At 47.9% G+C, this 71,256-nt stretch overlaps 2 protein-coding genes across 5 annotated transcripts in view; one reads left to right on the forward strand and one right to left on the reverse strand.

Annotated features, from left to right (window-relative positions):
* The window catches only part of Irf6 (interferon regulatory factor 6), a 14,842-nt gene extending 10,226 nt beyond the window's left edge, over positions 1-4,616 (reverse strand). Inside the window, exon 1 of the mRNA XM_035445692.1 lies at positions 4,443-4,616. Within this exon, the coding sequence (XP_035301583.1) occupies positions 4,443-4,616 (174 nt within the window). The remainder of the gene's footprint in view (positions 1-4,442) is intronic.
* Positions 4,617-34,106: 29,490 nt separating this feature from the next.
* On the forward strand, positions 34,107-52,811 carry Utp25 (UTP25 small subunit processor component). Of its 4 annotated transcripts, none has more exons than XR_004770085.1 (12): positions 34,107-34,291; positions 35,128-35,167; positions 36,151-36,385; positions 37,047-37,220; positions 37,784-37,872; positions 39,111-39,521; positions 41,399-41,618; positions 42,178-42,380; positions 44,438-44,620; positions 44,714-44,826; positions 45,533-45,756; positions 48,219-48,356. XR_004770085.1 is itself a non-coding variant. In XM_027416551.2 (12 exons), exons 1-12 carry the CDS (start codon positions 34,185-34,187, stop codon positions 48,460-48,462), a joined length of 2,265 nt encoding a protein of 754 aa, XP_027272352.1. In that variant the 5' UTR covers positions 34,108-34,184; the 3' UTR covers positions 48,463-52,811. The 4 variants fall into 4 exon arrangements, 3 of the variants coding, with proteins under 3 accessions (XP_035301034.1, XP_027272352.1, XP_027272351.2); XM_027416551.2 differs by having other exon boundaries at positions 34,108-34,291; positions 45,511-45,756; positions 48,219-52,811; XM_027416550.2 differs by having other exon boundaries at positions 34,198-34,291; positions 36,215-36,385; positions 45,511-45,756; positions 48,219-52,811.
* The last annotated feature ends 18,445 nt before the right edge of the window (positions 52,812-71,256 follow it).

Raw genomic sequence — 71,256 nt, forward strand, 5'->3', positions numbered from 1 at the left:
CATGACATTTTATTTATTTAGTGTACATAAATGGGAATTGGTTCCCTCCCTTCTATACCATTTGGGTCTTGGGGATCGAACTCAGGTCATGAGGCATAGTGTCACGTGCCTCTTGAGCCATCTTGCCAGCCCTTTCTGAACCTTTTCAAGTTGACAAGGAAGATTACTTGTCCAAACTCTTGCCACAGAGGACTTTTTCTTTTCCTTTTTGATTTTCTGAGACTGGCTCTCACTATGTTGCTCAGAATAGCCTCAAAAACTCACAGCAATCCTCCTGCCTTAGCCTCCAGGGTACTGGGATTATAGACATGCACCACCACACCAGGCACAGACTTTTTCTTAAGCTGAAACTGAACATTTGCACTCTTTTGAGATCTGTCATCTCCCTCAATTCTGCCCTGCAGAACAGCGGAGTCCAGGGTTAATCTAGGTCCTCTTCCTCTTCCAACTCAGGCTCGCTTCCTCTGGCCTACTTCTCTGATTTGGCTTCCTCTGTGTGCTTTGCAGTATAGGATGAAGAATACCAGCAACGCCGAGCTGCCCTGTGTGGCATAGCAGGCACCAGCGTGGCTGAGGCTGGTTCCATCTATCTAACTCCCAGAGGGAGTCTCAATTCCACTGTCCACAGTATCTGAGATGCACACCTGCCATTACCTGGAGTGCCTGCCTACTGTCTCCCCTGTCTTTCTGAGTCCACCCTATTCACACCAGCTCTGGCTTCACCCTATTCACACCAGATCTGGCTCCACACTATTCAAACCTGCTCTGGCTCCACCCTATTATTCACGATGGCTCTGACTCCACCCTATTATTCACACTGGCTCTGACTCCACCCTATTCACACTGGCTCTGACTCCATCCTATTATTCACACTGGCTCTGACTCCACCCTATTCACACTGGCTCTGGCTCCATTCTATTATTCACAGTGGCTCTGACTCCACCCTATTCACACTGGCTCTGGCTCTATTCTATTATTCACACTGGCTCTGACTCCACCCTATTCACACTGGCTCTGACTCCCCCTATTCACACTGGCTCTGACTCCACCCTATTCACACTGGCTCTGACTCCATTCTATTATTCACACTGGCTCTGGCTCCACCCAGCTGACTCCAGCTGCAGATTCTGGAAGAAGTCTGTCCATTTCTGCCATCCCCCTAAGCCCTTCATGGCAGTGCTAGGCTAACTGTGTCCCTGCCTGGCCCCAGTTTCCAGATCACACCCAGCCATTTCCTCGTCCAGCTCATGATATAGCAGAGGGCTATACCCTTTGTAAGCACAACTTCAGCATCAAGAAGTGGGGGCCAGGAGGAAGCACCATATGGGCAGATGTCCCTGGTCACGTGAAGGCCCTCTTTGTCTTCCTAACATGGTTATTATCTCTATGTTTTCCTCTACAAATATTACAATATTCTATACAAATATTATTTTCTCTACAAACATTATAGATATTATGTCTACAAATATCTCCCCACACTTCACTTGATTTTCATGACAACTCTAAGAAGCAGACAGACTTGCTCCACTCCAGTTTGCCAAAGGGAAAGCTGGAGCCAGGAAAGGTTTCATGCTGTGCTCAAGATCTCCCACAGAGTTGGTGGTTATAGAAGTTGAGATAGGACAGTCCAGTCTCCACTCCCAGTCAGAAGTGGGGAAAGGGAACAAAGACAGAGACACAGGTTCGAATCCTGGAGCTACCATTGATTGGCTGTGTGACTGGGGGACGTTACTCAGCCCCACTGACAGCATCTATCCTAAAATATGGGGTGGGAGAAAGACTGTCCTTGCATGGTCATCATGAGACTTAAGCAACATGGAGAACACAGGCAGCTGTTCCTTGCTGGTGCTTCATGTTTGTATCTCACCAAAAGCTCATCAGAATACAGAATCTGTGACAGTATCCCCTCTCTTCTGACTACTCAGATGCTCCATCAGCATTCTACAGACAGACCCACCAATGCAAAGCTTCCTCATACCCTCTTGAGTGGAGCTTGCAGGATCAGCCTCTTCTTGTGACCAACCAGACACTTCAACAGCAAACTAGACTCAGAGCAAGGCTGCCAGGGATGCCATGGACTCAGAGCAAGGCTGCCAGGAATGCCATTGGGGTCTAGGCAAGCTCGTCCTTTCTCAGTGTCAGCTCTGCCAGCGATGGGCACTGGTCTGTAGATATTTTCTTTAACAGTTTCATAATATTCATATCTAAATTAAGTCTGTATCATCTACATACCTTCAAAATACTCTCAAGCTAATTTTCTCTCTGCCTCTGCCCTCTACGCCTGACATAGTATCGTCAAGAGCCCTGGACCCTCCTTCTCTACCTTTTCCTGATGCACCACAGTCAGAACTGGATCAAAGCCCAGCCTCCCAGCTTATAGGCAAGGAAGAAAGGACAAGCTCACTTCACATCTAGATCTGCAGGAACTAAAGCTACTCCTAAGATGGAAGGGAGAAGTTGGTTTAGAGTGGAGAGGCAGCTCCTGGAATTGCAGCCGCAATGAAACCCTTCCGTAACCCCTGCCCACCTACTTCTGTCTGAGTCAAGCTTTAGTTTCACTTAGATTTAGTAAAGTACTATGTGACTTAATCTCATCTTCAGTTAACTACAATGAGGATCGTAGGAGAATTACTTTCTATTTAAGAGAACGTAATTAGGGCTTGGGATATGTAGCTCAGTGGTAATGTGTATGCTTTGCATGTACAAAGCCCTGGGCTTGATCCTTAGGAATGAAAAAGAAAAGGTGAAAAGCAAAAACAATGAGAAGAGGACTGTGGGGAGAGAAAGGAAAGAGAGGGGAAAGGACAAAGGAAGATACTTAAAGAATACAAATAGGAGGCTGGAGAGATGGCTGGGCAGTCATGCACTGCTCTTGCAGAGGACCTGAGCTTGGTTCCCAGTACTTACATCAGGCATCTCACATCATCTGTAACTCTAGCTCCCAGGAGCCATTGCTTCTAAACACCCAGGGCACCTACACTCATATGCACATACCCACACACGGACAGTCCCACACACATAACACAGATTACCCCCCACACACATACACATAACACAGATAGTACCCCCCCCCCACAACACAGACAGTACCCCACACACACACACAACACAGACAGTACACACACACAACACATAACACAGACAGTACCCACACACAGACAGTACCTCCACACACACACAACACAGACAGTACCCCCCCACACACATAACACAGACAGTACCCCCCCACACACACATAACACAGACAGTACCCCCACACACACACATAACACAGATAGTACACCCCCCCACACACAACACAGACAGTACCACCCCCCCACACACATAACACAGACAGTAAACACACACAGCACATAATACAGACAGTACCCCCCCACACACAACACAGACAGTACCCCACACACACACCTAACACAGACAGTACCCCACACACACACCTAACACAGACAGTACCCCCCACACACACAACACAGACAGTACCCACACACACACCTAACACAGACAGTACACACACACAACACATAACACAGACAGTACCCCACACACACAATACAGACAGTACCCCTCACACACACACACACAACACAGACAGTACACCCCCCACACACACACACAACACAGACAGTACACACACACAGCACATAACACAGACAGTACCCCCCCAAACACACAACACAGACAGTACCCCCACACACACACACATAACACAGACAGTACCCCCCCACACACACACACAACACAGACAGTACCCCCACACACACACAACACAGACAGTACCCCACACACACACTTAACACAGACAGTACCCACACACAGACACACACACATAACACAGACAGTACCCCCCCACACACACACATAATTAAAAATAAAAATAAATCTTTAAAAAGGAATAAAAATTTAAATCATGCACCTTTCATTTTTAGGCAGAGGTTATTAGTGGGACAAAATATTTAAGATTGAAAGGATAACTTCCTGAGTGAAGGCCTCTGCATTATCTTATAGGCTATGTACAAGCCCAGTGGCAACCAAATCCCTGCCCTTGTGAAGTCAGCCGTCCACAGGCCCAAGTGCCTTTTTCTTCATGGCAAGAGCCCTGGGTGAGTGGGTGGTTGAGTTTAGTTCTTTTGGAGAAGTCACATCCGACATCCCCTGGGAGTTGAGCCCCCAACACACACACACACACACACACACACACACACACACACACACACACACACACCAGATCCACGGGGATATGAACCGAATAACTTCCAGATGATGGGAATATAAAAGACATCATCCTCATGGACACATCTTGAGGAGAGGAATCACAACTTGGGCATCTGATTGTATGCATTCCGCTGTACCAGAATGCCAGAATAGACAAAGCAAACAGACCCAGAATGGCCTCAGAGAACTGGGATGAAATCCAACTCAGATGGCGGGAGGAAGTTCTTTACCTTAAAAATGGTGTTTTCTTCCTCTTGTTGGGGGCTGTGCCGTGTGGCATGTTTCCAGGGGATCTGGAAGCGTTTGGAGTCTCTATGTAGCCAGATGAGACCAGGGTAGAGGCCACTGTCCACCTGGGCCACCAGCCAGGGCTTCAGCCGGACTCTTCGAGGGTGGAGGGCCATGATCTAGGAGTATGGAGAATGGGAGAATGAGGTTAGCCACTGGGAACTTCCCAGCCACCGTCCCCATGTGCGGCAGCTACAGTTTCACTAGATTACAGTAAAGAAATTAAATATGGCAATAACCTGTGCCAGAGAGAGGAAAAGAAACGAGGTAAAAAAAAAAAGGTTCTTTTAATTCTTATTGCAAAGCCATTTATACTTCATGCTCCAGCCAAATCAGACTTATCAAGCCGGCAGATCGCATTTCTTCTATTTAAGTCCCTAAGCACAGTAATGAAAAGGTGATGTCACCTGTGCTGAAGCAGAGCTTCCTGGGAGGTGTGGGGGAGCCTCTGCAAAGGAAAGGTGACTGCTCTTTTCAACCTCACCTCAGAAGAGGGAAGTAAAGTTTTAGAAACAGAAAGCATATGGGCCAGAAGCTGAACGCAGAGTCTTTCCAAGAAGACAATGGAAAAACAGTGAGATGCTTCCTTGAGAGAAGCAAGTGAGGGGCGGGCCCTGGTTCCAAAGTCCTTGCTTACAAGTGCGAGCAGGCAGTCCCTGCACAGATATCTGAAGAGCTGGGCCCAGACAGCCTTCCTTTCTCTTGGCTCCCAGCAAAAGGAGTCCTAGCTGGTCTCCAGTACCCAAGGCACAGCTTGGGGACACTTCACCGAGGTGAGCCTGGTAAAGCCTTAAGAAGTCCTACAATAACCAAAGCTGTTGTCACAGCCAGGCCCTGTGCAGCCAGGCTGGCCTGACTTGGGTCTGTTTATCTCCTCATGGAGGCTGGAGGAAACCAATTGGTTCCAGGCGCCAGGCTGGGTAAAGTCTACGATTGATTCTCCTAGAAACATGGACGCCCGCAGATAACAATTCTACAACAGCCAGCACTCACAGCCCAAAACAAAGGCCTGTGGATCCAGTGCCAGAGGGAAAGTCACTAGCTAGAAAACTGTGTGCTGATGGTGTTGCATTGGGTTTTTTGGGGGATGCCATCAGGTGTGTTCGGAGTAGTATGGCCATAAACTCTTCGGGTGTTTTAGTGTCCTTGTTTTGTTTTTCCTTAAGATAGAAAGGGACACCTGGAAAAAGTAAGTCATTCCACAAATATTTGTTCACTAGCGGCCGTGCGCCAAGCACTGTGTTCATTACTAAACATCACTCAGTGTTCTCAGCCCACGTCCCTTCCTTCTTGAGGAAATCTACACTGGAACTGTAAACCCCATGATGGCCTCAAATGCTACTACTTTCTGCACTCCAGATAACCCCTATCAGGGTCACAGTTCTGAAGCAAAGCCAGTTGAGCCAGCTGAAGATTGCCTTCAGAGAAGCCTAGCCATGGGTGAACAGCTAACATCTCTTCTTTCCCTGGCTGGGTCCCCCATAAATACGACAAACTCAACCCAACTGGATTTCTGATACTTTAAGAGCAAGGTAGGACCTGAGCCTTCTGACCCAGTTAACAAGTCCTGCAACTGAAACCTTCCCCCTTGGGAGCACAGCCTGCTGGGGCAGCTGAGCAGGGCACAGGGCCTTCTAGAGCCCTTGCTCTTGATACTGGTTTGGGGTGCTTCACAGGGCGTCACGTGGAGCCATTAAACCAGAAAGCATGCAGATACCCGAGGAAAAAGGACTACAAGGCAGGAGGACTGGGGGATCAAGGCCAGACTGGGTTACATAAGACCCTGCCTCAAAAAGAAATATTTAAAAAGAATCCATACCCCAATGGCAAGTGGCCGCCTTCTCCCAGGTCCCATTACTGCTAGAAGATGAGACAAGGACAGGAGAGTCAAAACAAGGGAAGGGGCAGCAGACCTATTAACCTAGCTCTGGGTTCTGAGCAGTCACAGTGCTGTCCTGATAAGTCCTGACTCTGGGTTTGTCACACATGTGAAATCCACCTCTTGTCTGGCCATGTACTTGAAGGGCTTTTATAGTTGACTCATGGCCATCAAGGAAAAAAAAAAAAAAATGAAGGCAACCAGCCCATGACAGCAACGTGCATTAGCAAGGCAAGAAGACGAGCCACCCCTGGACACTGGTGACTAAGATCAGCATCTGGATTCTCCATGTTCTCCCCAGACGGGACCACACATGTGTGGCCCCTCAGCCTGCCCTCCTCTGCCCTACTTCCTTCTCTGAAACCCTCTATGTCCTTCTAAAATTCTCATCTGAGACTCCTAAAACAGGCATGGGGGAGGATAAAAACAGCCAAGATGTCGGAGAGGAAAATGACTTATTAAACCAGATCTAGGGACTGTGAAGCCCACAACCATGACATACAGCAGTATCTCCACTCTGTAACACACACAGACAGGAACTGGGGAAGATATTGAGACACACCATGTTATATGTAGTGGTTGCCAGCACCTTGTATACTTCTCTGTATGCTTTTACATATATCATCCTCATTATGTCCCAATTCCTAATTATTTCAAAACTGCAGCAGCATTTTTTTCTATGCCACAGGACAATGACACCATCTTCTACATCAACAAGGCTCTATAATGTCACCTGTGTATTTCACCCTCAGCCCCATTTGACAGCTGAGTTAACTGAAGCACAGAGATGTTAAGTGTCCCCTACCTTACCTCTGGGTTGCACCAAACCCTGCCATTGTGCCCTGCACTCTAAGCCCCCCCCCCAACCTTCTTCAGCACATAAGAAAATCAATCTAAACCAACAAGGACCTGGTAGAGGACCCACCACAATGGGATGAAGAGATTAAAGACACCCAGTCTTAAACACACCTATATCAGACCTCTCTCTAAACCTTCATGCCACTTAGCCTGAGCCCCACCATCTCCAGATGCCACCTGAAATGAAAGCCCTGTGCCTCTGGCAGGTAGGAACCATCCAAGTGACAAAGCCACCACCCACCTTCTCACTGTGAGCAGAGAGCAGGGGCACTTTCAGGCTCCCTGGGGCACTAACTGTCCTCAGAAACATTTCATCAATTCTGCAGCCCCTGCTGAGCCAGTTTCTGGGACCACGGACCTCAGGCTGGAAGGCTGTCATGGTTTGGGCCAGTTCTCAAAGGCAGCTCTTCGGGCTGCCCTAGTTTCCTGTTCTTCCTGATGGGAAACTGAAATGCCAGCTCCGAGGATTTTAGCCATGCCTGGGAGTAAATTCTGGGCTTCTGGTCACATCCTCATATCCCTTCTCCTTGCCGGGTTGGAGTTGGTAGATGGCAGGGCCTAGTTGTAGGCCACTGTGCTGGCCTGAGTGACACGCAGATCTAACTTCACCAATCCCTGCCCAAGCAACTTCGCCGTCTCGCTTCCCTAGCTTTCATCTTGACACCCACCAAGAGAACAGGGAAGGGCTGGTAACCACTTTGCCACCAAGCAGGTTCCTGTAAAATGCTGCTGCTCAGGCCTTCCTTCCAGGCAAGTATTGAAGACTTTCCCTGCAACTCCTCCAGCCCCTTCAGGCCAGGAGGGCCTCACCCGCGGAGCTGCCACGCCTGGCGCCACCCTCCCAGTACCTAGTTTGGCTACCTGGAACTCCACCGACGTCGCCCAGGCCCAGCGTGAGAGTAGTAAGACGCTGGGAAAAAGGAAAACAAATCCACCAAAGCCCTGGGTCATCCTTATCTCAGTTTCCCCTAAACCGCCACTAGGACCCAGGGCCCCAGGGCCTGGGAAGTCCCCGCTGGGACACACATGAGCCAGACACTGAGCAAGCTATTTAAAACCGGAGGGGCTGGGGTGGGGGATGCCTTCAGTCCATCCAACGGCGGAGCAGGCGGGGCGGAGAACGAGCTCGTTCCGCGGGGAGGGCAAGAGTGTCCCCAGTCGGTGTGAGATCTGGAGGGGCCCCGGTGCCGCCCTAAAGCGACATGGAGAAGGGTGCCCAGGACCCAGCTTGGCGCGGGACGCGAAACAGTCCCCAAGCCAGCTCCCCCGCCCACACCAACTCCAGTGGGCCCGGCCCCACCCGTCAGGTGTCTCTCCTCCCTCACGGTGGCCGGCGGACGCCAGCGTCCCCACCTGGTCTCAGTCGGCGTCCAGGAGCAAAGTGCAAGGAGTTCGCGCCGCCGCCACCGCCGCAGCACAGAAGTTCCCCCGACGGCTCGGCGCGGCTCCTCGGCGGCTCGCACAGGCCCTCACCTGCCCACCTAGGTGCCCGGAGCTCAGCGCCTGGCCCAGGTTGCCGCGGCCCCTGAGCCGTCTGGCCACGCCCTCCAGGTGTGGCCACATCCCCCGGAGATCAGGATTGGCGCATTGCGAGAAATCTGATACTCTGCGTTCTTGGACCGCGGGCCCCGCCTCGCCTGTTCGTCACTCTACGCCCCTGCCACCGACCCAGGGAGCGGTGCCTGCGTGGGCCTCGCCCAGCGGGTGTCCGATGGTCCTGGGGACCCGGGAGGTTAGGAGGTCACATGGAAATAGGAGGCCGTCGCCCCTCCCGTAGTGACCCTGCACAAGAGTGTTTTGAGACTAGTCCCCACGGCTAGCTCAGGGAAGTTCTCATAGCAAGGGCTTTGAGAAGCTAGGTCAGGACCTGTCAGTGCTGCGGCCTCCAGGATTGTTCCTGCGACCCCGGGTTCCACCTGATTTTCTCATCTATTCAAAGGCCACTGTGACTTCCCCTTTTTCCACTCTCCATGAAGTGATAGTTGAAATCACAGCCAGCTGGGGGGTTCAAACCCCCAACTTTATCAGGCACTGGAGACTTGGGCTCAACTGTCTGGGCTTCCGTTTCTTTTTCTTTTCTTTTCTTTTTCTTTCTTTTTCTTCTTCTTCTTCTTCTTCTTCTTCTTCTTCTTCTTCTTCTTCTTCTTCTTCTTCTTCTTCTTCTTCTTCTTCTTCTTCTTCTTCTTCTTCTTCTTCTTCTTTTTGTAGATTGAGATTGCTAAAGGTGCCTGCCTCGCAGGCGATGCGGGCATTCGATAAGCGTCTAAAGTTCATTGCACTCTCAGTTATTATTGAAGTGAGGTTGGAATATCCCACAGTGCCTTGCAGAGTAAAGGTGTCGCCTGGAGTTCAAGCCCTGCGTGCCTGAAGACTGTCACCCACCTTTTCCACCCATAGACCGCCTATAGAAGCAGTGTCCAGTCGGTGAGGCAAACCCCTCACCCCAAATATCTCTGTCACAAGGAGCTAGAACATGGGCAAGGCACTTAGGAGGAAGGCTGGGGGCGGAGCGCCTTTGTAGAGGGTTTCCCTAGTCTGTCAAGGCCCTGGTGAGAACCTCTGCACTACTAAACAAATAACAGTAACGAAGGACTGTTATCCACCACTGGAGAAACTGAATATTGAGACTATAAACTATCTGGACACTGCACAGTGTGAAGGTTCATGTTAACGTGTGTGTGTGTGTGTGTGTGTGTGTGTGTGTGTGTGTGTGTTGGGGTGGGGTTGTGTAGACCAAGGTTATCCTCTGAAAATGTCTGTGAGGGATTGTCTTGATTAAACAGGACCATTCCCTGAGGAGGGGTTTCTGGACTGTACTCAGATTTAGGATGGAGACGCTAAGCCTAGCTTTATGATGCTTGCATTCCATGCTCTGTGCTCCTGACTAAGGGTGATTCAAGCTCCCAGGACCTTGAAATCCCAGTAGCGACAGGCCATATACACTCCTGAATGGAGACAGAATAAACTCTTTCCTCCTTACATTGCTTTTCCTGGTTATTTTATCACAGCAGATGGGAAGGAAAATAAGACAGCAAGTTGGAGGCCAGCCTGCAATCCATAGTGAAACCCTGTCTCAAAAAATAAAGTGAAGCCATGAGGAAGAAACCGTGGTGTTGTGATGTGAGGAGCTGAGCGTGCGGAGCCCTGCAGCCTTGTGTTCCAGTCGCCAAGATTGGGGTGCAACTTTATTTGTTGGTGTAAAGATGTGATGCAGTTAGAATGAGGTCATTGGGTTGGCCCTAATCCAATATGACTGCTGTCCTTATAAAAGGAAGAGAACTGAACACAGACATCATAGGATGAATATGATTCAGAGATAAAGGAGAAGATGATCACTGAAGTCACAGGCAGAGACCGGGCATCGTTTTCTTCCTACAGTCCTTGGCTGAATGCCACCACAACATCGCCCTTCTAAACTCCTAAATGACAAGACAGTGAGCCACCTGGCTATGGTGTCTATTCTGGTGAGCATAGTAAATTAATATAAGTTGGCTGGAGAGCCCTGGATTGGTGATAAGCTTGGCTTTCTCCCAATCCCAGATCAGCTTGGGATGCACAAAGGCCTGGGAAGGCAGTGAGGCCCTGAGGCGTGACTCAACCAGCCAGCCTCCATTTTCAACCACTGCCTGTGGCCACTCTTCCCTCTGCTCAGGGAGGGGCTGGCTCATCAGCCCAGCCCACTCTCTGTGACTGGTGCTCAGGAAAGTTCAGGTCTTGGGGGGTGGGGGGGCTTTAGCCTTTGAGACCAAGAAAATGCTTTTTTAAGTGTATGTGCAGGGCAAGACTGCCCAAGGCATGTCACACGAGAGAAGCCAGAAGCCCATACATGGCACTTGACCTAGCTGAAACTCCCAAGACTAAAGTAATGCTGAAGTGCTGGTGTTTGGGTATGACATATGATTGTAACCACAGTGTTTGGAAAGTTGAGGCAGGAGGATCATGAATTCAAGGCCAGCCTTGGCTACATAGTAAGGTTGAGTCTATCCACAAAAACAAAATACATATTTTAGAGTGAGGGATATTTAAGCTGGAAGACTCCAAATTCTCTAGTCCAGAGGCTGGAGATATAGCACACTTGCCCAGCAAAGCCCTGGGTTCTACCCCCAACATCACAAAAGCAAATTCTCTAGCAGGGGTGCGATTGACTTAGAATGTTTGTTTGGTCCACAGTGCATTCTCAGTGCAGGAAAGGCTCCCATAAGCCCTGGAGTTCACACTGTGGACAGACACCTGGGTAGCCAGCATTTCTAGCATGTCACAGCTGCCCATGCAGAGGGAAATCTGTGTATCAAGGTGATGACAGGACAGCCTAGAGCAGTGGTTCTTAGCCTTCCTAATGCTGTGACCCTTTAACACAGGTCTTTATGTTGTGGTGACCGCCAACCATAAAATTATTTCGTAGCTACTTCATAACTGTAACTTTGCTACTGTTATAATAGTAATGTAAATATTTGATATGCAAGATGTCTGATATGTGACCACAAAGGGTTCAAGACCCACAGCTTGAGAACCATTACCTTATTGGGTTCGCTTGCTTAATTATACGAAATTGAGTGTTAAAGCTTGGAGTCGAAGATCACCCCCCTTCGTAGAAGAGGCCTCAGAGAGGTCAAGTGGTTTTCCCAAAGTCATTCAGCCAAGTAGCAGCAAGGTCAGGTCTGGAACCTGGGGTTCTTTCTACTTGGACCTTGCTCAGCACCCCAGCCAGGCTTTATTCCAACTAATGTTATACTGGCTAACTACTAACCTACAAATCACACATGGATAGAGGCACAATTACTTTTGATTGTTTGTTTGTTTGTTTGATTTGCTTTCTTCAAGACAAGGTTTCTCTGTAGCTTTGGAGTCTGTCCTGGAACTTGCACTGTTGACCAGGCTGGTCTTGAACTCACAGAGATCACCTGCCTCTGACTCCTGCATGCTAGGATTAAAGGCATGCACCACCACCGCCCAGCTAAGGAGGCACAATTGTTAATGTAGTGCATAACACAAGACTCCAGCTCTCTTTTCACTTTCCTGAAGAATCAACAGGAGGGGGAAGCCAGGGCAGCAACCAGGAAGAAACCCTGGTTCTGGCAATAGAAAATCCGAGGTCTCTTTCCCTTGAGACAAGCCTCATTTGTGTGGGCTGGGGACAGAGTACCTTGTGAGCTCCTCCAAGGTCCTCATCATTGGATTCTATGCCCTCCTTGGAGGCTCAGTCACCTCCCTCATTATTTGGCCTGACCTGCTCTTGTCATTTCACCCTGTGTTTGCTGCTCGGGTGGGGTGGAGCTGACTCACTTGTGAGTCTCAGTTTCAGGCAATAGTTGATTCCACAGTACCGGGACCCTGACTCACGACCCAGCACAGGGACCAGGGGAAGTCCCTCCTCTCTCTGCCCCTGCTTCTTCTATTCCTGTCACCTCTCACTTTGTGGGAGTTTCCTTCGCCAATGGAGACGTCAACCTCTATTAGTATTGTGCATATGACAATAAAGCGATGGGACCCAATCCTCCCTTTCTTCTTGGCAGAGCAAAGGGTGAGGTAAAACTGGGACCCCAGCCAGAAGCTTGTGCAAGGGAGGCCTGAGTCTTACAGGAGTCGGCTATAGTAGCCGCTCTCCGAGGCTGTCTTCAGTGTAGCGGGTTGCTGAAGGACACCTAACTAAGCAATCCAGCTCCACACTCTCATCGAAAACTCAGGCCCCAGTGAGTCTTCTAGAAGGCATTCCACAGCCCCTGAGGCTGTGCCCAAATCCTTTTTTGACCCTGGGCACTTCTGCCTCCATCCAGGCACTTCAAGGACTACTTATTAACCTCAAAGCCCACCTGACTGTGATGCACTGCTTGTCACTCTTATCACCCCTCCCTCTGTCCTCTGACCCCTGTGCACAGCATCCTAGAATTATCAAGATGGTAGGAAGCCGCAGCAAAAAGAAATGCCCAAACAAACCTGACTTCCTACCTCGGACTGTGAACAGACTTTGTTCAGGCTCTGGGAGACCTTCCCCCTAAGGTGACCAGTTACTCTTTTCTAAATGTCTGTATCCTTGAATCGAGTACAACCCTGTCAATTGTAGTCAGAGAAGCAGCTTTCTTCCTGGGCAGGAAGAGCAGAGGGAAATGAAGACTAAGTGGGTCCCTCCGAAGTTAGCAAGCTCACCCAGGTCTCTCCTCCCATTCATCTGCCTCCCTGCTTTGGGAATCTGAGATTCCATTTCCTTCGCTCCCTGATGTGAGGGGTTTCCATCTACAGTGATAAAGCCAAGCCACCAGACACTGTGAGCATGGGGGCTTATGCTTCTGCAGGGACAGAGCAAGTGGCTGACTTGGTCAACAGCCAACAATCGACCCTGTCACCGGAGGCTGATAGGTAAGAAAGTGGCCAAGTGGTGTGAGATGAGAGCCACCTTCACTGTTGCCAGCTGTTCTTTGTTTTTGCCTTGTGAGCCATTATACAAAGCAACCAGATAGGAACTCTTGCCCATCCATCCTGGCATAGGACTGGATTTAGTGTGAGCTGAATAGCTCAAGGCCATTCACTGACTGCAGGTGTGTGTGTGTGTGTGTGTGTGTGTGTGTGTGTGTGTGTGTGTGTGTACACACACTTTTTTCATGGTGAAGAGGAACAAGAGGCTATTACTTCCATCCAACTGAGTAGACAGACATGTTTACTTCTTCTCATTCTCTGGACCTCCCCAGTACAATGACGGCGAGGACTAGAGACACATAAATATCAACCCCCCAAGGTGAGTACAGAGTTGTAAGCATGAGAAAGATGCTAAGTATAGAGGGAAAGGCTGTAGCTGTGGCTCAGTCAGCAGAATGCTTGCCCAGTGTGCTTCAGGTCCTGGGTTCCATCCTCAGCACCGCCTAACACCGCCAGGTGTGGTGGGCCACTCTTGTCAGGCCAGCATCCATGACCGTGATGTGGAGGCAGGAGGATCAGAATTTCAAAGTCATTCTCACCTGCATAGTTCAAGGTCAGCTAGGACTGCATGATGCCCTTGTCTCTTGAAACAAAAACAAAAACAAAAAAACAAAGGCAGGGGCTGGGACATGAGTCAGTGGGTGAGTTAATTGCCATACAAGCACGAAGGCCTGAGTTCAAATCCCTAGAATCCATGTAAAACCCAACAAGGTCATGTTTCCCAGGCGAGATGAGACAGGAGAATCCCTGGAAACTTGTGGGCTGGCACATGCATTAGTGGACAACAAAGAGACCTCAAACAGAGTGGAAGACAAGGCCTGATACCTGAAAGCGTTCTCTGACTCCACATACACAGCCTGGCATATACATGCCAATATTCATTCATATAAATGCACACACACACACACACACACACACACACACACACACACAGAGAGAGAGAGAGAGAGAGAGAGAGAGAGAGAGAGAGAGAGAGAGAGAGATTTCAAAAACCTAACCAAAAAAAAGAATAGGGAATGAGAATGATGTCAACAAAATATTAGAATACAAACGATTACTTCAGCAAAAACAGAGAAGAGACTGCTTGGGTTACAAAACTTTCAGTACCATTGGACACATAGCACAAACAAAAATTGGTGTGCCTGACTATATGCATGTGTGCCACATGTGTACAGAAGGCCATGGACGTCAAAAGAGGCTTTGGATCCCCTGGAACTAGAATTACAGACCATTGTGAGCTGCTATGTGGGTGCTGGGAGCCAAAGTCCAGTCCTGTGCACGAGCCGTAAGTGCTCTTAACCACTGAGCCATCTCTCCAGCCCCAAGGTTTAGGTATTTTTATTTGATGTGCATGAGCGTTTTGCCTGCCTACATGTATTTGTGTGCACCACATGTATTCCTGGTGCCCAAGAAAGTCAGAAGAGGGCATAAGATGCCCTACAGCTGGAGTTACAGATGGTTGTGAGCGCCATGTGGGTGCTGGGAATTGAACTTGGGTCCTCTGCAAGAGCAAGAAGTGCTCTTAATTCCAGAGCCATTTCTCCATCCCCCAACAAAATGCTTTAAACATTGCTATAGTTTTAGGGAAGAAGAAGGAGAACTTCTGTTTCCATTGCTGAACATGTGTTCTGTGGTTACATTTCAGAGTCAGCACAGAGACCCTCAGGAAAATGAAATGTGCTCAAATGTGTCCCAACTTCCCTTTCCTTTGTCTCCTAATTGTATCTGCCTCAGTTTACTCTCCTCATAATGAGAGCACTGCTGTCTCTTGGGGATGACAAAAGGATCAAACGGAGTAACCGGAGCACAATGATGCTCATCAAATATGACTTGTTACTGCTGCTTGCTCCACCCACACTCCCACCTTTAGGCAATGACGAGCACAGCTCCAGGCTCTAGCCTTCATCCAATAAAAAACCTGAGTTTTTATCTCAAAACACGAGTCTGCATATTGATGCTTGGGCAGAGAGTATGGGATACCTAGCTTCTGTGGATTGGACCAGGAGTGAGCATGAATTTCAGAGCCCAGTGACTATTTCTGAAGGACAGAAACGGGGACAGATAAATGAGAGGTTTGGGGGCCAAGTAGTAGCCTTACCTTTCACACCTTGGAGCTTTCTCATAACTTGGTTCACTTTCCAGCCTTCTGAGAAGTGACCCCAAGTTTCCATGGAAGAGACCAAAATAGTGGCTGCAGGGTTTCCCATTCTTTTGGAATAGCTAAAGAGAGCCCCCCAGACTCTTATCCACACAAATCCCCCCACTTTTCTCAAAGCTTTAGTATAACAGTGATCGAGGAGTCATTTGATCTAATTTCTGCCTATAGAGACCCACAGGCCAGACCCTACCTGTTTTTACAGCCTAAATCCCAGCTTTGTCCTAATGCTGGTTCCAAAGTCCGAAAGAACACAGGAGCTCATTGGTGATATCCTAGAACTCCTAGATAGGTGCACCCTATGGAGCTATAGGGCCTCAGACCTCCCACACAGAGACCAGCCCAGAGCCCTGCGTTCACCTCACCCGACACATCCCTTCATTCACCATTTGGGAAACAGACACTGGGCAGCCGCTGGACACCAGGGGATTCCCTCCCTCGAGAAACTTCCCCCATCCTGTGGTCTCCTTCTGTTCCCACTTCTGCATTCTTCTGCGGCTGCAGTCACCTCCCAGGCCCACTCCAGTCTACGCCGTAGCCCTCATGAGCTCCGAACCCACCATTCTGCAGCTCCAGAACTTTCTACCTCTGCTCAATGTTTTCCAAATCAAGAAACTGTGTCCATTCAGCTAACAAATATGTTTCATGTATTTAAGATGTGCCAGGCTCTGTTGTCGGTGCTGGGAGTGCAGCAGTGAACACGAGAGTCAGGTGCAGCTTCTGCTCTCAAGGCATTTATATTCTAGAAGAGAAGGCAGGCAATGAACACAGTAAAACTGTCGGTTAATGGTAACTCATAACTAAGGACAGCAAGAAAACCGCAGGAGTTTTCAGGAGAGAAAAGCACCAGGCGGGCAGCAGACCAGTAAAAGGCCTTTTCTGTTTCCAAACGTATCAGAAAGAAGGTGGTCTCAGAGAGGCAGGCAGGGGCAAGGGGCCTGTGGCAGGAGTGTGCCTGGGTGCTCAGGACAGATGAGGAGATCAATGTGCTGAGTCTGGTTGAATAGAGTGGGGAGTGAGCGACGACAGAGTGGTCGGTGCTATGATAAAGCACGAAGGGGACCTTGGTGGATTCCATGGCAGGTGAGGGTGACCGAGGCGGAGGGACAGACATGCCAGACAGACAGAAAGGGGAGGGAAGGTGGAGAAAGAGGTAAAGAGAGGACAGAAGAGAAGAGGGAGACGGAAAAGTCCTGTCTGCCCCAGGGGAACCCCGGGAAAAGGAGAGCAGGAGGGGAGAGCGTAAAAAGATAGCTGGCAAGAGAGGTAAGTAGGCGAGGTCTTTCTTTTAAAGGGGTCCTTTGCACCTGGGCTGACCAGGGTACTGCCTGAGTGCATTCTGCCAGGTGACGGGGCAGGCCAGCATAACGCCTGAATCTTTACAGTAGGATGTGAAGGTTGAGAAGCAATGGCCGCTTCCTGCTCTGCATCAGGAGCCACGGAGGCCTCTGAGCAGAGGAATGAGCCCATGTAGGTATCTAAGGGATCGTGTCAGCTACAGTGTCTCAGAAGGTCCGGGGGGGAGCCGGAAAACCCTTTCTGGCAGCAGCCACCTTTTCCAACCATGCCTTACCACCTGACTCTCTTCCCTGCAACTATCTCCCTTGATATGCTTTGGGTTTTGTTTGCTTGCTTATTCCATTTGTTCTGGTTTTAGATTATTTGGAGACAGGGTCTCACATAGCCCAGACTGGCCTCAGACTAACTCTGTAGCTGTGGGTAATCTTGAACTCCTATTCTCCTGCATCAGTGTCTCTGGAATTACAGGTTTTGAATACCCCACTTGCTGATCCTAGTTGGGAATCCCAATGACACCTGGGATGGTAGGGAATGCCTAGTGAGCATGGTAGCACCATTCCTTCTCCAAGTCACCTAGACATTGCTTCATTTAATGTTCATATTTTGTTATTGTTTACTGTGAAAACTGAATCTTTTTTTTTTTTTTGGCAAATTGTCACCAGTTAGAAAGCTTCCATCTCCAAATGAAGTCTTAATTGAGCCATTTGCATCTTGGAGGATCTCCAGATTCACATGACCCCTCCAGGATTCTTCACAAAGGAAGAAGCTTTAAGGCATTTCTTGGAGAGCATCATTGGTGTTCTGGGTGGAAGAATAGAAGGAAAACCCATTTCAGTCCAAATGAATACTGCTGCCGTGGTTCTGAGATGCCCTGTAGGAGGTCAGGACACACCAGTCAGCCCGGGTGTGACATCACCAGGGATGAGGTAGACTGGAAGTAGTTTGAGGGGACCCAAGTGTCCTGCAGAGCTGACCTTTCCCATTTATAGTGAGAGCTTGTGTAAAAGCAATCAGCAGCCAATGACAATATTCTGTAGGCTGAGTGTCTCTGAAAACAGTGAGGGCCTGGCCACCTGGGAAGCTCCCTTCCTCTAATGAGGTGTAGTCACCCTATGGATTTCAGGCCCAGTTTGTCCTGGGAAATCAAGGTTTTCTATAAGAGTTATCAATTTTGCATACATTTGCAACAAGTTTGTTTGCTTGGTTGGTTTGGTTTTTTTTGAGACAGGGTTTCTCTGTATTGTTTTGGATGTTGTCCTGGAACTTACTCTGTAGACCAGGCTGGTGTCGAACTCACAGAGATCTGCCTGCTGCGCCACCAACGCCTGGCCATTTGCAACATGTTTTTTTTGTTCTTGTTCAAATTAGGAACAAGCTTGCTTCACAAGTCAATCCTTTCTCCCTCTCCCTTCCCTCTCCCCCAAACCCCCCACCTGTCCCCATCCCCCCTCCACTCCCCAGGAAGGGTAGGGTAGGACCCTCCACAGGGGCTCCCCAAAGTCCCCCACATCATCCTGGGCCAAGCCATGTTTTAAGTAACATGAGCCTTATAAAATACACACAGGAGTTGAGGAAAAGGCTCATGTTTTGCAAGCATGAGGACCTAAATTCAAATCCTCCAGCACCCACGTAAAAGCTTCCCCCTTGATCTCTGAAAAGTGCACATGGTCAGTTTCAAGTCTGAATCGATGAACTTTAAGGTAGACAAGCTGGCATGCAAAGGAGAACCAATCGAAGCAGATTTCTTCATTAGTCTCTACTTTGCCGGGTATCTCCTGCTGTGACCACTATCCTGTGCATGGTTCCTTATACTTTTAAATCCATAAACAAACTTCAGATCCCAAGTCTGAGACTGATTTTTTTCCTCTAATTTTGTTCAGACCAAGGAATCAGATACAAGGCTGCCAGCACACCTACCTGTTCCTCCCAGCAGAGAGACACCTGCAATATTGCTAAGTTGCCAGCCACAACAGTGGCTTCCTGGCCTGTCAAAAATGCAGAGAAGAGTCTACCAGGCCTGTGCTGGTCCAGTGCTTGCCTAGCTAATTCCCCTGGGGTAGCCAGGAAGCTTCAAAATACAGCCTGCTCACTATTTGCAAAACATTCCTTGCAGGACTGGGCAAGGCTGGGGGGGGGGGCAGGTAACAGGGGCTCCAGTGTAGAGGTGTTAGGGGAGCAAGAACCAGCAAACCAGCGCTGGAGGCTGCAAAGATGAGCCAAGAGTTCTATTTCGGTCTAGCTGAAATAAAGCCCATGCTTTCTCCCTCCCTCCCTTCCCTTCTCTCATTTGTGCCCCATGTACCATGATTGGCAGGTACAGATGAAGCAGAGATGAGATGGTTCAAATGAGAAAGTAGAAGGAAGGCTCACTGGCTTGTTCTGACAACCTGTGTAACTTGTTCAGAAAGTTTGGATAATTTCTTTTTTTGATTTCAAGTTTAAAAGTTTTTTGTAAAATGTACTGTTTCTTGATTTTTCTTTCTTCCTCCTCCTCCTCCTCCTCCTCCTCCTCTTCTTCTTCTTGTCTTTACCCAGCTGGTTATGGTTTTTTTCTTTTTCCTTTCAATTTTTCTGTTGGTGTTTTTTGTTTAATACATGTATTAATTATACAAAATGGGGGGTTTCTTGTGATATTATTATTATTTTGGACAGGATCTCATATATCCAGGCTGGCCTTGAACTTATATGTAGCCAAGGAAGACTTTGAACTTCTGATCCTGGTTCTTGACATTTTCATATATACATACAGGGAACTGTGGCTACAGTGTTCTTCCTCCCCACTCTCCTTCAACTGAGGATTGAACCCAGGGCCTTGAAGCCCTCTCTCATTGAGCTATATCCTCAGTCCTCTTTTTATTTTTATTTTTGAGACAGCATCTCACTAAATTTGGCTTTAAACTTGGTCTGTAGTGTCGCAGGCCTTAAACATTTGCTACCCTTGCCTCATCCCCCAGAGTAGCTGGAGTTGCAGAACTGCACCAGTGGACTTGACTCTTCAATATGATTCTCTAGAGCTGCCAATAGCTTTGGGGGATTCTTCCCGAATTCCACCCTCTGAGGAGAAGCAAAGCTGCCTCTTTCTACAGGAATTCCTTACCAGCCACCCAGTCAGACCCCTCTGGGCCCCTTTCATTTTCTTTAAATGGGTGTTGTTACTTTTTTAATTTTGAAAATACTTTACCCAGGTCCTGGGCTGGTTCATGTAGAGTAGGAAGCTGCCCAGCCTGCTTGCTGTAATCCTGGCTCTTCTCTTAGGTCATAAGGGGAACTAGAGGCTTCCATGCTGGAATGTTAATCTGGCCCAGAGGCCTGAAGTCATATCCCAGGATGTGATGTATGACCAGCTGTCTTTCCCGGGGGTGTGAAGACCGCAGCCACTCTGCCTTTGACCCTGACTGAGCCCAGGGGCAGGACCTGGAGCTTTAGGAGCCTGGGAACTTCTATGTGAGTCTCAGTGTCTGGGAGCCCTGGGAGTTTCGCTCTAGCCCAGAGCAGACATGCAGCCTCCCAGTTACAAGTAGCAACCTGCCCTCCCTTCCCGCCCAGACTGGGAGAGTGTTGGCATCTCCAGTTCAGGCCCAGACCCGCCTGGCAGCCGGATTCCACAGCCTGGGCAGGAAGCTGATCTCAGCCCAGTGACCATTTCCCTCGGGTTTTTTTTTTTTTTTTTTTTTTTTTTGTCTGTCAGAGCAATTTCCATGCCAGCTGTCTAGGGGGACCCGTGGGTACAGACTTCTCCTTGAGCTAGAATGGAAGGGAGAGATCAGGTTATGGAGAAAAAAAGACAGGAGGTGCAGTAGACAAGCCATCCAGATCCCATACTAGAAGCTGAAAGACACAGAAAGAGGCCTCAGGGAAGGCTGGACAGTCTCACTGTCCCCCTGGCCAGAGTGGCAGACAAAGTTGGGTTAGGCTGGGCCTGCCTGGGGAGGTCTGCAGAGACCATACTTCCTGGGCCCCTAACAGAATAAGGCCTGGCTTGCTGACCTCTCAGACCTGAGTTGGCAGGTGAGAGTAGTGTGTGTGTGTGTGTGTGTGTGTGTGTGTGTGTGTGTGTGTGTGTGTCGTGTGTGTGGTATGTGTGTGTTCCTGTGTGCATTTTAGATCACCCAGTGAAATGCAAAGCTGCAGTTTTAGCACATAGCACAGGACATGAGGTATAATTTGAATTTTGAACAAATAATAAACACTCCAAACAATTTATTTTCTGTGGTGATATATTATGATTTATTAAAGCTTACCTGAGGATTCAGAAAGCAAAGTCAGCTAGCCACAAGCCAGGCACACACCTTTAATCCCAGCAGTCAGAAGCTAGGAGGTGGAGTGCACACCTTTAATCCTAGGACTCAGGATTAAGAAGCAGATGGATCTCTGTGAGTCCAAGCCCACCCATCCCCCCAGATCTACACAAGATCGATCTAGTCCTAAAGAGAAACAGCTCACACAAAGATGATCTCAGCACCTGGGATCACGCGCCTTTAATCCCATCACTAGAGGGGTAGAAAAGATAGGAAGCAGGGTCTTCAGTAGTCAGTATGAGGGATTCATACTCCAGCCATATTTGAGGATAGGAAGACATTGAAGTCTCAGGATTCTCCAGCCACACTGAGGAGAGGCTACAGTCTGAGGTTTGGTGGAGCCAGGATGGCCTTTCATTCTGAAGTAAAGTAAGAACTAGTGACCAGCTCCTTTACTTTTCTGATCTTCAGCTTGAAGTTTTAATAAATCATAAAAAATATGCCACCACAATTTTTTGTCTGAAATCCAAATGTATCTGAATGCCCCTGGTTTTATAGCCACCCCTATCCAGGCATTTATTTCTTTGGGGACCTGAGCTAGGGTGGTCACTGGGATAGGGTGGGCAGATGCTGGGCACAGATCTTGCCCTTGACCAGCTCTTCACTTTTCATCAAGACATTCCTTGGGTGCTGGTTCTGCAGGCCACTTTGGAGGGCCCAGCCTGCACTGGACCAGCCTGCATGGGAACAGCTATCTGGCCACAAACCCTCCACTTCAGTTCTTAAGCTCTCGACACTTTCATGTCAAGCATTCCTGCTGCAGCCTGGGCACCCTTTGAAGATGAAAAGCTCTGCAGAGAGGAACGGTACCCTGTTGTAATTAGCATCATTAAGAGCAATTTTTCTCATTGCCCCAAAGAAACCTCACTTCTGGAAAGAAACACCTACCTCACTCTCCCAGGAGGTGGCCAGCTCATCCAGTCCAACCCCACCCCATGCTGCCTTAGACCTGATTGTTGTTTTACCTTTTCTGATGATTCTTCTGCAGGAAAAAGCACCCAGCCCATGACCCAGGCACAGTACCCACAGTCTCCTGAGACATGTGGATGTCTGAGAAATAGGGAAGTGTGGGGCTACTTACGATTCCAGTCCTGGTCTTTGGACCCAGTGTCAGCTGCCACTGTGTCACCTCTCAGCCCAAGGGCCCTGACATTAGGAGAAAGGCTTCTTCGATTCTGCAGGGCAGGCTGTTGCAGTATAGTGGTTGTGCCTAAAAGTGAGGACCTTACCAGGAGCTGCTCACACCATGACAGAGTAGCCCAAGGGTGTGCTGAGAAGCCCTCCATGAGATCCTCTTATTTCCAGGCTGTGCTCCCTCTAAAGAACAAGATGACGAGTGCATCTACAGAACATTTCATTCTGTAACTCTGTAAGGAGGGGAGAGGCTTGGGGTTTTTGAGCTATGTCAAATTAACCTATTCATAACAACAGGGTTAGCATCTCTCTCTGGATTCCCTGGCACACAGCTGTAGGGCTTCCTGGCACACCTAGAGTGTGATGAGTATCTGACCTGTTACATGGCTCTGTGTGGCCACTCTTGGCAGAGCAAGATTTCTGCTTGTGTGCTCTCAAGAATTTTGGACTGCTGATGGTGTCAAATTAGAAAATTAGGGACTAGAGAGATGGCTTAACAGTTAAGATCACTTGCTGTTCCTCCAGAGGACCCAAGTCTGGTTCCCAGAACATCGGGCTCACAACCAACTGTAACTCCAGAGCCGGGGTGGGGAGTGGAGGGGGCGATCCGATGCCCCTTTCTAACTTCTAAGAGCACACACATGGTACATTCACACACACACAAATACAGACATGTACACCCAAATAAATAAATCCTTTTTTTAAAAAAAATTAGCAAGTGATGATAAATTCCCCCTCCACCCAGAATTCATCTTTAATTCCTTTATTTTGGTTCTGGCCTAGATTCTGTCAGGAAATCACAAGAATGAACCCTGGAAAGAGTTTGCCAGTGGGACCCAAGAGCACAGTCCCGCCTCTTCACAGAATGTGTGTGCACACACTCATGCACCCTCAGTCAGAGGCTCCCCTGAGCACGCACACAGTCACTCACCTACTCACACACTATACTCAGAGGCAGCTCTGCACCCCCATGCCCATGTGCGCACAAGCACTCACACACACACACACTCACACACACACACACACACACACACACACACGCACACACACACGCACACACACACACACACACACGCGCACACACGTGTGCTCGCATGCACACATACTTCCCTAGGAGCAGCATAGCTGATGCTTCCCCACACTTGCTGTTTCATTCAGTTTAACTTAATAGAAATATTGCCTAGACAGCAAATGCCAGTCAACAGCCTAAGCACAGCCCACACTGGTGACACTGGAACATATCAGATGAGCTAATAAACTAGGGGTGCCTGACAGAGGCTTGGTGACACAGAACCTCCTTGCAGGAGAGGCTAGACTATACTCGGTTGACGCAGATCCATGAGCATACCATTGGAAAGTGGACACTGTGGAGACAGCAGGAAGCTGATGCTGAGCCTCTCTCCAACCCAGCCTCTCCTTGATGTCATGTGGAGTCAAGAAACATGGCCATGCTCTTGGGGCCCCGGGACAGCAGCAGCATCAGGAGTTGCTTCTGGTCTGGCAGCCTGAGCTAAGCAGCAGAAGCTGGGAAAGTTGGTAGAGAAGCAGGTAGAGTGGGGAGAAGGTTGGCTGTCCTTCAGCACAGCCAGGTTGCCCCAGGATTGAAATCTTCGTCTTTTTGTTTTGCTTTGTTTTAATTTGTGACAGAATCTTGCTATGTTACCCAGGCTGGCTTTGAACTCAAGATCCTTCTACCCCAGCCTCCTGAGAGCTGTAATTACAAGATTGGGGACAGCCTTTGACAGCCTTGGGTGGGGGGTGACTTGCTATAGACGCTCATCAATGCAATTGTTGACTTCAAAATAACCCAGTCCTTTTAACAGGAGGCCAAAGCTCAGGGACTGCTCCCAGACAGTATAAGCCTCACCTGCCCCTTCTTAGACAAAAGGGTGGGGTTTTCATTTTCAATCAGCAGTACACAATTCTCTGGATGTTTCTTTCAACAGCTTTCTAAGCTTGTTTTGGTTTTTGAAGAGCCAACCCTGATTTCAGGAAGCATTAATTAAAGCAAATAGTAATTATAGACCCCGGGGTCTCATGTAGCCCAGGCTGGCCTCACACTTGCTTTGTTCCTATGCTGGTTAGTTTTTTGTTTGTTTTTTGTCAACTACCACAGACAAGAAAGTCACCTGGGAAGAAGGGAACCCAGCAGAGGACTCGCCTCCATCACATTGGCCCGTGGGTATGTCTGTGGTGCATTTTCTTGATTATCGATAGATGTGGCAAAGCCAAGGTCATTGTGGGCATTTCCAATCCCTAGCTAGAGGTCTTCAGCTGTGTAAGAAGCAGACTGAGTGAACCATGTAAGCAGCCAGCCCCCCCCCCCCACACTCGTGGTCTTCCCTTCAGTTCTTACCTCCAGGTCCTTCCCCAGTGGTGGACTGTGGTGTGGAAATGTTAACCCTTTCCTTCCCCAAGTGGTTTTTTTATCAGTGCTGTGTCACAGCAACAGAAAAGCAAACAGTTGTAGAGGATAACCTTGAACTCACAATCCTCCTGCCTCCCTCTACCTTTTAACGTCTATGATTACAGAAGTTGCTGACGTTATCAATTGTAACTTAGTTTTTTTAAAAAGTAAGACCAGAAGGCTGGGGACTTGGCTTAGTGGTGGAGCTCTGGCCTAGCAGGTACAAAGCTCTGGACTCCACCCCAAGCACCTCACAGCAAGCAAAATGGGACCACAATGCCTGCCTTGGGATTCCCCCACCCCCTTTCTTTTCCCGCAAGTCATCACACCGGCTGACTGTGCTATGAGGAGTCATGGTTTCCATAAGCAAGACAGCATATGATGCATGGGTTCTGAAAACCTGCACTGTATCCAGGTCAGAACATCCCAGGCTGTATTAGTCACTCCCTCTTTGCTCTTAGTGCACAGCTTACACTTTCATTAAAGAATCTCTCTCTCTCTCTCTCTCTCTCTCTCTCTCTCTCTCTCTCTCTCTCACACACACACACACACACACACACACACACACACACACAGAGAGAGAGAGAGAGAGAGAGAGAGAGAGAGAGAGAGAGAGGGAGAGAGAGAGCTCAAGAACTGTCTTAGGGATATTAGTGTGATGAAACACCATGACCACAAGCAACTTGGGGAGGAAAGGGTTTATTTCACTCCCAGTTCCATATACTAGTCCATCATCAAGAAAGGTGAGGGCACGAACTCTGGACTGGGTAGGATCCTGGAGGTAAGAGCTGAAGAGCTGATGCAGAGGCCATGGAGGGGTGCTGCTTACTGGCTTGTTTCCCCTAGCCTACTCAGCCCGCTTTCTTATAGAACTCAGGACCTCCAGCCCAGGGATGATATCACCCACCAGGGGCTGGACCCTCCCCCATCAATCACTAATTAAGAAGATGCCCTAGAGCCGGATCTTATGGAGGCATTTTCTCAATTAAGGCTCCTTCCTCTCTGATGACTCTAGCTTGTGTCAAGTTGACATAAAACTAGCTAGTAAGGAACTATGGCAGAAGAGGGGGCAGAAAAATTATGAGAGTCAGGGAGTCACATGACAGGCCAGCTGAGCTCATGAATTCACAGAAGCTTTGGCTGACTGCTGCAAAAGATCCAAACCAGATCAAACCAGTCAGTCAATATTCCAGCATGGAAGGGGGGCGGGGCCTCATGAGCCCCAGACCCTAGTTCAGGAACCATTGGCAGTTGATAGGAGAGTGAATTTTCTTTAGGGGTGTGGCCTCACACCCAAGAGTACAGGGGCAGTATACATTGAAATCAGAGAGAGAGAAAAAAAGACATGAATTTTGGAGGAGGTGAGATAGGGGTGGTAGATTTGGGAATAGCTGAGGGAGAAATGAAGAGTGAAGAGTGCATGACTATTATTAAAATATATTATCTGCATGTATGAAGTTCTCATACACACACACACACACACACACACACACACACACACACGTATAAGAACTTATTAAATGTGTCCTGATGTCTTGGAGACTTGGGTTCTGTTCTAAGAGTCTTAAATGTACACCAAAGGCCCACATGTTTGTGATCCTATCAGAAAATGGTAGAAACCTTGACAGTTGAGGATGATTGGGATGCCTTCAAATGAAAGGGACAGAACTCGGGCCCCTGTCTTGCTCTCTTCCATCCTGACCTTGAGGTAAAAGGTTCTGGTACAGCACATGCTCCACTAGAGTGTGCGTCCTCTGCACTCACCTAGGAGGGAAAGGTCTGAAGGTCCAGAGACCTCCCCAACTGTGAGCTCAGATAACTCTTTTGTTGCTGTTACAAAACACCTGATGTAGGCAATGGAAGGAAGGAAGGAAGGAAGGAAGGAAGGAGGGAGGGAGGGAGGGAGGGAGGGAGGGAGGGAGGGAGGGAAAAGAAGGAAGGAATCTCTGTGTGCGTGTGTGTGTGTGTGTGTGTGTGTGCGCGCGCGCGCGCGTGTGTGTGTGTGCGCGCGCGTGTGTGTGTGTGTGTGTGCGTGTGCACGCGCGCGCCAAGTGTGTAGAGGTTGCTTGTGGAGGCCAGAAAAAGGGTGTTGGATTCCATGGAGCTTGAGTCACACGAGATTGTGAGGGGACCAGAACTTGGGTCTTCTGGAAGAGCAGCAAGTGCTCTCAACTGCTGAACTGTCTCTCTAGCACCTATGACTTGCTTATTCTTTTAAAACTAATACATTAAAGATACATTGAATACAATACTTAAAGATACATTCTTTTAAAGTTGATACATTAAAACGATTATAAGCTGGCCAACCCATGAAGAGTGTGTTAAGTGTGTGTGTGTGTGTGTACATGAATGCCTACGCACTGCACATACACACATGCACACAGGTGCCATGTGCATTTATGTGGAGACCAGAGGAAGATGTTAGATACCTTCTATCATTCTTCTTTAAAAAGTTGTTTATTTATTTTATGTATATGAGTGCTCTTTCTGCATGTACACCTTTATGCCAGCTGCTACTGTAGAAGGTTGTGAACCACCATGTGGTTGCTGGGAAGAACAGTGAGTGCTCTTAACCACTGAACCATCTCTCCATCCCCCTTCTATCACTCTTTGCCTTATTCCTTTGAGGCAAGGACTCTCACATTGACATTTCAGCTGACTGGATGGCCATCTGTCTCTGTCAATGCCTGTTTTTTATGTGGATGCTGGGGCTTTGAACTCAGATCCTCGTGTTGCGGGGCAAAGTGCTTATACCCACTGAGCCTTCTCAGATCTCTGACTGACAGGTAGTATCTGTTAGTCACAGTGCCGCAAAATTTAGTAATTACTGAGGCTAGAGAAATGACTCTGGTTGAGAGTATTTGTTGTTCTTACAAAGGACCTGGGTTCGGTTTCCACCACTCACATGGCAGCAGACACTCTCTTCTAAACTCCATGGGCAGCAGGCCTTTATGTGACACACATGCATGCATGCATGCAGGCAAAATACTCAAACACAAATAAAAACCTATAAAAAGAAATCAGTAATCACTCAACCAACAAATAACTTCCAGGTCCTATACTGAGTCCAACAGCAAATATGGAGTGTGAAAGTTATTTAGCATTGAACATCGGATGGGACCTGTGCTGGGCATACCCCAGTCCAGCGCCCTCCATCTCAGCCCCATTACAGACCTATTTTCTGAGAGGAACCAGTCAGCAAGTGTGGCACAGTGTCTGTCATCTTTCCTTCTCTTCTGCATGTTGGTCATCACACTGGCTCTTCCTCCTCTGCTGAGCCTCTTATACCTACTTGCAGGGTCCTGGGTCTGTGTTCTCAGGGGATCTAGATCTCTATTTTCTGCATTTTGCTAATTGATTTTTTTTTCTTTTGATTCCTTGCTCTGTTCATTTTCTGTTGCTGAAAAAAAATAGAAAGCAAAACAAATTTAAAAAAAAAAAAAGGAAGCCTGTTTAACACACAGTTCTAGAGGTTGAAAATCCAGGAGCAAAGTGTTGGCGTCTGGCAAGAGCATGGTGATGCTGAAGAGGCAGCCACTCTTTGTAGTAACGGTGCTTCCATGGTAACGGATCCGGTCCCTCAAGAACTCATTCACTCCCTGGAGAACTAACCCAGTTTCCTGAGAACAGGATTAATCCCACTATTGAGGGCAGAGTCTCCATAAGCCCCACACCTTTACACTTGAAATCAAATTTAAACACACGTTTTGAAGAGGACAAGCCGTAGTCAAGCCAAGGCAGCCAACTCTGCTTGGTGGTCACTCCCAGATATGCATGGCTTTCTAGCTTCCTGCATCTCTTCTTAGGCTCCTACCATACACATGTATCTGGCCTCTTCCAGGACCATTACACCTGCAAGACTAATTGGAGTCTCGCGGATAATGTGGGCATCCTGATGCAGGGTGTCTGAGCCCATATTGACAGCAAGACCCTCCTGCACCTCATCACGTGTAACTATACCCACACGTGATCAACAAAGTCAGCATGGACATGACTATTCACCATTTAATGATAAATAGTTCACAACAGTCTCAAATCGTGACACTCAAAAAAGCATCAGCAGGGAAGATGTAATAGCCTTTTCACACATACCAGACATCACGGTGATTTCTCTGAAGTCCAGATCTTATCAAATAACTCTTTTGGGTGAAATCTTTTAAGGACTTCTTGTCTTCTATGGAACCAAAACTAAATTCCTCAGCAAGGCATCCAGGCCTTTCATGCATGGGCGCTTCACCTGCCTGACTCCCTGACAGCTCCACTCCCATTCCCAGGAGTCTACAGGACACTTGCAGTTCCCAGACATACCTGGCCACCATTGCCTGTCGCAATGCCTGGGCCTGTTACATTCTTTCTCACACATTTACCCATCCTCTTTGCTGCCCCCTGCTTATGCAAGAACTTCTCCATCCTTTGCATCACGGCTTGAATGACTTTATCCTGTGGGTTCCTGTAACTCTTGGTGCATTTTTCAGCCTACAACAATTATTTGCAAATGGCTTTGTCTCCCATGGCTTGAGAACTTCAAAGGAAAAGTCTGAAGTGTGAGCCTTTCAGGCCCTTGATGCCTGACGTTGTGAATGCAACATAGTAACTGCCTCCTGTTTGATAAACAGTAACCTTGCTCTATGTGTACTTATGAGCCATCACCAGAAAACAGAGAAAGCAGAGTGCAGGTACACAACCCTCCAGTAGAGGGGCCCATGCAAAACTACCTACTGCAGCGCTTGAAGTCTGTCGTCACATCAGATAGATGCAAATAGACAAAATATTTTCATTGTAGTCTGTATCTACTCGTAAGGAAGAACATTTATTTATGGCCATTGTTTTTTTTTTCTTTTTTGAGGGGGTCATTATAGCTTGTGGGGAGGGCTCTGTGTGCCTGTGATTCCAGCCCTTGGGAGGTTGAGGCTGGAGGATTTTGAGTTCAAGGTGGGTGTAGGCTACCTAAGACTCTGTCTCAAAAGACTGAAAATAAAAAGTAACTATATTCCAGTCCCTGGCTACGTGTTAGGAATAGAAAGAGAGAGAGAACATAATCTCATTTTCTGAAGCCCACTCAACCTTCTCTCTGTCCGGTGAGTACTGTGAAGTCTGATGGCAGGTATAGATTGTGATGTATAGCCCTAAGGTCCCATTTAAAGCCCACAGATCTTCACTTATATAGTCAGTGGATGTTCTGATGTTCTGCAGACGGTTCATGGATGCCCTGATTGACAGCTGCTCATCATGACAGGGCTCCAAGTGTCCCTATTTATCACAGCGAATTGTGACTGTCTTCATGCTTCTCTGAACACAGACAACACAGAGCACTCCCTGAGGAGGCTGCTATGGATCTTATCCTTGCTTAGGCTGCTGGCATAGCACCTGGCACAAGGCAAGTGTTCAGTAAATATTTCTGAATGAGTAACTAAGCATATTTCATAATTTTGTGAGTTGACATGAATAATTTCTGTCAGTACTCTTGAAAGACAGGATGAAACTGTGTGTGGAAAAAAATGGTATTTGTACAATTTGGTGAAAAGATAATCTTGTATGTAGGAAACTGTGTGTTAAAGAGTGCTAGGTGGGGTCACACACATGTGGAAGCCCCAGGTCAACATTGAGTGTCTTCCTCAATCATTCTGAATCTTACTTTTTGTTTGTTTTTTTTCGAGACAGGGTTTCACCGTGTAGCCCTGGCTGTCCTGGAACTCGCTCTACAGCCTGTAGACCAGGCTGACCTCAAACTCACAGAGATCTACCTGCCTCTGCCCCCAAGTGCTGGGATTAAATGCATGCGTCATCACCACCCAGCTTATTTTTTTCTATATAGCGGGACTACTGGAGAATTGAAATGCACAAAAGAGCTTTGCCAGTAAGAACTGAGGCTACAGTCAGTGGTGGATAATTGCCTAATGTGAGAGGGCCTGGGTTCCTTCTGTAACCTCATACACCTGTACACACGCAGACACACCACACACACAGACACACCACACACACAGACACACACAGACAGACAGACACACACACACACACACACACACACCAGACACACACGCATACACACAAATACCTAACCCTTACAAAGAATTTTTCAAGATTATTTATTTATTTGTGTGTCTGTCTGTCTGTCTGTCTGTCTGTCTGTGTGTGCGTATGTGCACGCACGGGTGCGGAGGCTAGAGGACAACTTCCAGGAATTGGTTCTCTGCTTTTACTGTGTGGGCTCCTGGAATCAAACCCAGATTGTCTGGCTTGGCAGTAAACATCTTCCCCAGAATTTAGGATATGCATCATGTTTGGTAAAACCATAAAAAGAAAGGAAATCAGTTGTCTGCCTTATAATAGAAACAAAATACTGAGTCCTACAAATCTGATCAGTTTTCATATACAATCACCAACTCGTGAGAAATAGAGAAGTACAGGATTCATTAAACCAACAGAGTGTAGAAATAAAAATGATGTGCTATTTATGAGATAATTAGAAATCTGAAAGATGATCCATGTATTTTAAAAGATACTATTTTTATTGGATAAAATAATGCCCATATTGGGTTTTACATAAGTATACTAAATATTTGCAGATTAAATGATTCCTACAATTGGCTTCAAACTATGGAATGGGATAGATATCCTTGAGTAGATAATTCCTGAGGCTGAGCAGCGGGCGTGTGAAGTCTGTTACATCCTTTTGTCAAGTTTTGTATTGATTGTGCCTGACATTTCCCTTGGAACCACTTTTCATTTTAAATAACTGAAGCTTCCTAAATATCCTGATGCTCTTCTAAGGAATATCTCATCCTTTCCCCATACTGCTCTTGTTAGCCTAGAGTCTTTTGTAAACTTCAAATAGTCCAGGAACAGTAATTTATAAATCCATAGCATCTCTTTGTACAGTAATATAGAAGACTATTTCCTGAATGATCCTAAAAGACTGCATGATTTTGAATACATAAAAAGAATATCCTAAGGGAGAGAAAAATGAGTTCTAAGAGTAGGAAGAAGGAAAAAAAAACCTGTCTTGTTAAAGCTTCCCAGGGAAGTACTTGCACTGTGTGTGCTCACGTGCCAAATGCACCAATAGGAAACTTCTACAAGAGGCATAGAGACGGTGACTAAGTTCTTAGCTGTCAGGTTATACTCACACAGGATCTCCTTGTTGAAGGTGAATATCAATATTTTGGGGGGAAAAGGGGCTTGCTCTCTAATATTCAGCAAGCCAATGCTCAGACTGTTTCACTGGAGATGATAGGATGAATTTTTTGCCTAAACCTGGGAACAGTTTTTTGCCTAAACTTGTATGCTGGAAACCAGGTAGGAGTGAGAGTCACCTCAAGGGCTGGAGCTTCCAGCTTCTGATTTGAGATCCCTGGAAGGACAAGAAACTGCATGTCTGGGGACAGGGGTGGGGTTGGGGCACCAGGAATGCAGTGAAAGGTGAAAAAAAAAAAAAAAAAAAAAAAAAAGCAATGGCTCTTTATTGGCTAGAGCCAGGTTACACTGTGACCAGAGCCATAAAACCTGTGAGGACACTTTGAAAACAGCCTTTTGTTTGTCTAAGTGACTATACCTTTTATCTTTCAACTAGGCAGCAGACAGATGTCTATTAATGGGTCACTTGGCCAGGCCAGCTGCTGGCCACCACCCTTTCTGTTTGCATGGCTTTTGATACTCTCTCTCCCACACCACCCCTCTAATTATAATTAACAGGTGACCCTGGAACTGTCGTGGAACTTAATAAGGCCTGACGACTCTTCCACAGAAACACAAAACATGTGTCAGCGTCTCCTGCTGTACCTGGAGTCTAGGGTCGGTGCTGATATTCATTCTTTGTTTTCATTGAATTTCAGTTAGTGTGTCTTGTGTGGTCTCAAACAGCCTCACCTGTTGCTGTGCATCCTTGAAACATAGGCCTCGACTCTGTCTCCCCACTTTCCTATTTTTATTTAGGTTTATTTATTTATTTATTTATGTGTTTATTTATTTATTTAGAGAGGTAAGGTCTCACTATGGATGACCTCAAATTCACAGAGACCTGCAGCCTTTGCCTCCTGAGGGCTGGGATTAAAGGTGTGTACCACCATACCAGGCTAATTTTATTTTTTAAATAAAGGTCTCCACTGTCCATTCTCTAGCCTCAGCCTCCTTGAGATGACAGGTATGAGTCAGCATGCCCGGCTTGTTTATGTGGTGTATGGGTTTGTTTTGTTTTGTTCGGTGTTGAGGATCAAACCCTACCCCTAGCCCGGTTAGGTTATTACACTAAAACACATCAACTGTAAAAAATAAAAAATAAAAATAAAAAATAAAAATAAAGAAAGAGAGAGAAAGAAAGAAAGAAAGAAAGAAAGAAAGTAAAAGAAAAAGGTACACTTTGACTAGTTTTGGCGATAACTTACGCAAGATGCTAGTTTATCGAATGTGTTTCTGCTTTTGTTAAAGAATGTCGGGAAAGATGTTTTCTCAGAGGCTCTCCTCAACATTCACCGAAGAGCAATGGGAAGGTAACCTTAACCTGTGGGGCCGAAGAGCCTAGTGTATCATAGCCCAAGTCCAGATTTCCTGTATTATTTATTTATGGTTTTTCAAGGCAGGGTTTCTACGTGTAACAGCTCTGGCTGTCTTGGATTAAAGGTGTGCACCACCACCACCACCACCACCACCACCACCACCTCCACCCGGCTCCCCTGTCTCACTAAGCACCAGTTTCCATACAATCTGCCTCATCAGATTGGCTCACAAGTCCGGTTCGGACCGCGTGCCGTTAGAGTGGGATGAGCAGGCACCCTTAAGTGTGCGTCCTGGTTTTCTGCCCAGCACCACCATTTCTGCGAGCATCCATGGCCCAGGCTGCCTCTCCCACATCCCAGCGCGAGGCGAAGCCCCCTGGTAGAGAACTTGAAAACCAGCGCGAGGTCCCGGGGTCAGATCTTAGCTCCTGGGGTATTGGGGGGGGAGGCCACCAACCCCGTCACCCCCCAAATAAAAACAAAAAACAAAGTAAAACAGCACCACCAAGCAAGCAAGCTACGCCGCGCCCGCCCGAAGCCCTAGGCGCGGGTGCTCCGAGCACGCATGCGCAGGCTCTGCCCTGCGCTCCAGGAGCTTCCGGCAGGGGGCAGCACCGAGACCCGCAGGGTGTGACGCCCGTCGTGCTCGCAGGACGCAAAGCGGCTGTGCCTTACGGCACCCGCCTGCGCCGTAAAGCCGGCGCGCTCACGTGCGACCGCTTACCGTGGCGAGCTTGGCGTTCCCGCCGCTATGGGCAAGCGCCGGAACCGCGGCCGGAGCCAGCTGCTCAGCACGATGACCAAGAAGCAGAAGAAGCACCTCCGCGACTTCGGCGAGGAGCACCCCTTCTACGACAGGTGGGGCGCGCGCCGTGCTGGGAGGGCCGGTTCCGGGAGAAGCGGGGTCGGTGCGAGCCGGTTCCGGGAGAAGCGGGGTCGGTGCGAGCCGGTTCCGGGAGAAGCCGGTGGTCGCGAGCCGGTTGGGTCGTGGTGCGAGCCGGTTCCGGGAGCCCGGGTCGGTGCGAGCCGAGCCGGGGTGGGCACGGGGTGTCAGCGCGAGCACGGTTTCGGGGCGGGGAGACGCGGGGGTCAGTGCGAGCCGGTTCCAGGGGTCGGGCGAGCGGGGTCGGGGCGAGCGGGTTCCAGGGAGCGCGGGGGTCGGGGCGAGCCGCGCGCCCCGCTGCGGAGTGCACCCTGCAGGTAGACTTGCAGAGGCAGCCGTGGTGCTGTCCGGCCCGCGGGGACTGAGGCAGGGGAGCTCAGCCCAGCCAGGGCACCCAGAGAGGTCAACCCCGATGTGTGGTTTAAAAGCCGGTTTCTTAGTCGCTCTTTGTCACGTGATCGCCTCACTCTCCTGTTGCCCGTTTGTCCTCTGGTCATCTTTGCCCTTGTGCATGCAGAAGTTTGGGGGAGTGAGGTGGGTTTGGAGACAGGGTTTCTCTGTGGCTTTGGAGGCTGTCTTAGAACCAGCTCTTGTAAACCAGGCTGGTCTCGAACTCACAGAGATCCAGCTGCCTCTACTTTCCAAGTGCTGGGAATAATGTGCAACACTACCACCCGGCACATTCAGAATTTTTTACAGTGACTGGTTATTATCGTATATTCTGCATCCTTTCACTTAAAGCAGAATCATTAGGCCTTTCGTGATCGTTACAAATTAGAGCTAAAATTTGACATCTTCCATTTCTTTTTAGGGTTTCCAAAAAGGAGGCAACGCCACAGATTTGTCAGCTGGTAATGCTTTTTTTTTTTTCTTTATAGTAGTTGGATTTGGGTTGTTAACCTTTAAGATTGTGTGTAAAAGTAAAGCTTGGGTACATTGCTGTGTTTTTCTGTTTGGGATGTAAGCTGTGATTTTAGTAATGTTACTTAATTAATTTTAAATGATGGGATAGACGGCTGTAAAAACTGTGGTGTGACCATAGAAGCCAGAGTTGGAGACTACCCCATGACACTATGCTGTGAACCTCTGTTGGAAAGGTTCATCGGAGCGCTGGCTTTCAGTGCATTCATGGTGATGTATTCACACATAGTATAGAATAGACAAGGGGCCAGTAGACTGAGACAATGGCACTCACTCGTAATTTTCCTCTTGTGCCTTGAAACATGAAGCCTAATGTCTGAGATGCAAGTTGAAGCCATAACCTAGATTTCTGTTTGAAAAGTCAGTTTGCATTCCATGTGCAGCTAATAGGGACCGTAGCTTGGTTAACTGTTTTATGTCAATTTCATGCTGGGCTTGGTTAAGGAGATGAGATTGTATATTATTTTCAGAAAAGCTCATTGGGTTTTTTGTTTCCTTTTTAATTAGTATATGTTCATTATACAAAGTAGCGGATTTCATTAGGGTATTTCCAAGAATAATTATTTGATTGTATTCATACCACACATTCATTGCCCTCTTTTGGCCCTCAGTCTTCTACCTCTGCTGGTCCTTTTTCTCTTTCCAAATGCTCATCCTTTTTAATTTCATGACTTCTAAGTTCTTTTAAATCTAGTTTCCCCATGCAGGAGAGAACATATTTATTTGCCTTTAGTCTCTCTTATTTTTACTTAAGTATCTCCCATTCTATCCATTTTCTTGCACGTGACATAATTTCCTTCTTTAAGGCTAAGGAAATTCCATTAATATGCATTTCTCACATTATATTTTATTTTATTAGTGTGACAATAAAACAATATAATTTTGTTTTTAAAAGATTCCCATTTTCCTTTAGTCAGAGAGTTCAGATTCTTCACATTCTGAAAGTGACTCTGAGAGTGAACAAGAGCACATTTCAGGGTACCACAGGCTGCTTTCTACGCTAAAGAATGTTTCCGAAGAGGAGGACGAGGAGGAGGAGGAGGAGGAGGATGACAGTGCTGTAGGTGATGAAGAAATGAATGACGAAGATGGTGATGAAGATGTCATTGTGGAAGAAGAAACAGTAGAGACAGCTGAGACACAGGAGTGTGAGTGTTTGGGGGTTGGCCTATCCTCTTTGCCAGGACACAGTGTCCTGTGCTGTGTGGGCTGAGTGAGAGCATTTGGCTCCAAAGCAGAGATTTAGTCATTTGAGTTTGGTTGTGTTTTTCGAATCTGCTGGAAACACAGACCCTCAGGAAAATGCTGTTGGTTTACTCTTTGGGGGATTTCTTCTGACATAATATAAGAGTGCCTGGCTTATCAGAGGAACATACTTTTGTCACTGTGACAGCTCAGAAGGGGTTGTTCCTCGTCAATAAGAGACCAAGTATGTCCAGGCGGTGGTGGTGGTGCACAACTTTAATTCCAGCACTTGGGAGGCAGAGGCAGGTGGATCTCTGTGATTTGGAGGCTAGCCTGATCTACAAAGTGAGTTGCAGGACATCCAGGGCTACACAGAGAAACCCTGCCCTGAAAAAAAACAAAACAAACAAACAAATAAATAAATAAATAAATAAAATGCAGTGAGCATCAGTGTTTTAATTTGATTTTGTCAACTTTTAAGTATGAGTAAATTATTTATTTTTGAGACAGGGTTTCACTCTGTAGGTCTGGCTGTCTGGAAATCGCCATGACTAGGCTGACCTAGAACTCACCGAGCTCTACCACACCCTGGAAAGTTTTACGAAATGATTTTCAACATTTCAGGTATGTCCCTAGCTGATGTCTCCAAAGAAAAAGATGGCGAAGAGCCGGCCGATGCGTCACAGAAATCCTCGGAGGAGTTCACAGATGCAAAACACGAGTCCCTGTTCAGCCTGGAAACCAATTTTCTGGAAGAGGACAGTGGAGGCAGCAGCTCCTCCCAGAGAACGTCCCAAGGTGAGAGTGGCTCATCTTGCCCCAGCCTTCCTTTGCTGTGCAGAACGCATGGAGCCTGCCCTCAGGAATCTTGCCATGTGCCAGATGGACAGGAACTTGTGCTGGCTTGTTTGAATTGGTGTGGCATGGTAAGGACTAGAATGTGATGTCAAAGGGGAGCCAGCTCTAACCTCTGCCTGGAGCCAGTGCTGTGCCTGGCACGGTCGACCCCCACAAGGCACCTTTCTGTGAAGGAGTAGCATGCAGGTGAGAGGATTTTTGGTGTAAAGGGAAAGACTCAGAAGCAGAACTTTCGGCTGTGTAGTTCAGAAATCACAGAAGAGATGGGTTCAAGTGCAGCGGCCAAGGCTTGAACTTGAGGTGAGGCTTCAGGCTGGGATGTTGTGTTCAGCTTGCCAGGCGCTCTTTACTAAGCTTTCGTTGCCAGGAAGATCAGCATGTTGGTCTCATCAGGGACTAGAGGTGAACGTGTCATTTTCAGAGGTGATGGGACACGAGTCCATCACTCTCAGACTAGAAAGCCCTGCATTGTTCCCTGTGCTCACTGCTCTGTTCTGAATTAGATCCATTTCAACAACATGTCAACAAAGAACTGAAAGAAAAGGAGGTCCAAGCTGCCACTTCAAGCCCTCCAACTACCCAGCAACTAAAAGTAAGTGCTGTTTGGTTTTCCAGGCACGGAGGGAAACCCCGAAGAAACTGTGGTCTTTGGTTTATTGGCATATATTATTCATAGGGAGTTTCATTTTGTCAGACGTTGGGCTTGTGTCTCTCCTCTGGCCTCAGCCTCCCAAGTGTTGGGGTTATTTATGGATGTGATGCCATACAAGGTCTACTTCACTTTCCCTTTTTTTGACTTTGCAGATACATGTGCAGGTGTAACACACACCCACACACACACACATACACACACAACCGGTAGCAGATAGCAGAGTACAGTACAGTATCACAACCAGAAAGTGGACATAGATGCCATTTATTGCTGCTTGGAACTAACTCATGCATGCAGGGCTAAGTACTCTGCTTACCCTGGCCTTGCATCCCTGGACTCGGGTCCTGTGTACAGTGTTGTACTTCTTATAGGATCTCATTTCCACTAGCGCAGTAGGGTGTGGAACACCAGCACTGTGTGTCTTATCAACTGGGTCTCACTATGTAGTCCTGGCAGGCCTGGAACTTGGTATGTAGACCAGGCTGGCCTCAAATCACCAGAAGAGATCTGTCTACCTCTGCCTCCCCAGTACTGGGATTGAAGGTGTGCGCCACCATGCCTGGCTCTGTTGCTCCTTTTTACCTTACACACTTCCGTTCACATTCCTCACTCCTAAATCCTTAACCTCCTGAGCTCATCTCTGTTTCTGGGAGCTCGTCAGTTCACAGTTGAGTAACTGGAGTCACCCAGGGTGGGACTTTAGCCACCAGCTGCTTCATTCAGCACAGCTCCCTGGAGAGTCACCCAGGCTGCTCGGCTGTCTGTGGCTCCTTTCTTTTGTTGTTGAAGTTGCTGTAATTTTAGATCAGCAAGTTTTCTACAGTGAAGAATTTCTAAACATGTGTCTCACAAAGTAGCATTGCTTGACTGGGCATATCTAAAAAGGAATAGGGAGAAAGGGAGCAGTGGAGACTAAGGGAGGGAGGGAGGGAGGGGGGGAGGGGGGGAGGGATCAGGACTGAGACAAGTAGAGCCTTTAGTATCACACCTTGTACTGTAGCACATTGCCAAGGAATTTTCATTGTTCCCAGACATGACCCTCAGAATATGAAGGAAACACTAGAGACAGAGCTCAGGTATGAAGTCAGGCTCCGGGCTAGTCTGTGAATCATCAAGTACCCTGTGAGTGTCGGGTTGTTAATCATGCCTAACTTAGCTCTCAATCTGTCTACCCCTAGTGGCCCGTCCTGGGACAGCTTGTCTTTTCATCAAAGTTCCAGAAGATGGAAACATTTAAACCTCCGAAGGATGTTGACATGAAGTCACTTCATCTTCAGAAGCCTCTAGAATCCACCTGGAAAAAAACCAATAGCCAATTCCTATCTGGTCCTCAACAATCAAATAGCCCCTTTACCCCGCTCCAGAAAGAGCTGTTCTTAATTATGAATTCTTACCGGGACCTGTTCTACCCAGAGCGGACTGCCCTGAAGAATGGAGAAGAGGTCCGCCATGTGTACTGCCTGCATGCCATAAACCACGTCCTCAAAGCGAATGCCCAAGTGTTAGCTAACAACAGTAGGCGCCGGAGCCAGAAACTTGGGGTGGGTGAGGATGATGACTTCAGGGACCAAGGGCTAACCAGGCCTAAGGTGAGTGGCGGCAGCAGGAGAGCTTTGTCCTCAAGGAGGCTGTGAGGCACTGCTGAGTCATGAGCGTGTGGACAGTTGACTGGTTAGAGAATCCTCATATGAACTGTTGAGCAAGCCAGGCAGTGCAGGGGCTTCAGATGCTGTCAGCAGTGAACCTGAAACACATTTATTTAAGCACCCCATTGGGGGTGGTCTCTTCCTGGTGACTTTTGGCTTACTGGCACCCTAGTGAGTTTTTTATTTAGTCCTTATAGGTGACAGCTATGGGCAGACCCAGATTCACAGAAGGTCCAGCTAAAGAGAATGGGGGAAAGGTTAACAGAGATGGACTAGAATTGGGCTCTTCACCAAGCCACAGACACCCGTTTTTGTTGTGACGTTCCTAATGCTTAAAGGGATGACTGTGTTTGCTTGTGCTCTTAGCCTGATCTCTGGCATGTTTGAGGTTCTATCAAGAAAGGAAATGGATTTACTTCTGTCCTCATCTTGTCTTTCGTGATGCCTCGAGGGGAGCCAGGCCTTGTTCTTTGACTTGCTCCCCCATCTCCTGGAAGAGGCTCATGCTTTTAGACGCTTACTGAGCTCTACAGGTCTCAAGGGAGTAGATACAGTTATGGCTTTTAAAGGATTTTTCAGTCTGGCCTCTTGTTTAATAGCTGGGGAATGAAGTGTGGACACTTACTTAGTGTCACCAACAGGACAGTAATCTAGCCTTTTAAATCTTGGACCGGCACAGGGCAAATTACTTACTGTTTTGGCCAGCTGGTTACATTTCTAGGAGGCTGCCTCAGGCGCATGGACATGACATTGAGGCTGTCTGTCTCTGTTGTGCACTGTAGGAGAATCAGGCAGATTGCCCTAACTTGTGATAGGAATCTCCGGGTTTGACTAGAGTTACACTGTTGAGTTTCTTACTTGAACAAGAATGGTGGGTAGTTAGAAATTAGCTCTTTGCTAAGCATCTTCTGATTTTCTACTCAGCAGAAACTTGCTGCATTTATTTTTAGATTTATTTAATTTTATGTGTATGAGTGTTCTGCCAGCATGTATGTGTATTTACCACATGCATGCCTGGTGCCTATGAAAGTCAGAAGAGGGTACCAGATCTCCTGGAACTGGAGTTAGGATGGCGTGGGTCATCATATGATTGCTGAGAATCAAAGTCTGGTTCTTGCAAGAGCAAGTGTCCAAACCACTGAATCATCTCCCAGGCACTATCTTTAAGTATTTTTAAGAGGCTTGAAAAATTGAGTCCGTTTTTTCCTCCTCAAAAGTGTGTCATTAATAGTTTCAAAAACTATTCTCGAGAATGTACTAGAAAAATGTGTTAATCCTTTTCTGTATTTTTTTTTGTTGTTGTTACTTTTGGTATAACAAAACACCATGACCATGGCATCATGTAAAAGGAATCATTTAATTGGGCTTATGGTTTCAGAGGGGTAGAGTCTATGAGGGTGGACCAAAGATGGCAGCAGGAACAACCGAAAGCTTATGTCTTGATCCACAAGTATCAAGAGGCACACATAGAATGGCAGGAATCTTTTGAAACCTTTAGTGACACAGCTCCTCCAACAAAGCCACACCTCCCAATCCTTCCCAAACAGTTCCGCCAACTGGGGAGCAGACATTCAAACATGAACCTATGGGAGCCATTGCCCTCTAAGACCCTTGTATTTCTGTTCTTGAGTTTCTCCTGTTGTTGCAGGCATTGCCTTCGCGGTTTTGCTTGAGAAGTATCTCTCTTGGAGCCATGGGACTAAAGTTCGCAGGCCCCTCTTTTGTGGATACAGGGGACACTTAGCTTCTGGTTCGGAGCCAGGCCTTTTGCGCAGATATGCAATCTCTGACCTGCTGTTGTCTCCCCACCCTCCCTCCAGGTGCTTATAGTGGTGCCCTTTCGGGAAGCTGCCCTTCGGGTGGTGCAGCTCTTCATCAGCCTCCTAGAGGGGGACAGTAAGAAGAAAGTAATTGTAAGCAACAAAAAGAGGTTTCAGGGAGAGTATGGCTCCAATCCAGAGGAGAGACCACCTAACCTGAAGAGGCCCGAGGATTATGAAGCTGTGTTCGTGGGCAACATTGATGACCACTTCAGGATTGGTAATGCCCCCTGTCAAGGTGGAGGTCCCTGGGGAAGCTGGAGGGGTCCCTGACTCAGTTTTCTAGCAGAACTGGGTGTGACCTCCTGCTTGCCGGGGACAGGGTTCTTGCCTTGGGTGGTGGGTGGAGACTCCAAGACAGTATAGAAAGGCCTTGTGTGTTACTGAGGAAATAGTTTGGCTGCAGCTTGATCAAACACATCAGGCACTCAGGCTTCTCAGAGAGTGACGAGTCAGAGACACTGGGTGGGGTCACTCCGAGGAGACTGGCTCTCCATCCTGTGTATCTGTAGAGTGGACACCCACCCGGCTTTCATGTCTGTGCTTCTCTTACACAGCTGTTTGTCTTCATAAGTTTTTGGGAAAGTGTTTGTTGTTGTGACATTGGGCCTCATTTGTGAACATTTACTGAGTATCTGTGGCATGATTGACATGGTTAGGAATTAAGAAGCTGGGGAGTAGAAGTTGAGTTTTGTACTTTGAAGGAAGCTCAGCCTAGGAATCAGCACAGGATGACAAGCACTAAGGCTGGCATGGCGTTGACGGACAGTGACTTTCAGGGGTGGCAATACTTCAGAGGAGCATTCGTCTCTACGCCCCCTTTTACTCCTCCGACATCCTCATCGCCTCCCCCCTGGGCTTGAGAACCATCATTGGTGGAGAAGGAGAGAAGAAGAGAGATTTTGACTTCCTGTCTTCTATTGAGCTTCTCATCATCGACCAGGCTGACATTTACCTGATGCAGAACTGGGAACATGTCTTGGTAATGACTGCTATGTCTCAAAGGGGCTGTAACCCCTTGATTTGGAAATAGGAAGTTACTCTACAACTTCCAGTTGTGAAACTGTTTGTTCTTCTACCAATAGGGCAGACAGTTATTAAACCATCCAAAGAGGGGAGAATTCCTGTTAGTGTTTTCAGATTTCCCCAGAAAGACTTCTTCCCTTTAAAAGTTCTCTTTCTAGTAAGGAGAGGCGATGGTGAAGGAAGGGAGGGAGGGAGGGAGGGAGGGAGGGAGGAAGGAAGGAAGGAAGGAAGGAAGGAAGGAAGGAAGGAAGGAAGGTAGTTAGTTCTCACCAAGAACTCATTTATCATGCAAACCCTCATAGTTCTTAGTCAAGATGGGAGAACTTGGCATAAAATTTCTTTTTGGAGAGGGCAGAGGCTTGCTCTGTAGCCCAGGCTGTCCTTAAACCCTGCCTTCCTGCCTCGGCATCTGGAGTGCTAGGATTATAGACATGCATTTATATCCCACTGCCTAATATTTCTTGTTAGTTTGTTTTTTGTTTTTTTTGTTTTTTTTTCCCGAGACAAGGTTTCTCTGTGGCTTTGCAGGCTGTCCAAAGTTGTAGACCAGAGTTGTAGACCAGTCTGGTCTCAAACTCACAGAGATCCGCCTGCCTCTGCCTCCCGAGTGCTGGGACTAAAGGCGTGCGCCACCAATGCCTGGCTTAGTTTGTCTTTTTTTCTTGTTTGTATACCATGTGTGTGTAGATGCCAGGAAACATCTGATCCCCTAGAAATGGAGTTACAAGTGGTGTGAGCTGCCTGACATGGGTTCTAGGAATCTAACATGTGTCATCTGGAAGAACAGCAAGTGCTCTTATCTGCTGTGCCACCTCAGCCCTGACTAGCGTTTCTTACATGGGACCTTGTTTATGGGAAGGCTTTCTTCATGTTCTAGTGTGTTTCCTCCATACAATGGGGTGCTCTTGGCTTTAGAGTGAAAAGACTGTAGAACTATTCTTACCACAGAGCTGTGATGTTCTTAAGGCAGATGACACTGCTTCCACCTAAGGACTTATGGGAAGTTTGGGGTACATCAAGGGCAGTTAGTTGATTGTTGTGGAGGAAAAAAAAAAAAAAAACTTGGAGCACTCATGACCCTTGGAGTGTGTCCTGCAGTGTGTTAACGTGCAGCTGAAATGGACAAGGAAAACCAGGTTCGTAGCTCACACCTGTAAGCCTGTCACTCAGGAGGCTGAAACAGGAGGATTACAGTAAGTTCCTGGCCAGACTGGACTACAGTATTCCAGGCCAGGTTGAGCTTACGTAGCAAAGGTCTGTTGGTGGCTGCCATACTCTTTAATTTGAGGAACAGCAAGTGCCACAGCTCCAGGCCATTAGCGTTTTGGTTCAGTTACCGTTGTTTGCCATGCTGGGAATTGAACACTGGGTCTTGGGCAAGGCCGTCAAGAGTCTGTCACTAAGTCTTCCCTGTCACTGACGTTCTGAGCTCCAGTCGTAGAATGACAGAGGTTCTGCTTGCATTGTGGCTTCTGTTTTTGTTGCAGTCTGCATTTCCTAAGCTCCTTTCTTTCTGTGTGAGCCTTGTTCTCTTCACATTTTCCACTTTAATTATTGATTTTCCTCTGTTAACTTTAAAGCACTGGGTTCCATGTGACCCTCTCATGTGTGTGTGTGTTTTACTTTTGTCATGTTCACCCCTCTGCCCTTCCACTGGTCCTTTTGTAGTTCCTTTGGTCTTTGAGACAGTCTCACTCTGTGGCCTAAGCTGGTGTCAAACTCACTGTGTAACCCGTACTGGCCTGGGATCCTCCTAACTCTTGGTACCCCACCATGCCTAGTTCTAAAAACCCCCTTTAAAGGAATACTCCAATAGCTAGCCTGCGTTCTTCCTCTGGTGTGTTCAGCTGACCTTGAGCGGGTCGCCGTCTGAGCCTTACTTTCCTGCCATCACTAGGAGATGGTAATACGTCCTCCATGGCGTTAGGGAGATGAAGAATTGGTTGCAAATGCTCATGGTTGCCCAACACATGCTCAGTCGACGCTGACGGTGGTGTTGTTTTACTCCTCAAGCATTTGGTGAACCACATGAACCTGCTGCCTTTGGAGTCCCATGGGGTGGACTTTTCTCGAGTTCGCATGTGGAGCCTCAATAACTGGTCCAGGTACTACCGCCAGACCCTGCTCTTTGGTGCCCTGCAGGATGCCCAGATCAACTCCGTGTTCAACAAGCACTGTGTCAATGCCCAAGGACAGGTGAGTCCTGTGTCCCGTTGGGTCATGAACTGGAAGAGTCGATGGCATGTGATCAGCAAAGGACACCTGCCTGAAGTTTTTGCTTCCTGGTAGGTGGCCGTGAGGAATGTCCCAATGACAGGCTCCATCAGTCATGTGTTGGTGCAGCTCCCACATGTCTTCCAGAGGATGGAAGCCCAAGATGTCACTTCAGTGATAGATGCCAGGTAACCCTACCTACACCAGTGGGGCTCAGACAGATCTGAGTTTAGTTACATGTTTAGCACTGGACTCTAGCTTTTAGGAATTACTGATTACAAAGTTGGGTCCCTCACTGAACTCAACTATGACAGAGAAGGAGTCATGCCAGGGAGAAAAGGAGGCTTGGCCTCAGTCTCAGAGCAAGAGACAGGCAGGTTGGGACTGAAGCCTGTGCTCCTGGCACCTTGATGGAGACATTGCAGAATCACACCATACTGCTGTGGCTGTGATACACTGTATGTCATCTCAGAATCATACAATACTTCTGTGGCTGTGATATACTCCCTCTCATTCCACTTAATTATAAGCCCTTCTCTGCCCCTGTTGTGCCTAGCATGCACTAGACATGGACCTGTTGAAGTTGGTATGTGCCAGGCAGACAGGCAGGGCTTATTTGTTGTTGAGGGAGTGAGGAGTGTGGAGTGAACTACACTAATCCTCTGGAATATGTGGCATGGATCTGCCTTTACACTTACTGTGAGCACCTCCTTTTCTATGTGCTATTAAGTTTTATCCTGACATAGTCTTTAAAAGAAGTCAGCTTTTGGCCTCGGGATCTCTCGGGTTGTGGCTTGCTGGCCCACACTGTTACTGCTTACTCTAGGTTCAGCTCTAGACTATTAACTTTGTCCTTGGCCTTTCCTAATCAGGTTTCACTTTTTCATAAACAAGATTTTGCCTCAGTATCGGGATGCCGTCATGTCCCACACGCTCATCTATGTCCCCTCCTACTTTGACTTTGTGCGTCTCCGAAATTACTTCAAGAAGGAAGAGCTGAACTTCACACACATCTGCGAGTATACACAGAAGTCTGGGGTTTCCAGGGCTCGGCACTTCTTCCTTAAAGGAGAGAAGCAGTTTCTGCTCCTCACGGAACGTTTCCATTTCTACAAAAGGTAAAACTGTACAACTCTACCTCTGAGGAGCCTGGGTAGACTCTGTGGGGCTGTGCACATATCCCTAGCCTCTGCTCCTTTGGAGCAGCCACAGGGGTTGGTGATGCTAGTCTCTGTGTTGTGGGTTGGTGGGTAGTTGGATCGTTGATTGGTTGGTTGGTGTGATGGTGCACACCTTTAATCCTAGCACTCAGGAAGCAGAGGTAGGCAGATTTCTGTGAGTTTAGGGCCAGCCTGGTCTACAAAGTAAGTTTCAGGACAGCCAGGGCTACACAGAGAAACCCTGTCTATAAAAAACAAACAAAAAAGTAATCAAGGAGATGATGAAAATGTAGCCTGTAATTGTTTTTAGCCTGTGAGGAGGAAGCACCTGAGGCATATGCCAGAGATGGAACCGGGGCCTTGCATGTGCTGGGCAGACACTCTGCCACTGAGCTCAGCCTAGTGTTAGAGCATGTGTGTTACCACAGTGGGTCAGGGTTCTGTGACTCCATGTCTAGCTTCTTTGTGTCTCAGACAGGAGAGTTGAATAAGAGAGAGAAGCAGAAGTCATGGTGGAGAACACACTCCACAGGGTGGAACAGTAGCAAGCATGTGAACAGGGGCTCCAGCTTCTTTTCCAGGGTTTGAAGGCTGAACCCCAGGGCAAGGAAGTCTACACACATGTGAGGTCATAAATAGGGGGCTGTGTGTTTTGATTGGTTATTTTTTTTCTTCAGGGACTGATAAAGTACTTGTGCCCAACACCAGTCTCCGTATTGTAAGCCTTGTGTTACAGGGTTGAGGAGCTGGGCTGGCTCTGCTTGTCATGGTAGTATCCTACTGGCCGGTGACAGTGTTGAGAAGAGGAGAATGAAATCGACTTAGAGCTGGGTGGGTGTAGGGTCATGACTTCCTCCCTGGGTGGGTCATTGCATCTTTACTGCGTATTGCTGCAGTGGGGAAGAGTCTAAGCCATAGACAAGTTGGAAACTAGATATAGACTGCGTGGCATTCAGAATGGCTGCTGGGCAGGCGGCTCCTCCCTGCGGTGGTGTGAGGCCAGGTTCTAGCAGTGATGAATTTGGTGTTTGCACCACAAAGAAGCAGCTTTGGCGTGCAGCTCCGCCATAGTCTTTATCAGTTGGCAGGGAAAGCAGACACATGGATGTCCTAGGCTTTAGGTCCTGTCAGGGTTAGACTTGTTTGAAGGCTTGGTTCATTCACAATCGGGGAGGACAGCGAAGGGGGCTCAGGATATGAGAGTCATATCCCCTGCCTCTGAACAGGCTCGTCTTGATGTCTCTAGGAAGTTCCTAGTCTCTCTTACAAGCAGATTGAAACAAAGAATGTGACCATGCTTCTCTTGCTTTCTTTGGTTTTCCCATTTCTGAGGCTATTTATTCCATGTTCAGAAGGTGGAGATAGAGGTTAAAAGAAAACCATGATGAGTACAAACACTGAGATTAGCTGGCACTTTGTGATGGTTGCACTTAGGAAGTACAGGTGAGAGAGTTCCAGGCCAGCCTCAGCTACATAATGAGTTTGAGGCCAGCCTAGTTCCGTGAGATCCTGTGTGCTGGGGGTCAAGATTAAAGAGAATCAGTTGGGCCAGTGAGATGGCTCAGGAAGTAAAGGCTGCTTCACCAACTCTGATCACTTCAGTTCAATCCCCAAGGCCCACGTGGGAGAAAGAGATCAACACTCAAGTTGTTTGCTGACCTCTACATACATGCCACAAAGCACATGAGAGAGAGAGAAAGACAATGTAGTCTAAAAATTGTTTGTAAAAGGTCAGATATTGTGACTAACACCAGCACTTGGAAGGCAGGTACATTTCTCTAAGATGAGGCCACCCTGGCTGGGTGGTGGTGGCACACGCCTTTAATCCCAATACTTGGGAGGCAGAAGCAGGCAGATCTCTGAGTTTGAGGCCAACCTGGTTTACAAAGGTACATAGAGAAACCCTGTCTCAAAAAACAAACAAACAAAAGAAAGATGAAGCCACCTGGCCTACACCACAAATTCCAGGCCAACCAGGGTTACAAAGTGATATTCTGTCCCATGAAAATAAATAATAACTATTAAAGGTTGGGCCAGGCATCACGTTGCAGTCTTTAGTACTGGCACAGGCAGGTGGTTCTCTACAAGTTTGAGGCCAGCCTGATCTACTAGCGAGTTCCAGGACAGCCAGGGCAGACCTTGTCTTGAAATAATAAACAAAAGAGCTACATAGTGAAACCCTGTCTCAATATATATATATATATATATTTTTTTCCCAAAAAATACAAATTTTTGTTACCATTATCTTAAACTCAGCATTAGGAATTCAGTAACGTTATCACAAAAACCCTTTGGCTCTAGGGTAGCTTCCTGTGCTTGGTTTGTGCTCTTATTTTCACCCCAGGCATCTAGCCATCTCCCTTTGGAGCCATTAGCAGCACAGCTCCGCTGGCTGCTTCATGCCCCTCCCTCTCTCACAGGTACACAATAAAAGGCATCAGGAACCTGATATTCTATGAACTGCCAACCTACCCTCACTTCTACAGCGAGGTCTGCAATATGCTGAGTGCCGCGAGGAGAGGAGAGGAGGCCACATGGACCTGCACTGTGCTCTATTCCAAATACGATGCCCAGAGGCTTGCCTCTGTGGTCGGTGTCGAGCGGGCAGCACAGATGCTGCAGTCTCCAAAGAACGTCCACCTTTTCATCACCGGAGAGAGATGAGAAAGTGAGGAGCAGGACAGGCGGCGTCATTGGTCAATATGGTCGATAGGCCACGCAGACCTGATTCTCATCACTTCCCTAGGAGCAAACTCTGCACAGACACAGGCAGTCCCCTGGAAAGTACATTACAACCAGTGTCAGTGACCACAGCTGCCAAAGCCTAGAGCAATCTGCACGGGCTGTCACATTCAGAAATGAAGCCTGTGCTTGTCAAACCTGTAAGCTGTAAGTTCTCCAGTTACTCTTCATAACTTTTTACACGGGGAAGATTCTCTGGCTGGCCTATCCATTTTCTTAAAGCATTGGTTGTGTTGTTTGTGAGGTTTGCCAAGATAGTTGGAGACGACTTGGCACATGTCTTGTGGAACTTTGCTTTTGCAGCCAAACTAAAAAAAAAAAAAATTATAAACACTCTAACCTAAAAGAGTACATTCATTCACGGATCTTTTTAAATTCCTCACAGTGTTTTAATGGCTAACACATTTACAGTCAAGTTATAAAGCAACATTTAGTTGTACAGTTGATGCTTGTTCTCGGCACCACTGTCTCTTTAGCTGGTTTTTGAGTCGTGTAGCAGATGAAAGTGAAAAGAAAATCATGCTTTGAAACATTAAACACCATTATTTTAGACTTTGTTATAAAAACAAACACTATTGCAAACAGAACCATCAGGGACGACCATTGCTTCAGGTGACAGAGTTGTGAGACCGAGTCTGAGTTGCTGGGAAGTTGACTGCCGACCTCATGGGTGTGCTCGTGTGAGCGAGTCTTGTTCTCAGCATGGCTTCAAGTGAGCAGACTGTCTGACTCCGCTGCAGCCTTACCACTTGTCCTAGCCTTTGTTCTGGCCCCCTTCCAGATTGCTCAGGAAGACCTGACCTTGAAGTCTTAAATCTTCCTTCCTTGACCTCCCAAGTGCCACTACAAGTTTGGCTGTTTGTTGTCATCAAGAGTGTTGGTTGAGAGTTTTGTTTGTCTTGTGGTTTTGATTGATTGGTTGGTTGGTTGATTGATTTGCAGTGCTTGGGAATCAAACAAGTCCCAGCCTTTCGATTTTTGAGAAAGGATCTTGCTATGAAACTTAGGGCAGCCTTGGCTTTGACAAGTAGCCCAGGCTGGCCTCAACTCATAACCCTACTGCCTCTGCCTCTTTAGTGAGGATTAACAGACCCAGCAGCTCTGCAGCTGAGTGCTGGGTTAGCTGGCTGACCCTTCCTGCCAGCCCCAGGCTCTGCCATCAGAGCTTGGGAATGTTTGCTGAATGTGGGTATGTGGGTGCATATGTGAGCACACAAACACTGAATATTACTTCTTACCCACACGTTAGAAACTGAGTTTAAATTAGTATTTCTATTTACAGTGTATGCTGCAGGGTTCTTTCTGACCCCCTTTCTCAGTGATTCCCCCTTGTTCTTGGAGACAAGCCACAATTGGTATATATTCTCTTATACTCATACATAAAGTACATTTCTTAAAGCAGTAGTGTCTTGGCAGATAAAAGCACTTGGGCTTTAAGTGCCTGAGGACCAGAGAGAGTTTTTTAAAAAAAGATTTAAGTGATATAATTTGGGGCAGCTGTTATGCAAAAATAGGCATTTTGACTTCTCAGCATGGTAAGCAAAGCCAGTTATTCCAGATTGAATTCTAAATTCCAGGATATATAAATGATAGATAAAAGCCAACTAATCCCAAGCAAACACACACTTCTGGATGCACAGATCTGCCCTGTGGTTATTGGCATCTGTGTGCCACTGTTTGCCGCATTCACCATTTATTATGAGAAGGGAAATGAGTTTGTTGCTTTGTTGAAAACCATGATTCCTCAGGTCTGTTTCCACACAGTACAGTTCTTGTGAACAGCTCACAGGACGAATTGCAACTGCCTAAGAGTGCATGGCCTGCAGAGAGTTGGTGAGTTTAATGTAAGAGATGACATTACAGCAAGGGGGCGTGGCCCTCAGACAGCAGCCTCGTGATGCACACTAGAACCTACCGTGCACATCACGTGTTGTCTGCTCACTCTTGCCCATGATATCCTCAAATTTGTGATCCTCCTGCCTCAGCCTCCTGGCTAGAGATGTCTCCTGCTCCTAGTAGGGAGGTCTTATAGTTCTTAGGCTGGCTTCTTTGCAGCCCAGAGTCTGGAGTGATCCCAGGCCCAGGAAGGCAGGGACTTACCCAGAAAGTGAGACTTTTAGACTCCACACAGCGGTCACAGCTACTGTGGCACTTTTCTTTTTGAGGGAAAAGGCTTTGAATCGTGACCGCTGCTCACAGCTGGCTGCACTATGTGCAGCATTGGAAACAAGAACAAGCTAATCACAGAGTGCCTGCAGCAGAGAATCAGCCCTCTGCCAGCTTCCAGAGGGCTGGTAATTGAGTGCAGATGGCCCAGGCAGGATGGGGGGTGCATGTCGCTGGTGACTCATACATACCTCAGAGGACCAAGGTGGTTCCAGAAGCTTTGATCCCTGATTGTGCCCTTGTGGAGTGAGGAGACAGGATGCTGAGAGGTGTCGCCTATGCTTGCTGACTGCCTTCTGCTGGGCCTTCCTGGGATCTGTCTTCAGACAGCCCAAGTTTAGGTTTGATGTGCCCAGGGTCTCAAGATGGCAAAAGACCTAGGGAAAGACAGCAGGACTGGGACGTTCTTTACAGCCATCCCAAGAGTCTGGATGTGTGAGCTGTAGATGAGTGTGAGGTGCTGGGCGTTTCCGGAAAGAATACTTTGGAAGCCATGCTTTTCAGGGTACATCCCCCAGGGTCCAAGGCCTCTAGCCTTCCTGCCCCGCCCCCTCCTTTGTGTTTAATGTCCCCTATGCCTCTGGCCACACTGCTGCCATTCCTATGAGACTTAGGACCATGTAAGAGAACAGAACTCAGTCTCAGAAGTGGATGGCGCCCTGTACTGTGGAGGCTCTGAATGCCACAAGCTCAACCTGGCTGTCCCCTAGCAACCTGCTAGCCTGCTCTCCCAGAGGCCCACAGTTCAGGGGTGCCCTGACAGCCTTTGCGCATTTGGCTATGACCATTCGGGCACATGGCCTCAGCCCACATGTGGCAGGAAGGCTGTCTGCTGATGTCTGACTGGGGAGCTGTTCACGAGCAGCCCATCTGCTTTCCCAGCTGAGCAAGGCCAACTAGAGCATCCAGCCATCTCCATCCTCACTGAACTCTTCCTCTCCCCAGCGGGTCATGCAGGGTGAGTTTTCCTGGCCTCACAGCTGGTCTGTCTGTCCACAGGTCAGTCTTCTTGGCCTTTGTTCAAGGTCAGCTTGAAGGCTGGGGATGCTCATTTGTCCGAGTCTCCTGGTATTGGGATTGGATAGCGCCTGGCACACTGTGTGCAAGTGTGTGTCCCCCCCCCCCCATTTATTTCTGGGTTTTTGTTGGGTTGATTTTTTTTTTTCTCTAGTGCTGGTATTAAACCCAAGGTCTTGCAGTACTATATAAGCTCCCTTCGCTGAGCTGAAGCCCAGCTCTGCTTGGCATCATGGAGCAGGGAATGATCTGCCCTGTCCTTAGAGAGGAACAGAGGGTGAACGAGGAAGGCGCTCTCTCTCCCTCATCAGAACCCATCTTGAATGGCTGACATAGTATCTGGTGGAAACCTGCATTTCCCACCACCCTTCCCCTGGTGGTTAGACGTGACCGGGGAGACACGGATTGGCCACGGGGAGAGTGCATCCCAGTGGAGGGGACACCCAACCTCTGTTCTTCGCTTGCCAGGACCAAGTAAGGCCGAACCTCTACAGGTTCAGGTGCTCTGTATAGAGCATGTGCAACGCAGTCCTGCACTTGGGATGTGAGGACGGGGGGGAGGGGTGGCAGACATCATCCCATGGGAACTATAAAAGGATAGTCACTTCAGCAGTTTTCCTGTGTGTTTAAAAGAAAATTTATCAATGAGTTAGAATCCATAAATCGGTCAGAGCTACTACAGATATACCTGTGTGGGTTGTCACCGAGCAGTGGTTTTAAGGGCCTCAAATGCCTTCAAGATGGCATGCTCTGTCTGACTGGCTTTCCAGTGCTACTTGGAGATGCTCTGAGCCTCCCTGGTCCTTGTCCTGTTTCTGAAGCTCTCATCCCTCATCCTTCTACTAACTGTCTATTTTAAAAATAGCCACCCTGTGTGTGAGCCTGGTTTTCTCCAAGGCAATTATTCCAACTTCCTTCAAGACTGTTTTCTGAAAATTTGTATGTTCTTAAACTTTTAAAGAGTAATCCATCCACAATACAAACAAACAAATAAGACAAACCAGGCACCGTGTCTGGGGCAAGAGGATCCTGATTAGTCTTGTCTCAAACAACAGAAATCAATAAAGCGATATGTGGTCAGCCCAGTCTACACAGTGAGATCTTGTCTCAAAACAACAACAGAAATCAATAAAGCAAACCAAAATGGCATTGGGTGCTGCTGGTGTGTGTGTGTGTGTGTGTGTGTGTGTGTGTGTGTGTGTGTGTGTGTGTGTGTGTGTGTTTGAGACAAGGTCTTATGTGGCCCACATTGGCCTTGAACTCATGTAGCAGATAACCCAGAACTCATTGTTCTCCCTCCCAAGTGCTAGGGTTACAGCTGTGTGGACCACATTTGCACTTTCTGTGTGAAAGATTTTGAGAGCATGCGTCCCTGGGTGAGGAGGCTTGGCAGTATTATGCCTTATAAACACCAGGTGGCAGTAGGACCAAGTGCTGCCCAGAGCCCCCTCTGGGTTCCTTGGCCTTGCTGCTCCCAGAGCCTTAGGCTTTCCCTCCCTCCTTCTCTTCCCCTTAGCTCATGGCTGTTGCCTGCATCTAAGTTGTTCTATTACCAATAAAGACTCGGGAGTCAGATACTGGGGTGAAAACCTGATAGATCAAAGAAGCAGAGCAGGAGTGACCAGCTGACTTTTTTTTTTTTTTTTTTTTTTTAACCAGACACCAAGCAAGCATCTCTCTGTCCACACATCCTGGATCAAAGAGACTGAGAAGTCCCTCCTATAAGCAGGAAGTGCTTATCTTCTCTGTCCATATTCCTGGCTTCTCTGTGGCTCACTCTGGTTGTCTAGTCACCGTCTCTGCCCCCTGATTCAAGGTTAAGTTTATTAACAGTCTGGATGTCACAGTGCAATCAAATATCCTGCAACGCATGGCAGTGGGAGGAGACAGACATGTCGACATGAGTGAGAGAGGGAAAGAAAATTGGGAGTTGAGTGAAACTACAGTTGGGCTGGAGAGATGGCTCAGTGGTTAAGAGCACTCACCAACACCCACACCCACACCTAGTGGCGACAGCCACCTAAAACTCTAACTCTGGGGGATCTGATGCCCTCTTCTGGCCTTAGGAAGCTCCTGCCTGCATGTGGCAAACATTCACACAAACACAAGATTTCACAATTTTGGAAAAGCTTGTCTATATAGCTAATTCTAAGCCACCCGGGGCCACATAGCAAGACGCTGTCTCAAAGAGCGGTGTGTGTGTGTGTGTGTGTGTGTGCGCGTGCGTGCCCTTGATTTCGGTGTTGGTAAATGGTGGAAGCCGTTAGATCGAAGTGAGGAGCTAGATCTGACGTAGACCCTCCGCTGAATTCTGAGCACGCCCAAGGCTGGTTTGAGAGAAAAGTCTCTGCGACCATGCTGCAGTCCCCCATCTGTACAGTTCTACTGCTCCAGACTTTCCCGATGTTCACCTCAGTTTTCTGGCAGCTGGGGACACTCGGGTCCTGCCCACCATTGTCCTCCCTTGAGCAAAACTCCCTGAACATAACCAAAGACAGCTTACATTATCACCCCAACAGCCGCTTAGTTCTAGTTAGCATGGATCTTGTGTGAACATGAAGACAGTGAGTGCATATCCTCTGAACACAGGTGCAAACTGACCCGTCTCCTGCCTCCTCCAATCAGTACCAAGGAAAACTTTCCACACAGTGGGTCATTCCTGGAGAGAGAGAGACAGAGAGAGAGAGATGGGGGAAACCTGGGTTGTCTGGAGAGAGGTGTTTGGTTTTTAGACAAACCGAATCTGTGGCAGGAGACTTTCTGGCAGGCATTTTTCCCAGAAAGGCCAGCAGGGGTGTACTAAGTTGCCAGGTCTTGCTGCCTTAGCAAGCCATCAGCACCTGTACCAAGTGAATTCTGGCTTCTTAGTGAGGCTGCTCATCAATACGAACACAGGTCCCAGAATGTGGCCGTCTACACCAGGGTTTTGTTTTCATGACAACCTCCAGCCACAGCAGGTGGGGAGGTGGGTGTCACACCTGTGCATCATTCTCCCAGCTGAGAAACCCGAGGCAAAGACTAAATCTGGCTGCCTGACTTGACTCCCAGGGTAAGGAAAAGCAAGAACCCAGCAGTCTCATCTGTGCCCACAGGGTCTCAGACTCTCAGAAAACAACAAGCAGTCCCCAGTTCCTTAGGTGGCAGAACCAGCTGCACTGCCTTAGACATTTGTCTGAACTGCATCAAAGCAAAACAGCGTGTATGCTGACACACGATGCTGCCCTTACTGCCATAGACATCACATTTCCAAGACTTAACTAGTTCTTCCCATTGCCTAGGAAGCACTGGGGAGAGAGCCTGGACACAGAAGATGCTATCTTGAAGGGTGGGTATCACTGAGCTTTGGGGACTTTGTCCAGACCGGGACATTGGTAAGGCCCCATCCCTGAATGGACACAGCAGGAAAGAGGCTGCAGTAAACGCCAGATGATGAGTATTCAGACCACTGACCAGAGGTCGGGTCAGACACCTTCCCTAGAGTTTGTGAGCCTGTGTGCAGCAGAACCAACTTGCAAAGACAGAAGACACAGCTTGGTTCTTAACCTCAATGGGTGGCAGGCTGGGCAGATTCAGCACCACAACCTTCTATTGCAGTCTTAGAAGGTTCGTCCTAGGCTTTCTGAGGATGACTTTTGTCTTGTGGTTGGTTGACCATGTTCATCCTTCCACGGTTGCGTGCGTGCGTGCGTGCGTGCGCGTGCCCTGAGCTTTATGAGGACACAGGACTAGAACAATGGCCTCATTTCACCTCAGTTGCCATTGTGAAGACTGCCTTCAGACACATTGATTCTAAGCTGTTGTTCTGAAGGTTAGGATCTCAGTGTGGAACAGGTAGGGGACACGCAGGGCCCATCCACAGCAGGCACCAATTCCGTCTTCCCACCCAGACTGAGCCAAAGGCAGACCCTGATCTTAAAGATGGGGCTTCCTTCTGGTGTTGGCTTTTGGTACTTTATCTATCTGCACTGCAGAGCCAAGGTCTTAGTCCAGTGTGTCCCATTGCCCACCTCCACTCTGAGCAGCTGGAGAAAGTTCTGTAGTCCTTGCTTCCTCTCTTCAGCCTCTCTGGAAGAAAGCCCAGGGCATCTGCAGAAGCCCACATGTATTTTGTTCCAGGAAAGTACTCAAGCTCTGTAATAAACGGTTTCTTTTGTGTTGTTTGACTCTCTGTAGCTCAGGCTGGCCTTAAACTCACAGCAACCCTTCAGCCTTCCAAGTGCTGGGATTACATGTGTGAGCCACCACACCTGGGTACAATCAACAAGTCCCTTATGAGACCATACAGTGCCCAAGCCCTGTAGTGGGCTTGGCAGGAGGGGACAAAACAAAGGAAGATAAACTGGCAGTTTGATTGTTGTAACTGTCCCATGTTCCCCCCAAGGCTGATTCTGTGTCTTCAGGCTTTGGGTGGGATCTACCACGGATGGAGGTCCTGAGTCATATATGCTTCTGCTGGACTCCAGGGGCAGTAGTTTCTTTCTCTTGGAAGGTGGCCCTGTGTTCCACAGCGCCGTCTGGATTCTTCCTGCCCCCCCACCCTCCCCCTTGTCCACAGGACTCTCCCATCTCTGGTTGGGCTCCCACAGCCTGCCCTCATCCTTATGAGTAGACCTTCATTAATCTATTCGATAACTTATTTCAGTGTGCCAGCTGTTTCCTCTCAGGGCCCTGAACTCTGTGTGTTCTCTGTGTGCTGGGCTCAGTTACAGCATTAATATGCATCTCTTATCCTTAGTAAAACAGCTTGGAGGAAATTCAGTCTCCATACCGTGTAATTCTTACCCACCCATTGAAAGGGTATGACCAGGCTAGAGATGCAGCTCAGTGTTACAGCGCTTTCCTAACACACTGGGTTCAGTCCTTGGCACTGTCAGACCTTCCCATCAGTGAGTCATTACAAGTGTACAGGCCGGGCGGTGGTGACACACACCTTTAATCCCTGCACATGGGAGGCAGAGGCAGGCGGATCCTTGTGAGTTCAAGGCCGGCCTGGTCTACCGAGCAAGGTCTAGGACAGCCAGGACTGTTTCACAGAGAAATCCTGTCTCAAGGGGAGAAAAGTGTACAGCCAAACTAACCATGGTGATGCATGCCTGTGCCTAGTACTCAGGAGGCTGAGGCCATCCTGGGCTATATAGAGAATACCAGGCTAGCCAGAGCTATATAGCAAGAGTCTGTCTAAAAGTAAATAAACAAAACAAAAACCCTGTACAACCAGTGTTTGTTTGCTTGTTTGTGTGTGTGTGTGTGTGTGTGTGTTTAAAGAATTCCCACATATGTGTAAACGTAAGCCCAGACAATTTTATTTTTGTACCCTCAAGGCTGACAAGATGGATCGGAGGATAAAGACATGCAAATTCCCAGGTCCCACAATGGAAACAGTACTAATTGCCCAAGGTTCCCATGTACCTTGGCATATATGCACCCTCACATCCACACAGCATATGTACACATGCGTGTGCACACAATAAAGAAGGAAGGAAAGGAGGGAGGGAGGAAGGAAGGAAGGACGAACCGTGTCTCCTGTAGCTACCTCCTTACCCCCTCCCCAAACACCTAAGCAGTCACTGGCCAGCTGAGTTTCTCTGTTCTGGGTTTCTATGAATAGAACTACGTGGCCTGCTGTATCACGAGAGGCCACTTCCACTAGGTGTGATGTTTTCAAGGACCTCCCAAGTTAGAGTTTACATCCATGCTTCACTCTCGGTGTGGCTAGTTGGAATTCCAGCTGACACACAACACACTTAGTCATCTGTTGGCCAGTTGGTGGCTGTTGGGTTGTTCCTGCTTTGGGCTTTTGTGAACAGTACTGCTATATACTTTCAGGAGTAAGTGTTTGTACGTATGTTCATGTTCCCATTTCTTTCATGTCTGTACCTGGGATTAACTGCTACGTCATGACGTTGCTCTCTGCTTAGCCATTAAGGGACTTGGTAGACCATTTCCCAAGCAGTTAGGCAGCTTTCTGAAGATCAGCTATGCCCTCACCAACAGTTGAATTGTTGGTTCTACCCCTTTTGGGGAGGGGGGTGCAGCACATCTCATCTTGGTTTTTATTTGCATCCCAAAAAGACAGGTGTGTGTCCCTACAACTGTCTTACACTGTTCGTGGTGGCTAGCTTCCCTTACAGTGGGGAAGAATGAGGCAGCACACAGCATGACTTCCTGTCCACGGTCCATGGGGGACAGACTGGTATCACAGCCCTAGAGATGGGACCTCATGCTTCCAACAAGCAGTGCACAGGCCCTTACCTAGGAGGACACAATGGAGAGGGGGTGACAGCCAAAAGACTTACAAAGAGGAATGTCTACCACTCAGTTTTAAATAGCTCATGTTCCTGTGCATAAACCCCAGGTTTGGACGGTTGTTTTGTGGAAAGTAAGAAAATGGAGGCACTTCTAATGAAGCCCAGACATGAACATAATAAACAACAAGATAGAGGGCAGAGAACAAGAGCTCGTCTGGGAGGCAGCTGGAGCCAGAGCTAGGGAAACCCTTCAGCGATCGAAGAAGTGGGAGAGAGCCCTCGCCAGCCACCATCCGTGCAGCTCAAGCCAGCCTCAGGACATGAGGGCCTGGGGCCCAGCTGGGCTTCATTTAGAAAGCGGTTTGGCAGAAGTACTGCCATGTTTGTATCCACTCCTAACCCACCCCCAATTGTTGGCCTCTCATCCAAGTCAACATGTGGTTCCTGCTTGGCCTTTTACATTCACACTAAAAACGCTGGCACACAGGGACATGACAGGGAAAGGGGTCCAAAGCATTGCTCAGGGGTGGGAACTCAGATGGGCCCACGGCTCCTCCTTGAACTCCTCCTCCCCTCTTGTACCACACACACACACACACACACACACACACACACACACACACACACACACATATCACACACACAGAGAGACACAAACATCACACACATCATACACATACATCACACTCTCCCTCCTCCCTCCCTCCCTCCCTCCCTCCCTCCCTCTTTTCCAATTTGGATTCACCTCCAGCCCTGACGTGAAGCCAAGGTCACGGAGGATTGAATCCATGATTCTGGGGTGTTTTCTGAGTTTTCATTCTACATACCAAACTTGTGGACTGATTTATCAAGTGGGCCAGAGTCAGTTCTGGGATGATAGACCATCCTCTGAAACAGTAATGACGAACAAGATGCTGGCTGGAGAGAAAATCAATCTCCCTGGCAAGCACTTTGGGTGGGAGCCAAGAGGGCTGGAGTTTGTTACAACTGCCATCATCATTTTGCCTTACTCTTCCTTGATGGATCCTAGAATCCAGTCAGATTAACTCAAAGCTCAGGATGGCTTCATGGCCTACTCGTAGCACAGCAGTGCTCTGGAGCAGACAGCCGTTAGAAAACACACATGGGGTGTGACCCCCTCATAAGGGATCATTTCTTAGCTTACCTTGCTTAAAGACAGAAGCTACAGTCTGCTGCAATGTATGGAGTGACCAGAGCAACCTGGGACCAGAAGGGTGTCCAGTAATTTACAGGAGCAAAACAACTTAAAAGTAGACCAGGAAAGAACTTTCTTTGGTTCTTTTTTTTTTCTAAATTTTATTTATTTTGTGTATGTGTGCGTGTGTGCATGCACACACACGTGTACAGTGAACATGTAGAGGTCAGAGGACAACTTGTAGGATTGTAGGAATCAGGTCTCTCCTTCCACCCTGTGGGTTCCAAGCTCAGCCTTAGGGTTTGGCAGCAAGTTACTTTAACCACTGAAACATCTCACTGCCCCTTCTTCCCATTTAGTTAGTTATGAGACAGGGTTTCTGTATATAGCCCTGACTGTCCTAGAATTCTTTATGTAGACCAGGCTGGCTTCACAGAGATGCACATGCCTCTGCCTCCCAAGTTCTGGGATTAAAGGTACAGTGTACTACTCCTGGCTCCTTTTTATTTTTTTAAACAAAGAGACTTAAATTTGCCAGCTAAGAAATGAAAGCCAGACAGGCTCAATTCATCACCACGCATAGAGAGTGGATTCTTATAAAACTAGAAGCCCATAGCAGCAGCAGAAGTTGTACACATCTGTAAAAATAGGATTCTCATATGGTTAAACAGGTAACCACTCATCTAACTTGTTATCTACTGCACAGAAGGACAGGGCCAGATCAAAGGGGCAAGAAAAGCCAGGGAGTACAGAGCACAAAGACCCGCTGTGGGGCTGAGTGAGCAATGACCTCTGTAGGCTCATGGATTTGAACACCTGTCTCAGGACATCACAGAACCTTTAGGAGACCCAGCTCTGTCTGAGGTATTACTGGGATCAGGTCTTGAGGTTTTTATAGCCTGGCCCACTTCCTGTTTTCACTGTCTCTGCTTCCTGTGTATAGATGAAAACGTGATCAGCCAGCTTCCTGTTCCTGCTATACCTCACCCTCAATGATGAACTCTTGTGTCTCTGGAACTCTAAGCCGGAACAGCCCTTTTCTTCTCTAAGTTGCTTCTGGCATTTTATCAGGGCAACAGGACACTAACTAATGCACCAGGTGACGATCTAATGGCATTGAGATCAGGTCCTCTGGGGTCACATTTTTCTGTTTGACAGAATTCATTTCATTTTACCAAACACATCTTTTTGAGACTCCACCTCCATCTAGTTTAGGATGGCCTGTAACCTACTCTGTAGCCCAGGCTGCCTCCAAACCAGCGGTGATCTTCTTGCCTCAGCCTCACGAGTGCTGACAGGACAACTATGAGCCATTGCACCTGACTGCAGTCATTGTGTCTGCTTAGCAATCTCCTCTGGTTCCTAGCTAACCTTTCAGAGTGCTGGTCGTGGTCATTCATAAATCCTTAGAAAGTTCCATTAGGCTACTTCCCCACTGTCAGGTTGCCTCACGTGGGCTTGTCGGATGATAGGTGGTATTGATATTAAATGGCACACACAATGCTTTTGTTTTCATATTTTGAATAACATTAAAAGGATAACTATGCAGCTTCATCCTTGGTGAAATATTTGCTTCTAAACAAGGTCATCAGTTCTGAGCATAGTGTTACACACCTGTCCCAGCAAGGGAAAGCAGAGGCAAGGGGATCCTGAGTGCAAGGCCAGGCTGAACTATACAGTGAGATACGATCTCAGAAATCCAAGAGGAAACAAGCAAGCAAGAAGTCACCACAGCTCACTTCACATAAGCCAGGAAAAGGGATTTTTAGACATGACCTAACCCAAAACACCACTTGGCCCTCCGCTGTCCCTCTTGCCCCTCAGTCTCATTTCCTCTTCCGGAGGCAGCAGCCCAGGAGTGGATTGCCCAGGACTCATTGCTCCCACATCTCTGAGCTATATTTCCCATTACGGAAGGAGTCCCAGTTGTCAATCACGAGTGATTCTTTCTTTTTCCCTCCCTGGTAGAAGCCATTCTCTGGATCCTATTTAAGTCAAGGTTGGCTTTGCCAATCCCATCAGCCATTCTGGCTGTATTGACAGGTAAGTGCATCTGATAGCAAAGCAATTGCTTATCTTATCAGCTTGGACTATATCCCTGCCCTGTTGGGCCAGGATTAATAAGCTCATTGGTGGAGTTTTAAAGGTTTTACCACTTGCCCCAGGAAATGCTTGTGAGGAGCCCCCATGTGTGTCCAGGGCACTTTAAAACAGGCAGAGGCAGGAGAGAGGTTTCATACTTGCTTGTTTCATCTTAAAGTTTTTTATTGCACATATTTTGTGTGGGGAAGTGGGTGCATGCCACAATGTGTGTGTAATGATAAGTCTTTACGCTGAAGCTGCCCAAGCCCTGTGCCACGTGGGCACTTTCCACCAAGCCAGCTGAGTTCTGCCCACCACGTTAGGGCTCCAAACAACACACAGAGACTTATATTATTTACAATACTATTGGCCAATGACTAGGATTTCTTATCTGCTAACTCAGTCTTAATTATCAACCATAATTATAAGACTTATCTTATGGAGGATACCAGCAGAATGTGTCCTGTCTTTCTGGGATCACATGGCGGCTCCAGAGCAGAGAGCACAAGGAAGAGGAAGAGAGTGATTTCCTCTTTGTCCCTGCTTATATTCTGAGTCTGCCTGCTATGTCACTTCCTGCCTGGATCACAAGACTTCTTTTTACTACATTTCCCAGAATCCTCCTTGACTCCTAGTCCTGCCCAACTTGCTCCCCTATTGGCCAACAGTACTTTATTCAACAACCAATAAGATAAACATATACAAAGAAGGATCTCCCCCATCGTGTGTGTGTGTGTGTGTGTGTGTGTGTGTGTGTGTGTGTGTGTGTGTGTGTTGTGTCAGAGGATGATTTGCAGGAGTTGGGCTCTTCTACCATGTGGGTCCTGAGGATCAAACTCAGGTCACCAGGCCTGGCTATAAGCTCCTTCACCCACTGAGTCATCTCACCTGTCTACTGCTTTGTTTTTGTGGAACCGGGGTTGAACAAAGGCCCTCATGCATGCCAGGCACACACTTTACCTCTGAGCCGTATCCCCAGCCCAGAAGCTTGTAACTACCAAGGGCTACACCAGCCCAGGAGCCAAGCAAGAAGACATTTCCAGCTCAGCCCCCACTGGCCTCTGTGAACTCTCCAGTCTGATCACTTTTCTTCCCTTTTTCATTAGCTGCTGTGGACCATCCAGTGTTCCTGCCTTGTCCCCTGCTAGTTCTAGGACATCCTAAGAGCATTTTGCATAAAACAGCTCATGGGTCTCACCATCACCACTATCTGTCTCTGGTCTATCCAGGATGCTCATACTGTGTTCTGTTGTAGGGATCATGTGGCCTAGGAAGCCACAGGCAACAACGACAGATGTCTCTGTGTAGTGGTGTGAAAGTCCTTGCCCCAAGGCCACAACCCCCCTGTGCTGTGGTGGCCACTGTGACTACCTAAGTCCTACAGAATAATTCAGCTCTAGCTTCGTATGGCTCTTTCTCTGTAGGACTCAGGAAAAAGCTCTTAGTGCCATTTCTGTTCTGCATCTCTTATAGATACAGTCATACAACTCCATCCTTGCTGCTTAAGGCGAGCTTTCTCCTGGAGGCTTGTGGGAAGGTCTTTAAGCAGACAAGCCAGCTTGCTCAGTAATATCTGAATTGAGGAAAACCAACCTGAGGTTCAGCATAAGGTTCCGTCACATAAGTGGGAAAATGGGACAGCACCCATCAGCTCTTCAGCTTATGCATCGGGCCCAGGGGAAGCTTCCAGCTTCTTCTGCACTGGCACTTTGAAGTGTGGTCTTGTGACTTGGGAAGACATGGAGAGATGGTCAAAAAGAGACAGGCCAGAAGAGAGCTAGGGTGTGAGGGGGGATGTCCTTCTGTATATATGTTTCTCTTATTGGTTGATGAATAAAATACTGATTGTCCAGAAACCAGGCGGGAAGCATAGGCAGGGCTACCAGACCAGGAGAAGCCTGGGGAGAGGACACACACAGAGAGAGGCCACCAGGAGATGCCATGCTGCCAAAGGAGTAACATACTGGGTTACAAGTAAGCCACAGCCTCGTGGCAATACATAAATTAATAGAAATGGGTTAATAATTAAGACAGAGCTAGCCAATAAGAAGCCTGAGCTATTGGCCAATCAGTGTTTTATTCATCAACCAATAAGAGAAACATACACAGAAGGACACCCCCATCAAGGGTACAGTCGTGCGTGTGCTACTGAATCTGAGTAAGCCATTTCCCGTCCACAGACTCAGTTGCCTTCTGTGCCCCACGAGAGCATTCGAAGTCCAGGTGGTCGGACTTTTCAGTCAGAGAAGGAATATAGAGTTCTGTAGGTTGTGTAGCTGCTTTGCTCATTGCTGTGAAAGAACATCCGACAGACACAAATTAGGAAATACATTCTAGATCATGATTCAGAGGGCATGGTCCACCACTGTGGGGAAAGCATGGAGGCAGGGTCAGCTCTGAAGCTGTGGTAGTGGGAGCCTGGGCCAGCTGGAACTAGAGAGGGGTGGGGAGCGGGGCCAAGCTTGAGTCTAGGTCCCCAGAAACCTGTTTCCTCCAGCTAGTTCCTGCCTTCAAATGATTCTGCAACCTCCCAAAACAGTGCCACCAACTAGGGTCCAAGCCCAAACACGTGAGCCTATGTAGGACATTTCCTATCTAAACCATAACACAGGTCATACAGTTACCTCTACTCCACTAATAGCTGTAGTGCAAAGGCTTTGTGGGGTTGTACTCTGATGGAGCTTCATCTCCAGACACAGGCAGTAGCCCATGTTAGACATGTCAATCACAATTCACCAGTCCTAGGTCTAGGTGGCCTCCGAAAGTCCTTTAAACTTTAGTCCCTTCAGGCTAACAGCAAACCCCTTTGATATCATACACTCAATTCATCTGAATGAGAGAGTCTAAATATAACACCAGCAGTTTAGGTATTATTTTTGATATCATCTCGTTTTTTCCTTTCTCCAGTGATTCATTGAATTTTAACAGTATTTGTTGAGAGCCTACCATATGCCAGGTGCTGTTCTTGCTACTGGGGAATCTAACGATTGACTAAATCCTAGACATCAGATTGCTCACAGCCTAAACAAGAGTGGTGACAAGCACATGTCGCTGTGATTTCCTGTTAAAGGCCAGTGTGACTTCAGGGCTAGAGAGATGGCTCAGCGCTTAAGAGCTCCTACCTCCTTTCCAAGGGACTCTAGTTTGTTTCCCAGCACCCACAGTGGGTGGCACACAACCTGTTGTAATCCTAGCTCCAGGGGAATCCAACACTGTCCTCTGACCTCCATGGTTACCCTCCACACATATAGTGTATACACGTTATTAATATAAAATATAAATAATGAAAACAACATAATATACATACTTCAAATGCTAACAGTCTCCAGGACGTAACCACATCATGTACAAGGCATGTACATGATATAGCAAGTTGAATGAACTTTTAGAAATGCATTCCAGGAAAATCTACAGGTATGGGCTTTCAGGGCCCCCACACAGCAAGGCTCTGACGGCTTGCACTGGAGGCCTGGACAGTGGCCATCAGTGATAAAGTTCAGGCCTTGCTCAGCTGCAGAAAAGTGCTGTTTACATATAGAGCATGCAACAGGAACTTCCTGTCAGGGAATGGCATGCAACATTCCACATGGGCATCAACCATCAGCAGCCTCTTTCCCCAGCTGCACAAAGTCTGTCTTTCCCACAGGGGCAGGTAAATGGTGCAGGAGGAACTCGGACCACAGGCAGGTTTTAGTGCCATGGTTTGCCTTTCACATACTTATTTCTGAAATGTCACGTGACTTGATATATCCTCTCCACAAAACCTGCAACAAAATGGAAATTGGATGCATCAATAGGCTGATCTTAGTGCAGTCTTGAGCGGCCATCCAGAGACACTGGCTAGTGACACGGTGGGTGGGGGGCTCAACTCAAACCATGTCTAGTTGACTGGCATGTAGTATACCTGGATGAACAGACAGGAGTCAGTCTGTGTGTGTACATGCATGTTTGTGTGTGTACTAGTATGCTGTACACCTGAACAGGAGTCTGTGTGTGTGTGTGCTAGCATGTAGTACACATGGACAAGAGTTAGTCTGTGTGTGAGTGTGTGTGTGTGTGTGTGTGTGTGTGTGTACTAGCGTGTAGTACACCTGGACAGGAGTCTCTCTCTCTGTCTCTCTGTTTCTGTGTGTGTTTGTGCACACTCATGCTCGCACATGCAATCACTCTCACTCCCATTGAGCTAGAGCCCCAGACTTTGTTCGCTGTGCACAGACCCACAGAAGCCGTGACCCTACCTGAGGTTTTCATTGCACAGATAATGGCAAGCTTGTCTGCATAAGACAACAGTGAAGGGTTCATCCTAGGTGGCAAATGGAAGACCCAGGAGTGGACCCTGCCTCCTCTGATGTCAGATGTCAGATTGTGAGCCACGGAGGGACCTATTTTCACTCTGGCATCCAGAGTGTCACACCCGTAAAACCTGTACGATTCTTCCTTTTAAAAAGTGCTGTCTGTGACCCAGAAGGTAGACCCTGCTGAAGGCAGAGCTGCATCTGGTGAGCTTGGCTCTGGGTCAGGGAGCCAGTCACGTGCCATCCTCAGGCGTCCCCAATGAAAGGGCGACTCTGACAGGCTTCCCTTTGACGGACCCCATTCCTACTGGTGCTTTTCATAAGTGAGTAGAAAGAACTTGTGACTCCTTCATTTTTCTTTGGGAAAAAATTAAATATGCATAAAGCAAGCCCCAAATCTGTCAAAATTTTTCAGATTATATTTAAAACTCATATTCTCCATGAATCCTTCCCAAATGAAGCGCCTGAACTTTGACCCACACTGATGTGTACTTCTGTAACAGATTCATGCACTCATGCTGGACCACACCACTCTAGAAAACTGCGAAAATAAAAATATTCCAAGACTGGGGAGATAGCTCATTTAGTAAAGTGCCTGACACGAAAAGAGGACCTGGGTTTGAACCCTAGAACCCCGAAATTTTTGTCGTTATGTTGTTGTTACAGCTGGGCATGGCTGTGCACACTTGTAACCCCAGTGTGGGGAAGTGGAGACAGGAAGATTCTGACCCTGTCTCAAAAGGAAAGAAAAAAGATGGTGACATCTGAGGAACAAGGTCGTGTTTACACACACACACACACACACACACACACACACACACACACACACACGAGAGAGAGAGAGAGAGAGAGAGAGAGAGAGAGAGAGAGAGAGAGAGAGAGAGGGAGGGAGGGAGAAGGGAGGGAAGGAGAGGGGGCTCCTATTGCCATCTGGGGGGCATTTATCTGCTGCTTTCCAAATCTGGAGGTCAAGGATGAAGGCCCATGTGTGTGACATAGAATGAGATGTATCTACATGTTAGAACAGTATCTATTTGAATGTTGAAAGCGTGGCAGGATACAACGGAAATGTCAAAACCAAATGGTCCAAAATGGAAATCAGACTTGAAAAACTTACATTTCCAACTCAATTTTAGAAACGCCTCAGCCCATGAAGCTCGGCCCATCTGGGTTCAGCCTCCCACTGTTCCTCTCTGCAAACATCCTTCAGATGTGCACGCTTCCATCAAAGGGGCCCTTGGCATTCCTTTGTTTTCTCCATCACCATGACGAAGAAGATGGTGATAGCTAGGGGCAAGGAGCAGAAGGGAGGGGAGAGGTGTTAGAGTCCCACCCCTCTCTGTGCTGCGGTACCTCACCGCAGCTGGGTAACAGACAGCACCAAAGACCTTTGAAAACTGCAGAAGATCACCCCTGGGCCTACTTCGTCTTCTCCACCAGCTTGAATTGGTTTCCCAAAGTGGATTCACTTTATTTCTTCTCCAAGAGGCAGCATCAGTAAGGAAGAGCCAGAGGCAGAGGCCAACTGCTCATCTCAGCGCTGTCTCGGCCTCACTCTGACAACTGAGCGGATGGGGAGATTGCTCCTAATTAAATCACATCATAAAAAAATATGCCATTTTCCATCTGAACACACTCTGTAGCTCTCACGGTGGGTAATTTGTTGTTTTAATAAGCCGGAGGTTGAATTCCAAGGTTGTAGCCGCCACCGATGTTCCACAGAAACAGCCGTGCTGTTCTGGCAGAGTGCTTGCTCCAGGGAAGGTTCTCCGGGAAAGCTGGCAAATGGCAGGCTCTCATAAAAACTCTGTTTGCTGGAGACCAGGGAGCCAACTGCTGCTTGGAAGCCTGCTGTATAACAGGGTCATTCTGGGCCACTGTGATGAACAAAAGCTTTTGCTAACTGAAAAATGAACAGGAGTGTTTCTCTTTAGCAGATCAGGCATGATGGGAAGTGGTTCCCCCCTCTGTGTGTCTGAGCAGAAACATCCGCCATCCTCATTCAGTTCTGGGATAGGGCTGCTTGGAGTATAAGTGACACCATCAGCTCTAGCACAAAGCAGCTCTCTCTCTCTCTCTCTCTCTCTCTCTCTCTCTCTCTCTCTCTCTCTCCAGTTTTTCTCATCTGTAGAGATGGCAGTAACCCCTATCTCTCAGGAGGGTGAAGGTAAAAATCAGAGAATGTAGTTAGTGGCCGACGAACAAAACCGAAGCCCCCCCTCTTCACACCTGGGGAAATAGAGGACTCAGGCCATAAGAGGAGTGTTGGGTGCGTCTGGATTTTTCGTGCCTCTACATGCAGGTACATGGTTTTTTTGTGTGTGGCTGACATAGACAAACAGGCACTACAGTGTGAACACTTTTATTGTCTGGGAATGAGCAGTTGTGGTTGGCTTGAATAAGCAGGGGCAGTCCCTGCGTGGAAGATAACAGCCATTGGGAACGGAGCTGTTGTGGTTGGCCTGAGCGAGTAGGGCTGTCACTGTATGGAGGTGCCAACTGCTTTAATGTCTCTGGCCTGACCCTGCTCTGAATGAACGCTTTCCCGTGGTCTCTTGAGTTACCCACACACGCACCCAGAGGCAGCGCCTTTACTCTTGTTAAGCAGCAGTCAACAGCGCTAGCGCTCTCTCTTATTTCCCCAAGGCCCGGGAGAAGGTTTGTGCGTTGGCTTGCTCCATTTCTGCCCTCCACCTCTCTCTCAAGTTTCCACATCAGCTTGGCTTCAGGGAAAATTCCACTGAAGCCTCCCATGACAAGCACAGACTCTAATTGTATTGAGTCTACAGAGATCCATGCCCATGGTCCTGACAGCTTAGTCTCTTGGTCCCTGTGATTACCAGATGATTACGACCTGCTCTGCTAGGTGCAGGGTCCCTTGGGGAGGCTAATGGACCAGGGCCAGTTCTCTGCTGTCAGTCCTGCTGCCTGCCATCCTGCTAGGAGATAGGAATGGATAGCTTGAATCAATGTTTTCCCTTGAGGCTCGGCACCTCATGGCCCACCCTTCCGCTGGCGCTTGGAGGCAGCAGCTGTTTGTATTTGTTTTCCTCTGTGGGGAACAGGCTTCTCCTTGGTACGATTTCTCAGAGGTCCTTCAGCACACAAGCAAACCAGGACACAGACACATTCGGGGCTTGCATTTCCTGTTCCTCCACTTCCCTCCTCTCCTCTCTTCTCTCCAGCGTTTGTCCCCAGCTCCTGCCCCATTCTCCTGCCCTCTCTGTGTGTTACCTTTGTTCCCATTTCAGTGGCAGTAGGTGACAGCACTTAGGAGTGATGCCATCTCTGCTCTCAGGAATCACGACCTCAACCTTGCAGAAACCTGCCTTTCCTTGTCATTTTCCTCCGTCCTGTATGGAGGCCTGAAAACCTAGGTACTCTTATGGTAGCAACAAATGATAAATAAGATTAGAGTGATGTGAGGAGGGCTGGGGAGATGGCTCGGTTGTTAAAAAACACTTGCTGCTCTTCTAGAGGACCTGGATTTAGTTCCCAGCATCCACATTGATTGGTTCACAACCACCTGTAATTCAAGCTCCAGGGGATCCAATGACCACCTCTGGTTTCCTGTAGCACGCATACATGCACAGACACATATGCCCGTAAAACTGAATAAAAGGACTGTTAGGGTTAAAAAACGTTGAGGTGGGCAACAAACACTAAGGAAGGTAAATAAGAGAGCTTGCAGATGGCATGAGCTAGCCAAGCTGTCTAGATAAGAAGGTCAGGGCTCTGAGGAGAACAAGGTCAGTCTTGGCCTTTTTATACAGTATCAAATCTAATTAACAGTTCTAAATTGCGACTAGAGATGGCTCCTAAGAAGCCTCCACCTATTACAGGAAGGAGACCACCTTGACTGTCCCATAGACAGGGCGCTGTGTAATGATGTAACTGGCAAGCGGCAGCTTCAGCTTGGGCCTGTGGTAGGAGTCAGCTCCCCATAGGCAGTAAAGACAGGTGTCCACGGCGAGCTCCAAGCAAGTCACGTATGAGTGAGAACACAGGAAACATGGCTTAATTGATGACAATTGGACTCACCATGATTGGCAGCTAGTGACCTCACCACAGTTGAGCATGCCCAGTCAGCAAGCAGAGAGATGAATACTCCTGTCCAGCTGTCTCTCTCTTGTTGTTTTATCTGAGATCCCAGCCCATGGAGTGGTGCTACCCGCATCAGGGTAAGTCTTCCCTCCTCAGTCAAACCTCTCTAGGAACACCCTCATAGACACGTCCAGAGGTGAGTTTCCATAGTGAGTCTAAGTCCAGTCAAATTGGCAACGAAGACTGAACATCACAGACTGTGTGCACATGGGCGGGGCATCATGGTGCTGTGTGCAAGTGGGTGGAGCATGAGGCTGTGTGTGGGTGGGCGGGGTATCTCTGTTTTTCTCTGAGTAGTCTTGGGTTTGCCAGAAAGGTATAAGGTAACAATGCCAAGAAGGCTGTATGGTTTTTTTGTTGTTGTTTTGTTTTTGAGACAAGGTCCTAGCTGTCCTGGAACTGGCTATATAAACCAGGCTGGCCTAGAACTCACAGAGATAGCTGCCTCTGCCTCCAGAGTGCTGGATTAAAGATGTGCGCCACCACATCTAGAGAATAAAATGGTAAATTTGATGGGATTAGAATTACCAGCGGAAGTCGGGGTGTTGGTGGCACACGCCTTTAATCCCAGCACTTGGGAGGCAGAGGCAGGTGGATCTCTGTGAGTTCGAGACCAGCCTGGTCTATAAGATCCAGGAGGGGCTCCAAAGCAACACAGAGAAACCCTATCTCGAAAAACCAAAAAAAAAAAAAAAAAAACACACACACACACACACACAAAACCTAGGTTAGGTTAACTGAGGTGGGAAGACCTACTCCCAGTGAGGATGGTCCCATTCTACAGTCTGGGGTTCTGGGGTTCTGGGCTGAATATAAAGGAGAAAGTGAACTGAGGGCCAGCATTCATCTCTCTTCCTGGCTGCAGACACAGTGTGGTCAGTCACTTCGAGCTCCTGTAACCAAGACTTCCCCACCGTGATAGACTCTATTCTAAAACTGTGCAGCTAAATCAATCCTTAGGTATTTTACCACACCAACAAAATAAGTAGCTAATACAGCTAGGCATGGTGCCACGTGCCTTTAATTCCAGCATTCAGGAGACAAAGGCAGGCATATCTCTGTGAGTTGAAAGCAGTCTGATCTACAGAGTGAATTTTAGGTCACTCAGGGCTACATGGTGAGACCCTGTCTTAAATGAAACAAGGGACTAGGGCAAAGACATGGCAGCTACCTGTGAGTCCCCGGGCCACTTTCTGCTCCACTGAGGGCCAGCGGAAGCCTGAGAAGGAGTGAGAAACACCTTTTCTAAGATTCTCACTCCTCTACCTGTCACCGAATATCTTCTGCTCAGTTTCGCCTATTCAGAGTTTAGTGATGGTGTGGCCACGTCAGACTGTCTGTCCCAGAGTCAGTGATGGTGTGGCCACGTCACATCATCTCTTTCCCCAGAGTCAGTGATGGTGTGGCCACGTCATCCCTTCCCATGTCTCTGGAATCCCAGATTAGTACACGGATGCTTCTACCCCTTCAGGATGAGAGTCTGAGTGGCACATGTGACTGGCTGCGTCTGCCGACCCAGCTCTCAGTGTCAGCAGGTATAGCTAATCAAGTCTCACACTCCCTGCCACACACCTCCTCCCTCCATGTAACCCTGTGCCGACTCCGTTTGTCTTGTCCTTTGTCTCAGAAACCAGGAGGTGTCACGGGG

The sequence above is a fragment of the Cricetulus griseus genome, chromosome 5 (assembly GCF_003668045.3).
Source record: "Cricetulus griseus strain 17A/GY chromosome 5, alternate assembly CriGri-PICRH-1.0, whole genome shotgun sequence".
Lineage (NCBI taxonomy): Eukaryota > Metazoa > Chordata > Mammalia > Rodentia > Cricetidae > Cricetulus > Cricetulus griseus.

Coding starts and splice junctions, on each gene's coding strand:
- Utp25 (XM_027416551.2), top strand. CDS start 34,185: ATGGGCAAGCGCCGGAACCGCGGCCGGAGCCAGCTGCTCAGCACGATG. Junction 41,619..42,177: donor TGATGACCACTTCAGGATTG/GTAATGCCCCCT, acceptor AGTGACTTTCAG/GGGTGGCAATACTTCAGAGG. Junction 42,381..44,437: donor AGAACTGGGAACATGTCTTG/GTAATGACTGCT, acceptor TTACTCCTCAAG/CATTTGGTGAACCACATGAA.